This window comes from Bidens hawaiensis, unplaced genomic scaffold (genome assembly GCF_021521415.1).
Source record: "Bidens hawaiensis isolate Kalapana, Puna unplaced genomic scaffold, B.hawaiensis_p1.1 tig00016006_1, whole genome shotgun sequence".
Lineage (NCBI taxonomy): Eukaryota > Viridiplantae > Streptophyta > Magnoliopsida > Asterales > Asteraceae > Bidens > Bidens hawaiensis.
The window spans coordinates 375,569-447,657 of NW_027492444.1; the positions used below are offsets into that span (position 1 = coordinate 375,569).

The following is a 72,089-nucleotide window of genomic DNA, read 5'->3' on the forward strand; positions in this document are numbered from 1 at the left end:
ATGTCAGTACTCATGTTTTGTTAATGTTGGTGAGACAAACTTCATCAGGAAAGATGAGTCGCAAGGAGGTATCAAATGTATCTTGATCCTCAATTTAAGTAAATCTCACATCGTTTGTTATGTTCTAAAAAGAGATATCGGGACATAAGAAATATTTAATCTCAAATTTCACTAACGCTTTCTAAGCACATTGTTAACTAAATATGGATGAGAAAATAAATTCACACGTAATCGTATATAAGCGGAAGCAACCATGCTGGGTAGTATATCTCATGTGCTTGGATTGGTAAATTTGGTACGTGCAATATAATTAACCACTTCGACAGGGTGACGATGATTAATGCTAGATATTTTGTATTTTTTGTTTACTACTTGATTGGTAACTTCAGCTATATATGATTATGTTATCGACTACATTATCACCATAAATACTTAAGTTTTCCCTGTTAACTTTTGTCTACTAACTTTCAAGATGTTTTAAATACGTAGTTATGTTTACTTTTTTCAAAATTCCGATATAAACTTTTATTTAAAACAGAGGTGTGTTAAAAATAAAGTATTTTTAGCATCGTAAACGACTTCTGCATGCGTTTGGATCGGTAACTTTTGCATGATACATACTTCGACTGCTCGATGATGATTATTAATGGATGTTCGCTTTTTCTTTGTGTTTTACGTTTATACTATCACTAACTTTGATGGAATATAACTACGCACTTTGACTAAGCGACAACTATGTAAACTAGATGTTTAGTCTCTTATTTTTTATTTTATTTTATTTTTTGTATTTTGTGTTTATTGTTAGTTGTTGTTTAAAAAGTGTAAATATTATTTGTATTTAAATTCCCCAGAATATAATTACGCACTTTGACTATCTGACAACGATTTTAACTTGTATGTTTACTTTGCTCCGTATCTTACTTATATGCTTAGTAAATATTTAGTTTTTATGTAATTACTTTAAAATTGTTACCATTATAAGTTATCTTTACATAATTTAGAAAATGGTTAAGGGAAAAGTGATGGTGTGAGATGTGTATATCCGTAGTTGATCTTTTGCGAAGCGTTTTATGTTATGTTTGCATGTAAACATGTAGAATAGATACATTTTGTGTAATAAGGTGGTAATATACGCGTTAGTTTTATGTATTAATAACAATAAGAAAAGTTCTTAAAAAAACCATGCAATTAGTAATTTACAAATCTTTAAAAATACAGCTTTTGTCACCGTTGTCATTGCATTCAACTAAAATCTTGACATATGATAATTAACATGCTTCTGAATCGAGTTGGCTACGAATGGTGACGAAAAAGACATCTCATTGTTGTATATTTAATAAAATAAAATCAGGATAGTCATTATTTTTTTATTATTAAAAAGTAAACCCGTGACTCTAAGAACCTTCAATAATGCGGAGTGTTTAGCGTTTCCTTTGAATTTATCGATTTGATTTGGAAATATACGGCCATAGTGCCATTTGCAAACTTGTTTTTTTCTATATTTATTTATTTATTTATTTTGATTTGGTACTTGGTAGGATATGGCCATAGTGCCATTTGCAAGCTTGTATTTTTCTACATTTTTTTATTTCGAAGTTTTTATAACTGTATTTGAAGTTTGTATAATAAGATAAGTAAATAACCATCAAATGTAATATTTCAATTTTGGCTTTATTTGAAGTTTGCAAATGGCACTATGGCCATATCCTATTATCACTATGGCTTTATTTGAAGTTTTTATAACTGTATTTGAAGTTTGTATAATAAGATAAGTAAATAACCATCAAATGTAAAATGGCACTATGGCCATATCCTATTATCACTATGGCTTTATTTGAAGTTTTTATAACTGTATTTGAAGTTTGTATAATAAGATAAGTAAATAACCATCAAATGTAATATTTCAAATAAAGCCAAAATTGAAATATTACATTTGATGGTTATTTACTTATCTTATTATACAAACTTCAAATACAGTTATAAAAACTTCGAAATAAAAAAATGTAGAAAAATACAAGTTTGCAAATGGCACTATGGCCATATCCTACCAAGTACCAAATCAAAATAAATAAATAAATAAATATAGAAAAAAACAAGTTTGCAAATGGCACTATGGCCGTATATTTCCAAATCAAATCGATAAATTCAAAGGAAACGCTAAACACTCCGCATTATTGAAGGTTCTTAGAGTCACGGGTTTACTTTTTAATAATAAAAAAATAATGACTATCCTGATTTTATTTTATTAAATATACAACAATGAGATGTCTTTTTCGTCACCATTCGTAGCCAACTCGATTCAGAAGCATGTTAATTATCATATGTCAAGATTTTAGTTGAATGCAATGACAACGGTGACAAAAGCTGTATTTTTAAAGATTTGTAAATTACTAATTGCATGGTTTTTTTAAGAACTTTTCTTATTGTTATTAATACATAAAACTAACGCGTATATTACCACCTTATTACACAAAATGTATCTATTCTACATGTTTACATGCAAACATAACATAAAACGCTTCGCAAAAGATCAACTACGGATATACACATCTCACACCATCACTTTTCCCTTAACCATTTTCTAAATTATGTAAAGATAACTTATAATGGTAACAATTTTAAAGTAATTACATAAAAACTAAATATTTACTAAGCATATAAGTAAGATACGGAGCAAAGTAAACATACAAGTTAAAATCGTTGTCAGATAGTCAAAGTGCGTAATTATATTCTGGGGAATTTAAATACAAATAATATTTACACTTTTTAAACAACAACTAACAATAAACACAAAATACAAAAAATAAAATAAAATAAAAAATAAGAGACTAAACATCTAGTTTACATAGTTGTCGCTTAGTCAAAGTGCGTAGTTATATTCCATCAAAGTTAGTGATAGTATAAACGTAAAACACAAAGAAAAAGCGAACATCCATTAATAATCATCATCGAGCAGTCGAAGTATGTATCATGCAAAAGTTACCGATCCAAGCGCATGCAGAAGTCGTTTACGATGCTAAAAATACTTTATTTTTAACACACCTCTGTTTTAAATAAAAGTTTATATCGGAATTTTGAAAAAAGTAAACATAACTACGTATTTAAAACATCTTGAAAGTTAGTAGACAAAAGTTAACAGGGAAAACTTAAGTATTTATGGTGATAATGTAGTCGATAACATAATCATATATAGCTGAAGTTACCAATCAAGTAGTAAACAAAAAATACAAAATATCTAGCATTAATCATCGTCACCCTGTCGAAGTGGTTAATTATATTGCACGTACCAAATTTACCAATCCAAGCACATGAGATATACTACCCAGCATGGTTGCTTCCGCTTATATACGATTACGTGTGAATTTATTTTCTCATCCATATTTAGTTAACAATGTGCTTAGAAAGCGTTAGTGAAATTTGAGATTAAATATTTCTTATGTCCCGATATCTCTTTTTAGAACATAACAAACGATGTGAGATTTACTTAAATTGAGGATCAAGATACATTTGATACCTCCTTGCGACTCATCTTTCCTGATGAAGTTTGTCTCACCAACATTAACAAAACATGAGTACTGACATTTACCATCTCTCATATACAAAGCAATATTGTTCATTTTGTCCCAAATAGCTTGGAGATTTGCTTTCAGGTGTTCGACGTGAAGTATTCTAAGATGACATCCATCCAAGGATTGCTCTAACCCAAATATGCTTATTTTTATGGTTCTCTCTAGCTATAACAATAATAATATGCGTTATTATTTAACATGGGCCTTTCTATTTGTTATTTAAAGTTTTCATACTAGCTTTTACATAAAGTAATTATTGAGAATATAAAAGTTCTCGTTTCATCATCGCACATAAAGTATTTGATATATAATTAATAAATTAATGTAGATATTGTACTCTTATCACCTTAATTAATATTTGAACGAAGAAAAAATCATATAAAGTGATATGCATGATAAAACTAAAGGCTAAATTCAACTCATTATATTTTTAAAATCTAAAATATTAACATTTAGCTAATCAGTTTTGATCATTTCAATTGCCATCGGGAGTTCTTACGGTGATTTCTATTATTTTATGAAAATATATGATACATTATTTAGTTTTACCATGTTGTTAAAGCTGTCATTATGCGACATTTTGTTGAAATCTTATTTAATTATCACCTAACTAGAACACGTACTTGGATGATCGGTAACTTTTGCAGGATATAATTACATACTTCAACAACTAGATGATGATTACGACCAGATATAATTGCGCACTTTAATTAACCGACAACGATGCATACTAGATGAGTCTTTTTTTTTTCGTCTATGTTTAGTATATATACCACAATTATGATCAGTTCATTATAACTTCTTGGAATATTAACAAATATGATAAGGCGTCGCCAAAGAGAAACTTGAAATACACAAAATTTTATATTAATATATTTGATTTTGATGTTAGTATATTTGGTATTGGTTTCATGTACATGGTTCAAAGAAAGATCAAGTAGCACCATCTCCGAACTAATCTGTGAATCCCGGTACATGGATGTGTCGATGTCAAGATATAGATGCCATGGTGTGAAATTCGAGTTTATCTTTTATGAATTAGTTAAGAAATATTCTAATAAGTAAAAAATTCAAATTGTGAATAGTTCTATATATACCTTGATAGAGTTGCAAGGGGTCTTTTTTTTATAACGACGGCTTTTTGTATTTAAGCTACTGTACTTTTTAAATTTGGAGAGCTCCGATTGCCTTACTCTGGCCAGACTGTCTTAACCAGGCCTACGCTGATTTCAGAGTATGGCTTGGGTGCCTGGAAACCATACCGTCGTCTGGCACTTGACAGTCGTTGTGCCACCATAATAGCAAATGGGTATTGATTGGAATTTTTTTTTACTTCTTTTTTAAACGACCAACTAAGTAACGCCGGGTACTCCGTACGCGACCATTTAAGTTTCTAATCATGAACTTTAAATTAGTTATTAACTTATTATATGACCCATTTTTAATAATTTTTTCTTTTAAACTATTTACGTTTTCTTTTTGAGCTTCATTAATAATTATTTTTCTTAAATGGTTTACATTTTTACCGCTAAACTTTAATATAATAATCAGTTTACTAAAGTTTTTTTTATTCTTTTTTAACAAATAAAATAATTTAATTTTTATCTTTTTTTATATGTTTATTTCTCGTTTTTGTTAATTATTTTTTTATTTAGCTTTTATAAAAGTAACTTTTTAAGATAGACATGTTTAGTTAACCATGTAGTTTACTAAATTTTATTGTTGTTTATGTAAAATCCTTAATGGTTGTAGGTCCTCTAGATGGATCTCTAGACTTGAGTCGAATCAATCCGTGTTGTTGGTTAGCGTAAATCACCCATGACACTCGGATCTTGGATCTTAGTTTGTTAAAGTAAAAGAGAGAAAAAGTGTAGATGGAGAGAGAACTTTTATTTCCAAAAGGTTTTCTTGAATGAGAAAAAGTTGGAGTTCTTGTAGAGAAATGGGTTAAGTGGCCTTTATATAGGGTCTCATTTCTCCAAAGTTTAAACAATAAACTTACAAAATAAACATTCCGAGTACGTACTACACCGACTAAAGCACACTAAAACGACATATACAATCCTAAAAACAATATATAAATATTGGCCCTACAATCTCCCTCTATGATTGAGTATGTCGAGGAACCTTCGTCAAGTTCTTTACTTCGTCTTATTTCTTGAAACTGGTACTTGTCTTGATCCACGGTCTTGAACGAGATTGGATCTTGAACAAATCTTTATTTTCCAGTCTTGTAGACTTGAACTTCAATCTTATTTTCTAAGAATGATCGGCAACAACAAATTTTAGAAACATCAAATGCGGGAGGCTCGACATCTAATTTCTTTTGTTGACTTTCTTGTGCCGACTGGTTTCTTTCCTTGTCTTTGAATGCAATCAGTTCATTTTTAGCTTCAACCACCAGCTTTCACGTTCTCATTTTCTTTTCGCTTCAGCATCTGCAACTCAAGCAGATTTGATCTTGATCTACCTGTCCATGTATAGCTGCACACAACTTAGAGCGATAAGATTCGTTCACAAACCCTCTCGAGGGTCAAAGAAGAATTCGTTCACAGGCCCTCCCAATTTCAGTCCCTCAACTTGTAAGTGATTTGTTTAAGTCCTAAGTTTTCAACAAACTTTGTATGAACGACCTTAACAACAAAACACATGATTTTGACTAAAACAAAGTTTAATAAAATATGTACGAATATAATAAAAACTTAAAACCTTTTGGCATTTTCGTACTTAAAATAACAAAAATATATACATAATATTTTGAAGTTGAAACTAAAATAAAACAGAAGAAAATAAAAATAAAAGATAAGAGTAAAGATGAAATTAATATTATATATCAATAATACAAAATTTTCTAACGATTTTAATATTTTTGTGAGAAAGATCACAACATGGAATCACATTATCTGTTAACGTTCTAGATCACACTTCTATTTAGACATTATTATGCCAAGAACCCAAAGTCGATTGTAGGTATAATTTGACTACTTTAAACTTAACAAGTATTTGGATGTCAATGTGATATGTTAAGGTTCAATTAGGCACGATGCATATGTGGTCCCTACTTAGTCAGACATGTTACTGAGTCCATCATACCTCGGGCTTACTTTGTGTTAACGTATTACCTCAACTTGACTTAAACCTTTCTTATTTGATCACAATACACTTATTAACACTTTTGACACTTTATTTTGTACACTTGACTCGATCTAGAAAGATTAAAATAAAGCAGAAGTTCAGGGCCTTAACAATCAGGTCGGATAATACCATATTATCGCGCAGAGAAAGTCCAAGGCTTGAACAAAAGAAAGAAAATAAAACAAAGCAGAAGATTCAGGGCCTTAACAATCAGATCTTGTATGACTACAAACGTAGAAAGTCCAAGACTTGAATCAAAATAAAGGAAGAAATAAAGCAAAAGTTAAAATTCCTAGGACTGACTCATTTTCTGACTTTTTTTCTTGATTTTTTTTTACTCTTTTTGCTTTTCTTTTCTGACTCTTTTTCTTGACTCAAATAAGAACTAAAAATTGACACAGATTTCATAAGACAACTGTGATAAGGTAAAGAGAGACTTGGGTATGACATGTTTAATTACATTTGAACCTTCATTGATATAACTTCAACGAAATCATGCAACCGCATCATAAACGTATAACCACTAGCATAGACAAATATTTAAGTTTATATCACCTGACACTTACTCATTTGTCAAGCCTATCTACACATCAAGCAATGATCTTGTTGGCTTTTGATCTACCATTTTCATGTGCTAGAATCGTTAGAGATAATTTCTTATCATTTTTCAAGGGTTGGATCAATTTCTCAAAAATTGAAAATATTATCCGACTCCCTCTAAGTAGGAGCTCCCTCTAAACGGGATAGTACTTTTAGAAACGTTTTTCTGATTTTCTTAAAAGAACATAAAATATTTTTGGTAAATCAAATGACTCATTTTAATTTTTTTTGTCTTCTTTTTTTCTTCTTTTTTAGATTTTTCGTTTGTCGGTCCGTGACTGTTAACGTTTGCAAGATTGATCTCTTCAACAAAACAAAAACATAAGATAAACTAAACAAAGATAATAATAATAATAATAATAATAATAAATATATATTTAAACTATGGTAAAAATGAAGGTAAAAATAAAAATAAAATAAAATAAAATAAAAATTAAAAATAAAACTTAAAATATTAAACTATACAGGTACTTAAAATTTTAGAAAACAAAATAAACTAAAATAAAATAAAATAAAAGAAAAATATATAACATTTTAAAGTTAAAAATAATATTGAATTAATTTACATAGAACTTTTCTTTAGTTAATTTACATAGAACGATCGCGACATGGAATCATATTTATTTGCAAAGCCCTAGATCGCATTTCCATTTTGAAATTATTGTGACACAAATTCATCATCAACTGCAGATATTGTCAATTTGTTTAATTTGACAAGTGTTTTGGAGTTAACGTGATACATTTGAGGTTCAATTAGACACGAAACTTATGTGGTCTCCACTTAATTAGACATGTTACTGATTCCATCATATCTCGGGCTTATTTTGTGTTAACATATCACCTCAACTTGACTTAAACCTTTCTTAGCTGATCACAGTACTCTTATTAACATATTTGACACTTTTGTACTTTGTACACTTGACACTTTGTGCTTTGCACACTTGACTCGATCTAGAAAAGTTAAAATAAAGCAGAAGATTCAGGGCCTTAACGATCAGATCTTGTATGACTACAAACAGAAAAAGTCCAAGGCTTGAATCAAAATAAATGAAGAAATAAAGTAGAAATTAAAATCCTAAATGATTTTTTTTGACTCTTTTATTTTTCTTTTTCTTGCCTTTCTATGAGGCTGCTTTTCTTTTTTTTTTTCTTTTTCTTTTTTTTTTGCTACAGTGTCGAGTTGCTACAGTACATACGAAATCCTTTTTTTCGCATGAGTTGCTACAGTTATGTGAAATCTTTTTGCTACAGTCCCCCCCCACCCCCGCGATGCGACTGCTACAGTACCTCGGCGATGCGACGCTACAGTATCTGATGCGATTTTTTTTTGAGAATATAGCACCTAAACTTCCAAAGAGTCAAAAAGACTTTAGTCTAAAAATCAATAAATCGGCCTAGATCTGAGTTTTAAACCGAATATGAGCTCGGACACTAAAACTTAAAACACTAAAAACTTAGAAATGGTGATTCTTGTGTATTTCCAAGGTGTAAGGGACTCCAAAAGAGGTGAGTAACACGAAATCAACCTCAAATCCAACAAAAACTAAGATCAAAACCCGAAAAGTTTGACCCGAAAACCACAAAAAGTCGAGCCGAAAGCTCTGATACCACTTGTAGGTCCTCTAGATGGATCTCAAGACTTGACTCGGATCGATCCGTGTTGTTGGTTAGCGGAAATCACCAACGACACTCGGATCTCGGATCTTAGTTTGTTAAAGTAAAAGAGAAAAAAAGTGGAGATGGAGAGAGAACTTTTATTTTCAAAAGATTTTCTTGAATGAGAAAAAGTTGGAGTTCTTGTGAAGAAATGGGTTAAAGACTTGCCATGGTAAGGAAGAAGGGGGGAACAGAAGCGGAACTACTAGTGTCTTCCTGCGGGCCCCCTATATAAGTGGCCTTTATATAGGGTTCCCATTTCTCCCAAGTTTACACAATAAACTTACAAAATAAACATACCGAGTACGTACTATATCGACTAAAGCAAACTAAAACGACATATACAATTCTAAAAACAATATATAATATTGGCCATACAATGATTTATATTAATTCATCAGTATATACATGGTAAGAGATATATTATCGTCAACGTCAATCTACACTCCCTTCGTATAGCGTGAGCTTCAATAATAGTTAAACTACAAACATATTTTGTCACAATCATTAAAACACAAATCTCATTATTTGTTCACAATCCAAGACGACATTATATATTGGTGAATCAAACATCTCAAAATGATAACCCTGTTTTTATCATTCTGTGAAATATATAGGTGAAGTACATTTTATCATTTTTCAAATTTGACCACAACATATATATGTTCACATGGAGAGTTGACTTCCTTTTTAACATGGTTAATTGATTGATGGTAAACATTTATCATCCATGGTGGCACATAGTTGTATTTTTTTTCTTTTTACTTTAATTCGTTTCCACTAGGTATTTGTCATGACAAATCGGTGAAACACTATTTAATCCACTTTATTTCAAATTCAAATAATCTTAATACGAATTTCCTATAATCGTAGTCAGGATAACTCGTTACCCCAAAACTCATGGGACATGCCAATGCCCTTTTAACCAACGTGATCAGTTAAATTGTAGGTTATGTTGAACAGATGATCTTTAAAAGATTATGAATTCGAACATGATAAGAGAGTGAAAATGACAATGATAAGAGAGTGAAAATGAAGAACCGGAAAATAACGATTCATAATGAATGACAAAAACTCTCCTCACATGTGAAGTACTTGAGACTTTGAGAATTATCTCTTGTCATATTCTTTTCAGGAAGTGGAAAATAATCGAGTATATAATCGTTGTATCCAAATAAAAGCACTTATCATTTTAACAATCTTATATTTAATAAAGGGGTGAGATCCGATACATATAAAATTAACATACTAAACATACAAATAACTAGAGTAATTAAGTTTTGAACTATAATAATTATGTTATAAAAAATAATATAATGTAACAATAATTACTCTAGTTCAAAAGTTATAGCGTGATAATAATTACTTTAGTTATTTGTATATATTTCATCATAAAAGTCATTTATATTTAATCTAAACCCAGTTAATAAAAAATAAAATATCGTATTACTATCTGTGGTTCATATTAACACTTTAGCAACGAAAAATCACCGGCTCAACTATTTTTTTTTCCTGTTAAAAACTAAATACATTTAGAACTTACAATTATATATAATACATTTGAGTATATGTTGGCATAAGCGGTTAGTTGAACGCTACTACGTTTTTAGGTATAGTTGTGGATGCGAAGAGAACTTCATAAATTTGCTCGAGTAGGGGTAGCATGTACTAGGATGCGTGGCCTCATGTGAAGTACCCAATTGAGCAACCAAAAACAATTTCGAGAGATCCTCGTGGGTACGAGAGTTCGGATGTTACAACTTTTATTTTTGTGCATGCAGATGCGAATTTTGCCCATTGTATAAAACAAGACGTTTACATGCTTGCATCTACTGTATTTTTCTGGTGGAAATCTTGTATCATGGAGCGCCAAGAAGAAACATATGGTATCTCTTTCCATATATAAATCTGAATAACGTTCCATGATTAACACAAATACTGAGATTGCTAAAATTCTTCAAGAACCTTATGTCTTGCCGCTAGATCATCCAACGCTTCTGTATATTTATCATAGTGCGCCGTTCATAAGTCTTTACTATCAATTTATTTGTGAACTTGTCTCTTCAAGCCAGTTATCCACCAAGTTTATTCCAATCAAGCTTCAACTAATAGACGTCTTCTATAAAATCTTTTTTTTCATCCTATGAACATTTCCACGACTTGTTTTGTATTGGCCTAGTGCCTATTCGGCTGAAGGAAATAAGCCTAAAGTTCAAAATAAATGACAAATGCTTAGTTTAAACGCAATTGTTAGTCGTTTGTTCATCGATGTATAGTTGGTTAGTTGATGCATATTTTTGTATCATGTAATTTTATTTTATTATAAATACAAATCATATAACCTTAAGCAACACAATTTACAAAATTAAAGAAGATGCCCGGACCACATTTACCAAAACCCGCATGTAAGTTGTGATATATATATATATAGAGAGGTTAGTTTCATTTGAGAACTCCAAAAAAGTTAAGAACTTTTAGGAACTCTTAAAAACTAAAATTTTTTTTAACTTCTTTCATATATTAACATTATTTAAGACTTGTTTTATCATATTAAAAAAAAAGTTTGATTACATATATAAATCATAAGTTACACATGTGTAAAACTTATGTGATAAAAAATTTGCATACGTGTAAAAAAACATAGATATGTATAAAAAAACTAATTTTAATAATTGTAATCGTAGATATAAATATCAAAAGTGATAAAATTACACTCAAATGGCATTAACATACAAATTTTTTTATAAAAAACGTTAGTTTTCAAGGGTTCATTCAAGTTTTTAAATAATTTAAGAGTTCTGTAATGATACACATCTCATATATATATATATATATATATATATATATATATATATATATATATATATATATATATATATATATATATATATGGGAAGTATAGAATGAAAATCCATTTGAGTTATGAAAACCCGTGAAAACCCTATGTAACATCGTTTTTTTTTGTTTTTTTTACACACGTAATATATGTTGTAACATTTAATATAAAACATTGAAAACTAAAAAAAAATCTGTTTTGCTATTTTTTAACATTTTTTTATTACTTTTTATATATGTTTTCAGGAGAGAGAGAAAGTTATATTTATATTTACATTTTTTATTCACTTTAATTGTGGACCACACGATTTAAACTTTAATTAAAAACATGTGGTTAAGAATGGGTTTATAAAGTTTTCACAACTCAAGTGTGTTTTTATTTTAACCTTACCCTATATATATCTATCTACTATACTAATAAAAGAATACCTATTTTTGCCACTTGTCACTCCTTTAGCCCTCCTACATTTTTTTAAAACCTATTTTTAATATATAATTTGTTTTTTAATTTCTTAAGTCACTCAACTTTAAAAAGTGTTACAATTAAATCACTCAACCTTTATGTTTGATTAAATTAAAGGTTTTAACATGTTTTTTAGTCTTTTTCTTTTTTGTTTCACATAGGAAATATTTTTATCTTTTTTCTTGAAGTTGACGTTAAATGGCGACGTGAATTTTATTTTTTAGTTTTAAATTTTAATATAATTATTGTCGCTTTAATAGCGTTACGAGATTATGAGTGATCTGTACGTTACACTCGGGCGTATTCCGCTTAAAGCCGGGGTGTTACAATCATTATCTAAGGTTGGTTTCTACTTGAAAGAACACGTGTTCTCACATGGGCAACTATGAGAGCTACACGCAGGCGTGGACTAAATATTTTTATTCTGGACTAAATATTTTAATTCTTCAGAAACAATATATATTAACCAATACAACCATAAATGTAGTGTAGAAGGAAATTTTTATTTATTTATAAGATAGTTGTGTAATGTTTGCTGTGTAATTCCTGTAACTCTAATGTAAATTGTTTTCTATTAACAATATATGATATCTGCGTTGTTGATAGTATTTTGCTTAATATTTAAAGTTTTTAATTTTCATCAATTTCCGTGTAATACACGGGGGCTCAAACTAGTATATATATATTACTCCATTAAGGTATACATATTTGGCACATCTTTGGACCCGCAAATGAATATGATAAGACTTAACATAGGAATCACACACAAAATGCACAATTTGTAATATGGAATTTTATTTCTGCATCACAATAATACAAACTTTAGTCACACTATGACAAGATCTTTAGTACAAGAGAAGGCGAGAGTCTTTGTTTCAAATGAATCATTTCGCAAATTACAACACTCAAACCTAAGATGAAACACACCAACATAAATAGAATGAGATAACAACACACACATAGCTTTCAAGAACCATGAAAACAATTGTAGATCTCTACGCACATTGAAAGCCCTTCGGGACCTTCTTTCCACAGTAATTAAGCAACAGGCTCAACGAAACTGGCACATTGAGGTTGATACCCAATACATTAGCTTTAATTGCGGTGCAAAGACACACTGCAGCCTCAAGATCTACTAGGTCACCGAGGAGGCTGCAGCAAGGGGTTGTTGCTGGTGTACCAACAACTAGGTGAATCAAGTCATTGAGAACATTAGCACACACACCTAACTTGAGGGTGTCTTTAGGGCAAGTGGCTTTGTGGTGGTGATGATGATGTTTATGCGGCTTAGGGATCTTTGGTGGTGGTGGGCAATAATTTGAGCTTACAAGAGTGAAGAAGAGAAGGTTGAGGGTAAGTAGGCATGCAGTTGTTGCCAAAGCCCTTGAAGCCATTTTGAATATCTTTAGCTAGGTGAAGTTATAGTGGCTAGTTTTGGGGTGTGGAACTATTGAAGTGTGCCATAGTATTTATAGATAGAAAGAATGAGCATTGTTATGCATTATTGATATTCTTTAAGGCTATGCTAGGTATACAAAACCAGCAGCAATCTTGTACTCTCCTGGTTCTATTCAAGTGTAAATATCATTTTTCCATTCTGGAATTTAGTTTGTGGTATTTTTATTTTTATAAAATAATATGATATGTAATATCTGCTCCTCTAGTCGTATGCATTTTGGTAGGATGGTAAGGTGGTAGAGTGTAAAATCAAAAGCCAAGAGTTCAATCCCTATAAAATGTAAAAACTTAGTCGTTTAAAAAAATATCCCTTTTCTTTTATAAATACTATATTTATAATTATAATATGTAAATAAAATAAATGACTAGATTCAACTTATTTATTTCTATTCTTCATTTTGTTCGTACCTTCCTATTTGCATGTCTAATAAGACAGATAAATGTTGGATGTCTTCCTATCTTACAAAAACCACCTAGTTAAGTAAAATTGTAATGGACCAATATACCAATTAACTTTGAATAATATACTGTAAGTCATGTTTATCTTGTAACGTGTCTTTCATAAATAACAATATTTTTTTCTCTTCAACTTAAATTGGTATAAATAAAAGAAATTTACCCATACATTTTTCGAACAAATATGAATTATATAAATCAAGCATGACCTAAATATTTTTTTCTTTCCATATATTTTTACCATTTATATTGTTTTATTTCATAATATGTTAAATCTCGTGTATTACATGGGTTGAATAAAATATAAAATGTCAAAAAGAAAAAAAATGTTTATAAATCCATATTGTATAAAATAGTCGGATACAAAAAAATTTCATGGTTTTCAGGTAAACCTGTAATACAACGAATAAATTATACAATATGAAAATGAAAAACTCATAAATCTCTAAATACTTCTTTGTATACAAAAGGCTGTTTTTAATTATACAATATGAAAATGGAAAACTCATAGATCTCTAAATACTTCTTTGTATACAAAAGGTTGTTTTTTTTGTGTTTACTTGTGCTAAATAATTGAAGAAACAATTTAAAAAATAACATTCCTTGATAAGTGGCTAGTCCGGTGATCGTGGAAGAATTTAGACCTGTTAGCTTGATAAGTTTGCAATATAAAATTATTGTAAAACTATTAGCTAATAGGTTGGCTAAGGTTATTGATTCGATTGTTAGCGTGGAACAATCTGCTTTTATTAGAGGAAGGCAGATCCTTGATCGGCCTCTTATTTTAAATAAGATTGTGGAGGATTATAAACGTAAAAATTAAAATCTTCTTTTATTGAAACTTGATTTCGCAAAGGCGTACGACTCTCTCAATTGGGATTATCTTTATCTATCATGTACTTCCTCGGTTTTGGGAATAAATGGTTGAAGTGGGTTCGGGCTTGCTTGGTCTCTGCAAGAGCTTCTGTGCTAATAAATGGGAGTCCCACTGAAGAATTTCCTTTTGAAAGAGGGCTCCGTCAAGGAGACCCATTATCTCCATTTTTGTTTATTTTAGCAATGGAAGGTTTACATGTGGCAATTGAAGACATGACTTTTGCTGGATTATTTAGAGGTGTCCGGATAGGTGGAGGTAAGTTTGCTATTTCTCATCTCTTTTATGCCGATGATGTTATTATCCTTGGAGAGTGGTCTCTAAGAAATACCGAGAATATGGTTATGATTTTAAATTATTTTTATTTGGCTTTGGGTTTAAAACTAAATATTCATAAATCAAATCTGTATGGTGTGGGGTCGGAGCAAAGGGAGGTGGTCTCTTTTGCAAATATTATAGGTTGTAAACCGGATAATTTACCATTTTTGTATTTGGGTCTTCCTGTGAGGCTAAGATGGGAAGTACTCGGAGTTGGGATTTTCTTGTGGAGAAATTTAAATCTAAGTTGTCGAAATGGAAGGCTAATCTTTTATCAATAGGGGGAGATCGACCTTAATCACTTCTGTGCTTGGATCCTTGGGGATTTACTATTTATCTCTTTTCATGTTACCGGTTGGTGTTAGAAAAAAATTATAGTCTTTGGGGGTGAGGTTTTTTTCGGGTGGGGATGAGGAAAAACGTAGATGGCATTGGGTTAAGTGGAATTCTGTTTTGGCCGATAAATCTAATGGATGTTTGGGCGTAGGTAGTTTGAAGAATTTTAATCTTGCCTTGTTATATAAATGGAGATGGAGATTTGTTAACAATCCAAATTCCTTGTGGGTGAGGATTTTAAAGGCGATTTATGGCTCGAAACTTGAGCAAGATGGTAAGTCTCGTAACATAAAAGGGAATGGTATTTGGTCTCGTATTATTAAAGTGGTGAATAAGTTAATTGATAATACTTTTTTTCCCCTTTCGGTCATTCGAAAAAAGGTGAGAAACAGAAATAAAACTTTGTTTTGGAAAGACATCTGGATCGGAGAATCCACTTTATCTTCGAGATTTTCGAGAATCTTCAACTTAGAGGTCAACAAAAATTGTTTTTTAAATGAGAGGTTGGTTAATTCTTTTCGGGTTTGGAATTGGAGAAGAGATCCGAGAGGTGGGGTGGAGTCAAAGCAACTAAATGACTTGGTTGAGGTTTTGTACGCGGTTACTTTATCAAATTCAAACGACCATTGGGTGTGGGAATTAGACCATGATGATAAATTTTCGGTTAAAAGTGTTAGAATGTTTCTTGATCGGAGAGAGTTACCAGATGTGTCCTATTGTACAAGATGGAATAAATTCGTTCCTAAAAAGGTTAACATTTTTAGCTGGCGGTTGTTAATGGATCGATTACCAACTAGATATAACCTTTCGATTAAAGGTGTGGATATTCCTTCAATTCTTTGTCCTGTTTGTTCGAACTCAGTGGAGGTTTTGGATCATGTTTTTGGCGGGTGTGTCTCATTGCGTCCACGCTATGGAAAGCGATAGGTCGTTGGTTGGATTTAGATTTTCCTACCAGTTTTGGGCCGAAAAACATTATTAATTGGTAGGATTCGTCTAGATGGGGTAAGAAGAAAAAGGATGTGGTTGAGGTGATTATTTTCATTGTTTGGTGGCTTATTTGGAATAATCGAAACGAGACGATTTTTGGTATGAAACTTGATAAGAAAGATTTTCTTTTCGATTCTGTTGTTTTGGTTTCTTATTTATAGCTTTCTTCTCGTAATTGTAATTTTAATTTGAACTAGGTAATGTGGTTAAGAAACCCGTTACTTAGTATGTGACCTTGGTTTTTTTCCTTCCGGTTAGGCTTTTTTAACCGGTAAGACTGTTATTTAATTAAAGTTGCTGGTCAAAAAAAAAATTAACATTCTACTATTTAAAAAAATAATATAAGTGTTCGTGTATGCGTATCTCAATTAACAAATGACAATTAACAAAACACATAAGCTCAAATGATAATTGACAAAACACATAAGCACAAATTCGATAGCAAATTTCAACCACTACAACAAAACTGGACACAATGGCTCAAAACTACGACCCACAAAACCAGCCGTAAAATTAATGGCCGGTTTGCATCCTACACAATTTTAGCGACAAAAACTTAATACCGTAGCATATTCGTCACTAACTTAATAGCATAATAATATTCATCTTAAACTGCTCATAAATTATATTTAAAATTAAAAAAATAGTTACAAATTTATAAAATAAAAAATTAACCAAAACTAAAATTAAATATCACATCACAAAAGCAACCGGCATAATTCTGGTAACGAATATCAAGACTGCAATTTGGTCGCTAAATTGGTAAAAAGATTCTGGTTGCAAAAGGTTGTCACAAATTTGATTTACGACTAGATAATTTGCGACTGCCGAATTTGGTCGTCAATGAATTTTAGCGACCAAACTTAATACCGTAGCATATTCGTCACTAGTTTAATAACAAAATAATACTCATCTTAAACTACTTATAAATTATATTAAAAATTTAAAAAATAGTCACAAATTTATAAAACAAAAAATTAACCAAAACTTAAATTAAAAAAAAAAACATCACAAAGCAACAGTCATAATTCTGGTAGCAAATATCAAGACCGCAATTTGGTCGCTAATTAGGTAAAAAGATTTTGGGTGCAAAAGGTGGTCACAAATTTGATTTGGCGACTAGATAATATGTGACGGCCGAATGTGGTCGTCAATGGATTTTAGCAACTGTTTTAGTTTTAATTCTTAGATACCCGGAATTTGTATTAATAGTGAAACAATGATGGAAACAAAACTGACTTATAGAACTTGAAAGATATTAAGAGACAATATGTTGATTGTTCCATTCCTATGTGTGTCTTGTCTTAAATTCAACGCCTGTCCTTATTATGAATTTCTAATAGGGTGTTCCCCGAAGATTAGCAAGTGGTCATCTTTGATTGCTCAGCCATTGGCAGTTTTTAAGGCTGGTAATTTTTTAAATCTTTTGTTTGATCATAGGTTAAGCATTATTACAAACAGTATGTGTGTAATTAAATTATATAATCAGGAAAATTGGATTCAATAATCCTATATAACCTATTGGATAATAACAATCCGTACTTGCACTTTGACTAATGATTATCCTAACTTTCATGTTTGTGCCAAAAGCAATGCTGGTAGCTAGTGTAAAAATCGCTAGTCGGTGGGATGTGGACTAGCGATTAATAAGATCAGACTTTAATGCATAATTTTACAATTTTATATATAAAGACACACATTTTTATATGTAATTTTCAGTTTTATACATACATAAACACATTTTGGTCGGAAATTGGTTGGAATCTCGCTGGAAACCAGGGCCGGCTCCGAGAAAGCAAAAAAACTTTTGGGCCGAAGGCAAAAATCTTTTTGGGCCTTAAGTAAAAAAACTTTTGTATAAAAAAGGATTAACATGTCTCAAGTGAGGGTAGAACCCACAACCTCTTGATTGTAAGTATTACCCGTTTGCCACAAGATCAAGCAATGGTTATGTAATTGTGTTTAAACATTAAATATACATATTGTTTTTAATAAAAATACATATAATTTTTTCAAAAAAAAAAAAAATTTCGGGCCTAGCAGGGCGTCGGGCCTTTGGCTGTCGACCACCCAGCCACACCCATGGGCCGGCCCTGCTGGAAACCGCCGGTTTTTTATGGAATCTCGCTGCTGAATTTGGTCTGAATCTCGCCGAAAGCCGCAGATTTTGGTCGGAACTCGCCGAAAAAGGTAGATTTTGGTCGGAATCTCGCTGGAAACCGCCTATTTTGGCCAGATTTGACTAGGGGTGTTCACGGTCCGGATTTCACGGTTTTTGGGTTAAACTGTAACCAAACCGTTAGTAACGTTTTTTGATTCTTGTAAACCAAAACCAAACCGTTGAACTCTTAAACCGAACCGAACCAAACCGCTAATTACGGTTTGGTTTCACGGTTTGGCCCTATTAGGTTGTGAATAAGTTGCAAAGTTTAACGTATTTAAATACAATTTATTCAGTCACATTTAAGCACGAATTCCAAAAAACATAAAAATACATTAAGATAACTAGCATAATACATAAGATAACTTTCTGAAAAAAATAATTAATGGACTTAGCATCCAAATACATCAAAACAAAGTTTTCACCATTTCACTGCCTGTGGGATTTGGGCTCAGCCCATTTTCAGTTACTATTCAGCTAATATGTATATTACCAATTACCACTGTATTTACCACAAATTTTGATATATATAATGTAATATATATATATATATATATTATATATATATAATTAAATTATACGGTCCGGTCCGGTTCTATACGGTTGGTTTTTGGTACAAACCGTAAACCAAACCGTTCGTTACGGTTTGAAATTTTTTAAACCGACCGACCGAAACTTAAAAAAAAAACCAACTGTGAAACCGAACCAATGGCCGGTTTGGGCGGTTTCACGGTTTCAAACCGAACCATGAACACCCCTAGATTTGACCATTGACCGATTAGCCCAAAATTAATCAGTGAAGCGGGGACTAGCGATTAATCGATGATTAATCGGCGCCTATTCGAGATTTTTACAATAGTACTGCTGGTAGCATAATCATCATGAATTTACACTTTATTTTCACTCGATTTATATCGATTAATGATTACGAAGGAAATGGCGAAACTTAATTTGTACCGAAATCGAGTATAAATCTAATGTAAATTGAATCTAAATTAGTCTATGACGATTATACTACCTAGATTGCTATTTGCCACAAAAGTGAAAGTTAGGATTATCTTTGTTCAAAGTGAAAGTATGAATTATTATCGACCAATAGTTAATAGTTTAGGCTTTAGATTATTAAAATCAAATTTTCCTTATAATTAATTGAGACTGAGAAATCAAGTCAGCAGATGAAAATTGCAAACCATGCAACAGGCTCAGGCTTATCTGACAGCTTGCGCTTACATTAGCCATGTTTTGCCTAACATGTACAAGCTGCCCACATGGCGTCCTATAGTGTTCTTTGTTATCCTCTTAATTTGCTCACATTGTTTTCCTTCATATATTTTTCTGTGGTTTTAGGTTTACAATGAGAGAACAAAATTAGACTTTACACCTTTGTTTCTCAGTCTCAGAATTTAGGAAGAAATTTTTTTATAGTCGGATATATTTTATTGTACTATTAAATTGAAATTCGGGCCTATTTAAAAATCGACCATGTTCTAGGTTAATCTGTCTTGATTCCGACCCATATTCGGGCTTAGTAGCATTTAATATTAGAATAAAATCACCTGACATGCTATCAAACTTGAAATGGGGCATACAAAGTTACCATACATATTCAACGTAATCGCATTTAAACTCAAATACTTTATATCAGGGCCATTTTCGATAATTGTTAAAATATTTTGACCAAAAGTGAAAAATATTTTGAGCATTAAGTAAAAATCGTATTTTGTTGGGTTAAAACAATTTAATTTTTAGCTTAATTGGTTATGATTTGAGTTGTGTAAAAAACTTTTGTATAAAAATAGGCTTAAATATATCTCAAATGAGACTAGAAACCTTTTTGTCACCAAACCAAGCAAGTTGTTATATAATTGAGTTTAATAATTAAACATGCATATTGTTTTTCATAAAAATACATATAAATTTAAAAAAAAAAATTCGAGCCTATAGTGGTGTCAGTCCGGGGGCCGTCGACCACCCAGCCCCCTAGGGCTGGCCATGCTTTATGTTCTCAAACTCAAACTCTTAACCATATACAACCCAAAAGTTTAATTTAAAAAGGAAATTAGAGGTCTTGGTTCAAATCTCATATGTGACAAAAAAAAAGAATTCTAGGTTGGTCTAGGTGGTTTCTCATATATGATAGGTTTCTTCATAAGGATGGTATGAAGATTATTAAGTAGGCCAGTGGCTCATTAGTAATTCTAATGGCCGTTAAAAATATGCAAAATAGTATGGCAAAATGTCAAACACGTTTATCTAGGTGATTTAGATTCAAATTTTCACATGTAGATTAATTCAAATCAACAAACCCATCTCCAGAATGAAATACATATAAAACATCAGGGATGATGATATTCAAAGATTCTACCATGACAAGATTAGCATCAAGGATTGAGCTCGAACTTGTTGCACTATCTTCTTTGGTTACCGAAGAAGTCGCGACATGCAGAATGGGAATTTAGGAATATTTGAGGCATACTTGAAAATAGTAAAACAACTCCAGCAATAATATGTTAAAACACTTTAATGTGTAACATTAATCAAAACATGTTAAACACGTTAATTATTAACCTAAATGGTCATTCAAAGAAGCAACAATGTCTGCCATTAAATTTAAACCCAAGGTTGCCGGATACATGATCTTAACAAAAGAGATGCAACAAAGAGAGGTAGAATACAGTAGAAGTACATAACAACATAACACCCAAGTGAAAAATTCTAATAATTAGAATGTGGTGGGCAAGACCCACAAAGGCATCCCTTTCACTTTCCTCTATAGATACACAACATCTACCATCATTTCAAGAAAAAACACACACACACAACAAAGGTTCCAAATTGACGTACTTATAACATGCCAAGATGTGGATTTTAATTGGCAAAAATTTCTATATAAATTCATTGGGTTTTCCATATTCTAATCGTCATCCATATAATTATGTATAACATGCCAAAACCCTAAACAAATTTTAGGCCCCGTAACTTTGGTGCCTAAAACGACCACCATTTCTTATATATACAAGGCTGACCCGATTAATGATCATAAAACTCTATATTGTGTTTACGCATGAATAAGATTAACTTAATTAAACTTGAAATAGTTCTATTTATCTATGTATCTATCCAAACGTGCATGATTAAAGGTTAAATCTTATAACCAACTTAATGTTCTGATAAAGAAATTTTTTTTAAAAAAAGGACCACCTGATCACCTTCATTATCATGTCTTTTGGATTACATCGAAACAGAAGGCAAACGGGCAACAAGCTGCGCCGCTACCCCTTTTTGAATCGAAATTAGAAAAACCAATTGACACTGATGAATTTTGCTAGGTAATAAGAGGAATTTTACTTATTCTTGATATATATTGATATATATATATATATATATATATAGTTCAATTGGTGAGATTAAATGCAATAATTAAAGAAAGGTCCCCTCTATCCTAGAGGTGGATGGTTCAAATTCCGTGCAAAATGCAGGCTTAGACTTATTTTTAGGAGTATTAGAATTATGTTAGTTTGTTGTTGTTAAAGAAAAAAGATACAGAGATAAAGAAAGCGAGTTAATTACACTAATCAATAATTGAGGAAATCATTGACAATTTCATCTATAAATACCCATGCACCTTGTCCATCTTCACACAAAACAAACTACCAACAACCACACTTTGTAACTAGCTAAAGCTAGAAGCACTTACAAATGGCTTCAAGGGCATTAGCAAAACCAGCCTTGTTCCTTACCTTCAACTTACTCTTCTTCAATCTTGTAACATCCACTTATACCCCACAAGCCTGCCCACCACCACCACCGTCACCATGCCCTCCATCACCAAAGCCTCCAACTACACCTTCCAACCCGCCCAAAGTCCCCTCAACACCAAAGCCTCCAACTACACCTTCAAGCCCACCCAAAGTCCCTTCAACACCAAAGGCTCCAACTACACCTTCAAGCCCACCCAAAGTCCCTTCAACACCAAAGCCTCCAACTACACCTTCAAGCCCACCTAAAGCCACTTGCCCAAAAGACACACTCAAGTTAGGTGTATGTGCTAAGTTGCTCAATGACCTTATCCACCTAGTGGTTGGAACCCCACCAAAGACACCATGTTGCACCCTCATTGAGGGACTCGCAGATCTTGAGGCTGCCGTCTGCCTTTGCACCGCAATCAAAGCTAATGTCTTGGGAACACACCTAAATGTACCCGTCTCTTTGAGCTTGTTGCTTAACTACTGTGGCAAGAAGGTTCCCTCCGGCTTCCAATGTGCCTAGATTTATCTTCTAGGATCGTTAAAGGTTGAAACTTTACTTGGTGTGTGTGGAATATATCTATATATGTGTTTATGATCGATACTTGTAAAGAATCATTGCCATATGATTCAAGATTATAGTTTATATACTCTCTATGTAATTTGATGATATTTATGAAATAAATGCTACAAGCTTGTAAGTCGTAAGGGGGTATTTGGGAATGCATTTGGAAAGCGATATCTAGAACTTTGATTTGAAATTTTAATACTAATATTTTTAGTGATCGACTACCTTATTGTACGTTTTTTTAAAAGGTTTTTAGAATTTTTTCTTAAGCTTTCAACATTAATTTGTTTTAAAAGTTAGATAAATAGCTTATATCTTTTAGCTTATGATAGAGAAGGTAAAAGAAAAGGCCTGTTTGAAGATAATTTTAATTTTTGTTTTACTTACTTTTAACTACACTTTAATACATAGAGAAAACTGTATCATCAGAAAGTTAAATACATGCCAAATAGATTAAGAAGTGTCAAAAACTAAGTTCTCTTAATTTGATATTGGATTTTTATATGAAATGACAAGTTTGATAGTGTTCTAGAAAACATATATTCTTAATTGGTTATTAATACCATTTTAGTCAACACGGTCGGATTTTATGTCGGTTATCATCCCTTTTTTATGAATTGATTATAATTATGTCTATGTAATCTTTTAAAAAATAATTTGAATTGGTTATACAACTAGCATCTAAAAATAAAACCGAATGCATGATTTTTTTATTAGTTATTATTTACAACTTTACCACACAATTATATTTATATTAAACAAATCATTTATTTGAACAAGATTAAGATCATAGCAAACTTCATAATTGTTTCTTTAACAAATAAGTTAAACATAGAACAATGACCACTAATTTCCTTAAATTCGAAACCCTGGTGACCCTATTCGTTAAGGTATCTAGAAAAACGCTTTTAAACTTATCTTTGACCGAGACTTGGACCTCGATCAATATTAGACGAGTAGACGTTATCATCTCTATATAAGAGACCTATTTTAGTTTCGTTTTTTTATGCAATCCTTATTCAATATTAATCAAAAAAACATTTATTGTGTCAATTTCTTTCATTTTGTCTTGATTAATGCCCGTTTACCTTCTGTTTCGATGTAATTGTTACTATGATCTTTAAACCAGTTAAAAAGTAAACTGTGCTACATACGTTATCTCTAAGACTCTTAACATCCGACACATTTGACTTCCTTAATTAGCCTTTCAAAAATATCCTTTTTCTCCTCCTCATTTTCTAATACTAAACACCACTTTAAAGTATAAATAAAAAGTATAACATTAGATAACAACCCTAAGAACAAAAACATTTTATTTACCCTACTTAATTCACAACAGAATACACATAAATATAAATCTTCAATGTTATGTATCATTCATAGATGAGCCTCTGGGAGACCGTCGGTTTGTATTCGGGGTACGGTTCATGAACGTTCCCTGGTTACTGCCCGGTGATATGGTGAAGTCTTCTACATCTGAACCGGCATAGTGTTGAATCACTAGTACGGACACCGTGGTAGCAAAATCCGATGATGCTAATAAGTCACCGATTGTTCCTAGCTCAGGACACTCACTCCAGTCGGTCAATCCAGCGGTCAACGGTGACACAACTCCTTGCCCTCTCCCTACAATAAACAAATCATGTGCTGTATCGACTGATCGAATAGCTGCCACAGTTTGCTCAGCATTGCTCACTGCTGTTTCATTGTAACTAATACAATCTTCATTTGATATCCTTGCTCTAAACGGGTTTATAAACGCATCATCTTCTTGCTTATCTCGATCGCTATCAGTGATCACTTTCAAAACCCTAGGGTCGTTCTCGATTCCATTCGAGCTACTTGCTTGGTCAGGGTTTTCGGTCCCGAGAACAAACCGCATTACGGTTAGAGTGTTCCCGGGATAGCCAGACATATGCCATGCAAACGCTAAAGCTTCCCGGTCATCTGGTCCACCAATGAACACCACAGCAATGTGGTGTGCTATTTGGTTTCCAGCTATCCTGGTTGCCGCGCTGAGACCACGGTCAACCAGGATACCGACCGAGCAAGGAGCGTTTGTTAAAACATTTTGGTTAATAACCCGAAAAGCAGGGTTAGTGGCTTCCATTCCCCCGTCCACGGTTTGCTGTTTGTGAAACGGGAGGATAATAAATGCTACGCGTTTGTACTCTGCAACGCTACAAATATCCTCGTGCATGGTCGAGTATGGGGATATGGCGGTGAGTGGTTGAACCGATACATTTCCCGCGTTTTGCTCGAAGGTTTCAAATGCATTCATGATGTGGTCCGATTGGGCTTGTGTTCGGTTGGCTGCTGGGCGTCCAGTCCTCCGGCTGTTGTGGACAATTAGCATCGCGGAGGCTCGCCCCGTTAGCTCGACTAAATGAAGTACATAGATCGAAAGTGGAGACTTCTTTGTTGGATTTGAGGCTTCAAGAAGGTTGATGATTGTGGGCACGTTTCGTGGCTTGTGGATACAAACTAGGGTTCTTAAAGCGCCATCCGGATTGGATTTTAGGATTGTTCTACCTTTATAAGGTGCAAATCTTCTTGCGGGTTTATAGAGCACGGTCACCGCGGGAGTAATTATCGCGGTCATCACCAATGCGACCACCACCATGATTGCAAAAGATTTGTCATCCAATACCTACACATCCAAGGTTACAGAATGTAGATGAGATATATTATACTATATTTCATATATATTCTTTTGCATTGAAATAGAACGCAAACAAATAACAAGCTATGCTAGAACAAAATTTCACCATGCTAGTCTTAATTGAGTGATAAAAATTAGGTATATTAGTTTTTATTAATCCTAACTATCGTCTTTTGGTCACTACCGGTCCCAACTAACGAATTGGCTGCTAACGGTCCCAACTTTTAACGCATTTGTTCCTAACTGTCTGCGACTAACAGAATCCTAACGTCGTTAGTTTCATGTTGCCAGAAAAACGTCTTTGGCCGGAAACCTTAATTTTTTTTCTCGAAAACTCAACATTTTCGTCCAAAACATCTTGGTAACTTTGTACCAGACCTTTAGGAACATTTTTATAGTAAAAGCCCCAACTATTAAGGTCGCCGAAAACCCTAGAACCATCGTCGGAATCGGTTGATGGTGCTCAAGTGGTGGTAGTTGGTTGGCAGTGAGTCCATTGGTGGTAGTTGCGATGTTTAGGTGGTGTTTTCTGGCAACAAATCTGACTTTTCAGGCCAAAAACGTTTTTCTGACGACCTGAAACTAACGATGTTAGAATTCTGTTAGTCACGGACCATTAGAAACAAATACGTTAAAAGTTATGACCGTTAGTAGCCAATTCATTAGTTAGGACCGGTAGTGACCAAAAGGCAATAGTTGGGATTAATAAAAACCAATATACCTAAAAAAAATTATGCCATGTAAGATGAACTTACCTTTTGATCCTTACCAACATTGAGAACAATCATCTCAACAAGGCCTTTGGTGTTCATGAGGAAACCAAGCGTAATCCCATCGTAGAACGGAATCTGGTAGAGCAGAGCAACGAGTAAAGTCCCGGCCACTTTCCCGGCACACGCTAGTATTATCACAAGAGCTAATATGCCCCACGTGTCCACACCATCAATAGCGCCTATTTCGGTTTTAAGACCACTAATCGCGAAAAAAGTGGTAACAAAAGACCCGAAACAAAATCCTCCAATCTTTCAATAAGTGTAACCCCTAAAGGTCCATTAGGGATCACCAACCCAAATATAAATGCACCAAACACCGAGTGTGTACCGATAGCATCGGTTATGAACCCGGAGATCATAACTCCGGTTAAGATCACACCAATATAGAAATCACTAACAGGTTCACCCTCTGGGGTCTTTTGAATAATCCAAGAAACCATTGGACGAACAACATAAATGCAAAACATAATAAACCCCGCACTAGATAAAACCACCCATAGAGTAGCTAAATTAATATTTTCATTTTCGGCTAATGCGATGGCTAAGGCTAGTAGAATCCATGCACACATATCGTTAACGAGGGCTGATGACATCGCGATCCGGCCAATATCCGTGTTAAGTAATTTGAGCTCGGCTAGGACTCGTGCAAGCACTGGGAATGCGGTCACGGAAAGAGCTACTCCAAGGAATAATATAAAGGTCCCTTGTTTGACTCCTTGTGTTCTTTCATGTAGTAGGTAGGAGAAAGAGATATCAATGAGGAAAGGCAGAATCATGCCCGCGAAGGCGATGAATATTGCTTTTCTTCCTGTGTGGCGGATCACCGCAATGTCCATTTCTACTCCGACTAAGAACAGGAAGTAGAGAAGGCCGATGTTCGCCATTGTTTCAAGAACCGTAACTCTATTTAATGGGAATACTGCATTCGTAAAGAGATCGCTTCGTCCCAACACCGACGGACCCAATATTACTCCACCCTGCGTGTAATTTATATATATAATTGCACTAAGTTAGCAAGAAATCATGAAATAAGTGTAACATACATTGTTTTAAGACATTTATTTACTATTATAAAAGTTAATTATGTAAAGTTATTTGGATCTTTTGGCAAAATCAATTAATTTCATGTTGTTCTGTTAATTATATTTGTAAAAGTAGGTAACTCACGTAGAGTCAGTTTGAACCATAAATGACAAGCTTTCATGATAGTCATGAGGGTGTTGTTTGTCGTAACAACATGCACGATTGTAGAGATTCATCAAAGTCGCTACCCCTGCGACTTTCATAAAAGCATGTCATGTCTGGTCCAAAGTCCTTCCCTCTGCTATGCAAGTAGGTAATTATGCAAGTAATCAACATAACAATGAATTGAATGGGGTTTGGGCAACCACATGATCATCAAATGGACGCATACAAACCATATAACGCATGATATATCATATATGTGTAATTAATTACTAGCCAAAATTTGTTTACATACCTTTTTCTTTCAAAGAATATAACTTGTACCATAATTTAGAAACAATTTTCATTAATGAAGATTATTAATAAGCTTTGCCTAAAAATTCACACTTTCTCTATTGTCTTGATGAAATCTCATGATTACTAGAAACAAAATGAGACAACACAAATACAACAAGACTTACAAGGATCTCAGAAATAACACGAGGCTGGCGAAAGGGTTTCAAGAGGAAAACGAGCACACGAGTGGTAACAATGACGAGAATTAGTTGCAAAAGGAAAAGAGGGAACGAGTACTTCAGCGGATTATCTCCTTGCCATATTCCTTGGGTCGTAATCATCAACGGAGCATAGCAAATAATCGTATCCTGCGAGGCATTTTGTGGCGGCATATTTTATCGTCAATCGTCAATCGCTCCGGAAATTAAAGACAGACAAGGTCGAGAATATGCATGCGTGTACGGATTCAATGTGAGCCCTTATTTTTACGTATACACTTCATGCAAGAACACTCAAACATGAACAAAAATTAATTACGAAATTACGGTGGACAGATGAGTTCCAAGCTATGCGGAACCTAGTCACTTAGAGCCATCGATAAATTTGGAACCTTTCCCTTAGAAAGTTGGTGTTGCAAGAGCTTTTGTCTAATTTTAGTAATTTGTTCACATTTGCAAAAACATTCATTTAAATCAAAATTTTATCCACCGGTCAATTGTCAAATTATTAAGCTAATGTATAATTAAAATTAACAATTCTTTTGAAGGTAAACTAATTCTATTAAATATAAAATTTAGTAAGTAAATACTAGGAAAGGCAAATTCCCACAAGACATCAGAATAAAGTGCTAACAAGTTTATTAAACTGAATCACAGTTAAAACAGTTTTTTTTTTTCAATAAGACAAACAAGAAGTAAGATTTAATAGGAACGGATATAGAGAACAATCTTAAATACGAGTTTTATTAGAAGTGGTGTTACTTTTTGGTTTTTAATCACTTGAGAGGGGTTACCTCCATGGAGATTATTGGATTACAAATCTAACAAGCGGCCGGGTTTGACATGGGAAAGATGGAGTGCGTTTAATTTAATATAAAATGAAAGGGCGTATCTGATGGGTAAAGGTATTAGGTGATGTGGTTATGTTGTCTTAATGTATTATTGGACCTGGCGTTTCTAGCATCTTGCTAGTTTATGTTGTTTGTGTTTAATTATATACTTTTGTTTGTCGTTCCAAAAAAAAAAGATTATTGGATTGTAGATTTGTAGGTGTGTCTGATTTCGCACAACATTTAAGACTTTTGTGTCGGACTAAGTAGTGTCCTGTCCTCTCTTACAAACGGCGAGGAGATGTGCCACCACGCTATGGCACGTGGACTCCTCCTCTCCATAACTAACGGCGACTACCACCTTGCCAAGAGAGCTAAGTTTGAGTCCCAAAGCAAAACAACCCCCATACTCTTTTGCTGTAGTCACACGCGATCCCGGTGAATCCAACTTGTCTTTTTAAAGGCATCGTTTTCTCTCCTCAAAAACTTTCTTCTCCTTCAAAGGTTGTACAATCTTTACCGGGGCTTGCTAGCCTTTCTGGTTGAATGTATGAGTTTATTACAATTAAAAGATTTATTTTACTTGCAATATTGAAAGATGATAATATTTAATGTTTTTTATTTAACATATATATACAATTTACATGATATTAAAGTATTAAAAAGATAAATACACAACTTTTTAAGAAAGTTCATATAATCTGATTCTTGTATGTAGAGCTGTCGAAAAGCTCTGGGCTTGAGATCGCTCGAAGCTTGCTCGAAAGTAGTTCATTCGATGTGGCTCGATTTTAAATTAAGCCGAGCCTAGCCAACATGGTTTGTTAACGAGTCGAACCCAAGCCAAGGGGGGCTTACTTATTAGCTCAACTGGGTTTGGCTCAAATTATTTCATCGCACACTCGTCTCCTCGCATCTACCTACACCACCCACTTCAAACCAAACCGTCACAGCTCTCTCTCGAGTAATCACTACGAAACTCCTCGATAAAGGTACAAAATTGTTTATTTTAGATCTCAGTTATGTTTTTTCGTTGTTTGGCTATTTATTTATTTTAACTATACTTTTAGAAAGCGACTCGTTATTCGTCACTGGAAAAATCCATGATAAAGCTACAACATTGTTTTGTTTGTGTCGCGTTTATAATTTCGTATGGACGATGGATGTTTGGTTGTTAGGCTAATGTTCATGTAATGTAGATTGTACTATTTTGTTATGTTGTTAGGCTAATGTTAGCACATCGTTTAAAGAATTTATTAAGCTGTTAGGAAGATTTTGTTAGGCTGTTAGCAAATGGGGTTAAACAATTTATATGCTATTAGCAATTGGGTTTACAAGTTGCATTACACAGAGAGTACGTAGTTAATGAAAGAAAAACCTTACCAATTGATTAAAAGACACGCCTTTGCAAGAACCAAAACATCTTGTGGTGTTTTATGCTATATTGGTAGGATGTTAGGTTGTTAGGATATGAAGTTTTGTGGCGTTAGGACTTAGATGTATAGTTTTATGAAGTTAGGATGAATGGTTTTGCGAAGTTAGTACTCAGTGTCAAATTGGTGATACATGGACAAATGTACATGCATAGAAGGTTAAAAGGTACGAAAATGGGTCTAATTTTGACATCATGTTTAGTTAACATGCCATATATTAGATTAGCGCAATAGAATACTATAATATAAACTTTTAGTTTGTTGGCTTAATAAGAACATAGATTTTTGGTTTAATAAGAGCAAAGAATGAGATTCTTAAAGAATTTTGGTAATTTTGTATTTAGATGCATCACATGAGAGCAATCAGCAATAGAATACTATTTACCTACCTCTTTACTTTCTCCTATAAATTAATACTCCTCAAATCTCCTATATTAAACCACTACAACTTTGTGATAAACTCCCACATCACGAAGAGATGGCTTCAAAGACCAATACCCCACTAGCTCTCTTTCTTGCACTCAACCTATTGCTTTTTGCACTAGCCAGTGGTACCCGTCCACGCCCTACCCCCGATACCAATTCCACCATCCACTGGAACCTGTCCTAGGGACGCCCTTAAACTAGGTGTATGCGCCAATGTGCTTGGAAACTTACTTAATCTAGTCGTTGGAGACCCACCAGTTAAGCCATGTTGTAGCCTTCTCGAAGGCCTTGTTGACCTCGATGCAGCTGTATGCCTTTGTACGGCAGTTAAGGCTAACATTCTTGGAATTGATCTGAATGTTCCATTGTCTCTCAGTTTGCTTCTAAATGTTTGTAGCAAGCAAGTTCCAAAGGACTTCGTATGTGGTTAAAGTTAAACAAACAATTATGTATCATGTCATGTCGTGCCGTTTCGTGTGTGTTTGTTTGCTTTGGACTACTGTTTGAACTCTCTGAATGGGAGAAAGCATTTTAATTTCTTTGTAACGATTGTTTGAAGAATTATTTTGTGGGAATAAAATTGTATATTTGATGTTTTTGTTTATTTTGTATGTTGTGTACGTCTTTTTAGGATAAAAGGATGGAAAACAATTGATATTGGAAGCTTTGGAATTTTATACATTTTATAGCATTCATTTAATAGTCATGTTCACGTCGGAATAGAAGGCAAGCACGCAACAAACTACACTACTAGCTGTTTTTGAATACCAAAGCTAAGTCGTTTAAAAATTATATTCATAGATGCATGCAGGAGTTGTAACATTATTATTCATGACCAGTTGAACACAAATAAATAGCTTCACGGCTTTGGGCGTAAGGAAACCAAGAATATCAATCACAATAGTTATACACACGTTTTGGTTGTTAACATGAGTGATCAATCACAGACGAAAAGAAGGGGCAGCAAAAGTCTTGTTAATTTGCAAAGGAATAAATGGGCATAGTGTTACTTCACGGATACATGATGCATTTGATTTAAAAAACAGAGAGAGAGATATACTATTCGGGCACCAAGTGTGTTTTACACTCCCATAGTTGAATAGATATACATTTGAAGTTCTAAACTTCTAATAATTAAGTTGAGTTGATCTTACAAGCATATGTTGTTAAAATAGGAAATACATGCCCTAGTTCTTTAATTTTTGAACAAACACACAGTCAAACCCAAGAAAATGTTAAAAACCAGGATGACAAAAAGAAATTAAAAGATTGGGTTTTACAATTCAAAAAGAGGTAGCGGCACAGCTTGTTGCCCGCTTGCCTTCGTTTTCAATGTAGTCACTACCTTGCTTATTACAAAATTAAAGAGATTATACCATCAAAGGAAAAGTCTTATGATGATTACAAAACAGTTTATCTAAATAATTACTTTCGAAGGTTTGGGTACACAACAAGTTGATACAAGGAATGGAGAGGGAGTTGGTTCGAGTAGAATTGAGAATCTCGTGACAAAAGGAAACACACGTAGATCAATATTTTCATACTTTAATGCTTGAAAACCGGGAGTTTGATTGCAATGAAGCCATAGTTCATGTAGTTGAATTCAAATCATTTAAAGATTGCATTACCCTATTAAATCTACCATATGATCTGAATACATGCATAAATATTGAGTCATTGCATTCTCTAGTCAACTGACGCACACTGCCACAGTTGAAACATGATACGATCCAAATATCACAAAGGGCCCGATCTAAAAGAGGGACCCGTAAGCTGCATGAAGATTAAAAAGACTTAGATGGATCTTCTTCAAATATTTCAAGAATCTTATTTCTTGATATGCAAGTTATTTTATTTTAATTATGAATTTGTTTCCTAGTTTGATTATGTTTCCTATTTTTCTTGTTTTCTTTAAATACTGTTGAACTTTTTAATAATAATCAGAGAATAATTATTTGGTTTTCTTTCTTCTTTACCTTGTATTCTTGGGAGATTTGCAGTTGTCTCGAGTAAACCGTATCAATTGGTGCTTTGATCCTTAGCCTGCATGGCTATGGAAGAACTCTTGTGGGAACATCCACTATTACCTAGTTTTATTGGATCTAATTCTGCTCTATGGATCTCTCAAGCTGAACGATATTCTCTTTTACGCGATCTATGGCGACGAGCATTTTGCGTATGTCATTGGATCCTTTGATGATGAACTATTCTGGTGGTTCAATGGTTGGCATCGGAGTTCCGACTTCCTCACCTAGGATGATTTCACTACAGCAATGCTTACTCAATTCCTTGCTAGTTCTATCAATGTAATTGCCAAGTCAGATCATGAAACCATTGTTGATGAGGTATTCAATATCTCCCCTTCTGATTCGGATTTGCAATTGGTTCCATATTATGTTCAGGATACCACATTGATTCGTGGTGGGACATCGTCTTCACTTAATGCTATGGATATGCAACAGAAAGTTACTCAAGGATTGAGGGATGCTACCTTAAGTGGGCATGCAACTGGTAAATATAAGCAACAAAATAGTAAATAGTAATGTGATGGTTAATAAAGATGTCAATCAAATTGACAACAATAGAATTAGCTGGTTGCCACCGACACCGTTTAAAGGTGCAACAAGGCGACCCGTGTTGCGCCCCTTGTGGCAGTTAGTTGATATTGGCCCGAATAACACCGAAAGACTCGAATGGTGGCCACTACGGTGCAATGTTGAGTCCACCCCGAATGCCGGAGTAAGACTCGAGTGGCGACCGCCATGGCGACATTCCGTCCTTGAGAACAAGAACGTTTTCCGGGGCCGGGAGTTGATACGATCCAAATATCACAAAGGGCCCGATCTAAAAGAAAGACCCGTGAGCCGACCCGTCATGAAGATTACAAAGATTTGGATGAATCTTCTTCAAATATAATCAAGAATCTTATTTCTTGATATGCAAGTTATTTTAATTATGAATTTGTTTCCTAGTTTGATTATGTTTCCTACTTTTCTTGTTTTCTTTAAATATCGTTGAATTTTTTAATAATAACCAGAGAATAATTATTTGGTTTTCTTTCTTCTTTACATTGTGTTTTTGTGAGATTTGCGGTTGTCTCGAATAAACTGTATCAAAACACTTACATGCGCTTTAACATTCACAAGAGTAATGTCCAGTCATCCTACATTTAAAGCAAGGGTTCAATCCTACCCCGATACTCACTATCATACCTCTATCCACACAACTTACAATGAGGACGCTGAACAAACTAATGAGTAAAATCTTGGTCTGATACCATATAATTAGAGAGAAAATTGGGATAGTTTATGTTATATTAATTCGTAACTTGAAATAGATTACAATGTTGTTCATATACAAATCAAAACAAACGAAACTAGCTACAAAAATAACTCTCGTAAGATATGATTATTTGGGCTAGAAGTCCATTAAATATTTGACAATTTTGTAGACAGTACTCAGTTATATAACTAAATTAAAAATTTAGAATTAGTCTAAACTTTTATATTTCAACCATTAAATAATAATTTATTTATATCACCACAAATTCAACTTTTGACCAACAAAACCACGGGCATGATCAAAAGATAAGACACGAAACTTAACGTGATTTAGTGGGAAAACAAAAGTTATTCAATATATAATTAGTTGGAAACAAGTATTTATTAGTTGGAAACAAGTATTTTTTATTGTTGCATTTGTCTTAATACATATTTCAAAAGGCTATTGATATACAACTTGGAAACAGATAGATCCTTTATAATGCGAGATTGCGAGGTATGTCCCCACGTACATTATTTTAAGAGATGAATTTGTCTTGCCGTGCCTTGAAAGTATTTTCTCCTAAGACTAACGTGAACTGCATGGAACTAGTAGGAAACCCAATGATGTTAAGATGACGATAATTTACAACACGGCACTTGTAATTTGCGACACGGGACTCGTTTTCTGTAGTTTATCAAACTCTTGCGATATAGTGTAACTAGCAGTTACCCGTCCGGTGGACGGGAATATAAACGCAGTAATGTGATACTAACATTAAGTCAATAACATATGCAACGGTTTGATTATGGTACAATACATTTTGAGAGATACGGAAACACAGGAATTGCAAATAGAAGGGTATTACTTCATGCCTATTTATATATTTATTATTGTTGGAACAAAAGAGCGTCCACATTTTTTGACACACCGATTTTAGACATTTGTCAACCTATATTTCTGATTAAGAGATTCATGTAAATACGCATAAATATATTTTACATTAGTATATGACACAAAATTAACACACTCGTTTAACTACTCGTAACATGTTTAAACCTTGATATATATATAGGGGTGGGATCTAGTGAATACCCTTCTTAAAGAGAAAACTTAAAAACTCCTAAAAACTAATAAAAAACTATTTTTAACTTTTTTTTAAAATTTTTTTTGAAGTTTTTTTTTTCCATTATTCTTATATGTGGTTATTGGTTCAAAAAAAAAACTCTCGTCGGTAACCTCGTCGTTGTAGTGCACATGTGCAATAGTGTGCATAGTGTGCATTGCATTAGAGATGTTCAAAACGGTTTGGGACTAGGAACCGGAACCGGTTCCTAACCGGTTCCTATATTCAAAACCCCATTATAAACCGGTTCCAGGCTCGAACCGGTTAGGGAACCGAACCGGTTCTCCCACCCTCGGACCCCTAACCTATCTAACCGGTTCCTAAACCGGTTCCTGTACTGTAACCGGTTACAATGTAAAAAATTTTTATTTTTTTTCGTTTTTCGTTTGCGATTTGGATTCTAAACTACGATTCGTATTTATATAAAATGAAAAATAAAAAAAACAATTAACATAAAATTCATTTTATTTACTTTAAGAAGTTCAAAAAAAAAAGGTTACATGTTTTAAAATCTTCAAAAACAAACTAACAAAACATTAAACTTATAAATATAAAGTTGTGACATATTATTTCTAGAAAAGCCTTCTTGTTCGTCGTAATTATTGAGCGGCGACTTCTTCCTCGGAATTACTTGTAGAAATGCCTTCTTGTTCGTCGTGCACTCGAACATCAAGTGGTGTTTCATCTTCGAGAGTGGTTACGTGTTGAATACGATCGATTGAGTCCAAGTGATCCTTTAAGCAAATGCACATCTCCACCGACTCCGAATTTAGTCTTGTTCTTCTCACCGATATTACCCTGCTACTAAGAGAAAAGGCGGATTCCGAAGCTACCGTATAAGCTTTGACGGTTAGTAAATCACGGGCCATGGTGGCAAGAATCGGAAACTCGGTTTCCTTTACCTTCCACCAAGCCAAAACATCAAAAGTGCCATATTCCTCTTCGGATAAACCGGTAGAGTAATCATTTGCACTATACCTTCCTAGTTCGCTTGAAGGGGTGTTACCCCTTTGTTTTTTAGCCGTTACGTTGTGAACGGTGTTCATAAGGCTAATCATGGGATCTCGTACTCTAGTAGCACTTGAACTTGATGAAGACCCCCCGGCATAGGCATGTGTATGTTTGACCCATATTTATTTAAATAAAAGTCATACATAAATTTAAAATTCAAGTTAAAATAATTTTTTGCCTCTGTTGAAAAGTTTAGGTCAACTTCATGCATATCTAAGGCTGAAAAAATTTCGTCTATCACACATTCAACCCCCGTAACATTTAACATTGGGTTTAAAGCGGCGGCGCAAGTAAAAACCGGTGACAATTCAAGAAAGTATTTTTTTAATTTAAACTTCATTGGTAATATGATGTTTGAAAACATTGGACTTTTATATTCAAATTCTTTAAGATTGTTAACCATTAAAAATAACTCCGAAAGAACCAAGGGACTTGTCGGATAATACGTTCCCGATAGTTTCGTAGTTGATGTTTTAAAAACTTCAAGAAAAGTCGATAAGTCATTGATAATTTCCCATTTCTCATTTGAAAAGGGGATTGCCAAATCATTCTCGGCAAGACTAGAATGAAACATTTGTAAAGTTTCTCTTTGTTCCAAAGCACTTTGAAGCATTATGCAAGTGGAATTCCATCGATGAGGTACATCCCAATTAGCTCCCAAAGCTTTTCTTCCCGTATCTTTACAAAATTTTCTATAATCCATTTATCTTTTTTTACTTTTCTTAAAAACTTCATATATCATTAGTCTAAAATCGTTTATAACCGATGTAACCTCATCCGAAGCAAGTCCGTCTTGCACGATTAAATTAATGATATGTGCAACACACCTTGAGTGAAAAAATACAGCATTGCAAATCAGCGTATATTTTAATTTTAATTTATCAACCGCCGATGTATTATTCGACGCGTTATCAAATGCCATTGAAAATATATTATTTTATAATTTATAAATTTTTATAACATAATCTAAAATTTCAAACAAATTATCTCCCGTATGTGGATACTCAAAGAGTTCGAAAGCAATGGTGCGTTTCATCATTTCCCACGATGACGGGTCTACCCAATGAGCGGTGACACAAAGATAAGATTCGGGTAGACCATGTGGAGCCGACCAAACATCACTAGTTAAGTTTATTCCCGTATTTATATTTTCAAAATATGCAATTAGTACCTCTTTGGCCTTCTTCCACAATTTTAAACAATAACGTTTAAGAGTATGACGACTTACGTGAGTGTATTGTGGTTGAAGTGTATCTCGAATCATGGCGGTTAAGCGAGGGTTGTCGAAGTGGCTAAACGGCAAAGCTTCTTGAATCACAAACTTCGCCATACGATCTTGAACTCGATCAATTTGGTATGTAAATATTCCGCCTTCACTATCCATTTGCGTTTGTTGCGAATCGACGTTCTTTTTCAACGCCTTGCAATACGGTTTTTCGATGTGTTTCTTCAAATTTGAATTCGAAAGTGGGTTTAAATAATGTAACATCCCGAAATTTCCAAAATGATATTAATTATATTACTTAATAATAGAGGGAAAGTTTACTCAGGTTATCGGGAAATAAATAAATAGAGTAGGAGTTGGTATGGGTCGGGCTAGTGTTGGGTAATGGATATGGGTTATGGACCTGGGTTATGAAAGAAGGAAGGAGAGTCCATGGGCTTAAGCCCATGATCTCTAAATATAAATACCATTAATCACCATTTAATCCTCATTCTCACATATTCCTTACACCACCAAAACACACACAACCCGAACCAAGATCCGAAGGCGAAAACCCGAGCTTGTTGGTGCTGGAACGTTGTGACGGACCAAAACAACATCAAGGCTTCCGTGTTCGTAGTTCGACTCGTTCAAGGTACGTTTATAGTTAGAAATCGTTCGTATAGGTTCGGTTTGATTTGAGAAATGATAGATCTGAGTTTGTATGGTAAAAACGAATCCAACAAAGCTAATCTTACTGAAAATGGTTATGATTTGATGGGTTAATCGATTGATAAAAAGAACCCGTAACCTATATGCCTAAATCGCACCCTTTAAACATCGATGTTAGGTCAATTTGATGGTTGGGGTTTGTAGGCGCTGGTCAGACGATCCCGTGGGTACCTAAATCGAGTTATTTGGTTAAGAAACGAAGGTGATTAAGGGATTTAAGAACAAACAGTAGCTGCAGACGACAACTTCGCCTGCAAGCTAAGTTCGCTTGATGAACTTCGCCTGCAAGCTAAGTTCGCCTGATGACAACTTCGCCTAAAGCCAAGTTCGCCTGATGACAACTTCGCCTAAAGCCAAGTTCGCCTGATGACAACTTCGCCTAAAGCCAAGTTCGCCTGATGACAACTTCGCCTAAAGCCAAGTTCGCCTGATGACAACTTCGCCTAAAGCCAAGTTCGCCTGATGACAACTTCGCCTAAAGCTAAGTTCGCCTAAGGTTTAACTTCGCCTAAAGCTAAGTTCGCCTAAGGTTTAACTTCGCCTAAAGTCAAGTTCGAATAGAAAATAGATTAAAAACGATAAGTAAAAGTAAGCTAATACTAGGCCACCAGATTAGATCAGACGAGTATTGATACGTGTAACTTATACAGTCAGCCGAGCACAGTTAAAGAAGGGATTTACAACTATCAGAGGAAGAAGCAGAGTTCAGGTGAGTTTCTAGCCCCATTCCTTGTTATGTTTTCGGGGCTGTGTGCATACTCGATGTGTTTGTTAATACATTTATCCTAAGTGATAAGTGTATGCCATATGTGATATATGTGATGGATATGAATGATTGCTTGTCGGTACGCGAATGATCTTCGGATATTGCGCGTACTGTCAGGTTAAAAATAAAGGTACGAATATTATATATCAAAGATGTATGAATATTACAAATGAATACTTGTCGGGGCGTGAACGATCTTCGGATATTGCACGTAACGACAAGGGGTATGGTTGTTAAATGAAGGATGTAAAGAACGCCTAGAATGTTTTTATGCTATAATGTAATTATTGTATATGTGAAGTATGTGTATACAGGTACACGAATGGTATGTGAGTTCTACGTTCGACATAGTAAGTTAGGATGGCAAATCCCTCTAGCTTCTGTCGGACATAGACTCGGCTGGTGATGGCGTAGTTAAGGACTGCGAGCCTTATACGTGATGTAGATGATAGATATAAATGTAGATAGAGACGGTAGGCCTTATACGTGTTATAGGAGATAGACGCCAACGTAGATAAGGACGGCGGACCTTATACGTAACGTAGATAAGGACTGCGGACCTTATACGTAATGTAGATAGGCGTCAGCACAGGAAAGGACTGTGGACCTTATACGTGCTTTAGCATGGGGGAGGACTGCGGACCTCGTACGTGCTATGAATTAGGTTGCAACATAGGGAAGGATCGTGGACCTTGTACGTGTTGTGGATGTATGATGGTATAGGGAAGGATCGCGGACCTTGTACGTACCATGAATGGTGAACATAGGTAAGGACTGCGGACCTTTTACGTGTTCACGATCGTGAGTACAGGTATAGACGGCGGACTATGAACGTACTCTCGGTAGACTGAGGTTAGTGATTGTAGATATGTATGTATGTATGGTAGCAAGTATGTATGTAGAACAGAAGGGTAACTAGTTAAGTATGGATATGTATCTTCGGATATGTATGTATGTGTATGTATTGTGTGGCGTCCGATTAACTAGAACTCACTCAGCGTAGCTGACTTTTAGTATGCACGCAGGTGAGTAGGATGAGGCAGCTCGCTTGAGGAGACACGTGGCACTGAATAAGAGGCTGGCATCGGAAGACTCAAAACGTTTAAGTTAAATGTTTCGATTATTTTGAAAGACAAAATGATGTTTTAAGACAAGACGTGTTTTGTTATGAAATGTTTTATGAAAGTTTTTATATTCCGCGAAAGTTTTAATGAACTCTGATTTGTACGAACTGTGTTTATGAGTAAATCCGACGCTAAAGTAGGGCTACCGGGTTCGGGGCCTACAAGTTGGTATCAGAGCAAAGTTCGAGAGATTTAAGCATCCTACATGCTTAGACTCGAACAGAGAATGGGATTTAAGTAAGAAAGGAAAGAAGATGCCAGTCCAAGAATGCCATGTGTCGCTCAAGCAAGATCAGTAAAGATAAAGTGTATGGTAAATGGTGTATGTTAATGTTGGCTTATTTGCTAAATGAAGAATGAGTGCAGGTTAGGGATAGGAATAATTGATTGTTTGATTTGACTAACTGCTTAAGTAGAACCAGCACAAAGAGACTCATAAAGGGAAGTGTATAGGACACGGAAAGCAACGTGATCAGCTAGTCACAGCTGGCCACTGTTATTACCTGTTAGCCTTGCTATCCTTGTACTAAATAGTTCCTTGAGTGATGATGTTTGTGTTTTCCCTTTTAGAATACTAATGGCTGGAGCTGGAGAATTTGTTGGAACTGGGGGTCGCACTGGACGTCGTGGCAGGCCTCGTCTGGTCCGGCAACCCTCGGTAGAAGTAGCTTCCCACACCGAAGATGAAGGAAGCGCTGCTGGAGGAGACCAGAACAACAATGAAGAGGTTCAACTTAGCCCTGCAGTTCAAGCAGCCATTGTTCAAGATGTAGTTGCTGCTGTGAAGAACCTGAATCCCGAAATATCTGCTGGAAGCCGTGAACGAACTGCTGAAGGGGCAGGTGGTGATGGTAGGAAGGATGGGGAAGGAGAAAGAGAGGCCTCGAGTGAGGATAAATCTGTGAAGGTCGATGACAGGAAAAGAGGCCAAGATGGGTGCAACTATAAGTCCTTCAAAGGATGCGACCCGCCAAAGCTGACTGGGTTGGGAGACGCAATCGCTACTCTCCAATGGATAACCACTATGGACAAGATTATCCGCATTAGCGAATGCCGTCCCGACTAAGCTGTGGGGTATGCTACTCAGTCATTTGAGGAAGAAGCTATGTATTGGTGGGAAAGTGTGAAGCAGAGAAAGACTAGGGATGAGATCAAGGCGTTGAGATGGGACGATCTGAAAGAGTTGGTGATGAATAAGTTTTGTGCAGATGCCGAGGTTGAAAGGACGGAGATGAAGTTCCTGAATTTAAAGGCCGGTACGATGACGCATCGTGAGTATACTACTGAATTCAACCGACTATCTAGGTTGGTGCCTGATATGGTTGACACTGAGGTCCAGAGAATCAAATGTTATGTGAGGGGATTGCCACAAAAAGTCCGCATGTTAGTCAGAGCAAATAAACCTGCTACTTTTGACTCTGCTGTTGAACTTGCAGAAGTGGTTTACGCTGACCTGGCTGAGGACGATGTGGTGGTGGAGGAAAAGAAGGAGAAGAAATGGGCTACCTCTGCTAAACGGTCTGGCGAGATGGTGACAACAACTGATGAGAGGAAGGCCAAGGTTGGGAACAAGGATGCATGTAAGACGTGTGGGCGAGTGCACCGGGGAGAATGCAAGACTGGGACAGACAGGTGCTATCGGTGTGGAAAGAGTGGGCATTATTCTCGAGAATGCCCTGATCGTCCAAAGTGCTTCAAATGCGGAAAAGCTGACCACATGGCTAGGGATTGCAAGGAATCAGGGGCGGGAGGTGTGAAAGGGTAAAGACTTGGGGAAACAGCAGAGAGGAACACTTGATGAAGGAATAATTGCTCATGCAATGGTTTTATTAAGTTACTTTTGCTTAAGGACTTGTTTTGTATTAAGGTTTAAAACTTATGTTTATCAGTGACGTGTAATATGTTGAGGTTGGTTATGAATGATTATTATGCTATGATGAAAGGTTGTTTTAAACAATAGTGTTAAAAGTACTAATCGAAGCCTTGGAAGGATGAGATGAGTCTTGGTACATCGAGGGTCTCATGGACGAGCTACCTTAAATAGCTAAAACACATGACCACCATTCGATGACTACAAGTCAGGAGTAAGAAGGATAACTCAGAAAGCAAAGACGATTCAATAAAGTGTGTAAATATAAGAATTTTTCCTTTTATAGGCAATAAGTTATCTTTAAGGAGGGAAGACTTGTAACATCCCGAAATTTCCAAAATGATATTAATTATATTACTTAATAATAGAGGGAAAGTTTACTCGGGTTATCGGGAAATAAATAAATAGAGTAGGAGTTGGTATGGGTCAGGCTAGTGTTGGGTAATGGATATGGGTTATGGACTTGGGTTATGAAAGAAGGAAGGAGAGTCCATGGGCTTAAGCCCATGATCCCTAAATATAAATACCATTAATCACCATTTAATCCTCATTCTCACATATTCCTTACACCACCAAAACACACACAACCCGAACTAAGATCCGAATGCGAAAACCCGAGCTTGTTGGTGCTGGAACGTTGTGACGGACCAAAACAACATCAAGGCTTCCGTGTTCGTAGTTCGACTCGTTCAAGGTACGTTTATAGTTAGAAATCGTTCGTATAGGTTCGGTTTGATTTGAGAAATGATAGATCTGAGTTTGTATGGTAAAAACGAATCCAACAAAGCTAATCTTACTGAAAATGGTTATGATTTGATGGGTTAATCGATTGATAAAAAGAACCCGTAACCTATATGCCTAAATCGCACCCTTTAAACATCGATATTAGGTCAATTTGATGGTTGGGGTTTGTAGGCGCTGGTCAGACGATCCCGTGGGTACCTAAATCGAGTTATTTGGTTAAGAAACGAAGGTGATTAAGGGATTTAAGAACGAACAGTAGCTGCAGACGACAACTTCGCCTGCAAGCTAAGTTCGCCTGATGAACTTCGCCTGCAAGCTAAGTTCGCCTGATGACAACTTCGCCTAAAGCCAAGTTCGCCTGATGACAACTTCGCCTAAAGCCAAGTTCGCCTGATGACAACTTCGCCTAAAGCCAAGTTCGCCTGATGACAACTTCGCCTAAAGCTAAGTTCTCCTAAGGTTTAACTTCGCCTAAAGCTAAGTTCGCCTAAGGTTTAACTTCGCCTAAAGTCAAGTTCGAATAGAAAATAGATTAAAAACGATAAGTAAAAGTAAGCTAATACTAGGCCACCAGATTAGATCAGACGAGTATTGATACGTGTAACTTATACAGTCAGCCAAGCACAGTTAAAGAAGGGATTTACAACTATCAGAGGAAGAAGCAGAGTTCAGATGAGTTTCTAGCCCCATTCCTTGTTATGTTTTCGGGGCTGTGTGCATACTCGATGTGTTTGTTAATACATTTATCCTAAGTGATAAGTGTATGCCATATGTGATATATGTGATGGATATGAATGATTGCTTGTCGGTACGCGAATGATCTTCGGATATTGCGCGTACTGTCAGGTTAAAAATAAAGGTACGAATATTATATATCGAAGATGTATGAATATTACAAATGAATACTTGTCGGGGCGTGAACGATCTTCGGATATTGCACGTAACGACAAGGGGTATGGTTGTTAAATGAAGGATGTAAAGAACGCCTAGAATGTTTTTATGCTATAATGTAATTATTGTATATGTGAAGTATGTGTATACAGGTACACGAATGGTATGTGAGTTCTACGTTCGACATAGTAAGTTAGGATGGCAAATCCCTCTAGCTTCTGTCGGACATAGACTCGGCTGGTGATGGCGTAGTTAAGGACTGCGAGCCTTATACGTGATGTAGATGATAGATATAAACGTAGATAGAGACGGTAGGCCTTATACGTGTTATAGGAGATAGACGCCAACGTAGATAAGGACGGCGGACCTTATACGTAACGTAGATAAGGACTGCGGACCTTATACGTAATGTAGATAGGCGTCAGCACAGGAAAGGACTGTGGACCTTATACGTGCTTTAGCATGGGGGAGGACTGCGGACCTCGTACGTGCTATGAATTAGGTTGCAACATAGGGAAGGATCGTGGACCTTGTACGTGTTGTGGATGTATGATGGTATAGGGAAGGATCGCGGACCTTGTACGTACCATGAATGGTGAACATAGGTAAGGACTGCGGACCTTTTACGTGTTCACGATCGTGAGTACAGGTATAGACGGCGGACTATGAACGTACTCTCGGTAGACTGAGGTTAGTGATTGTAGATATGTATGTATGTATGGTAGCAAGTATGTATGTAGAACAGAAGGGTAACTAGTTAAGTATGGATATGTATCTTCGGATATGTATGTATGTGTATGTATTGTGTGGCGTCCGATTAACTAGAACTCACTCAGCGTAGCTGACTTTTAGTATGCACGCAGGTGAGTAGGATGAGGCAGCTCGCTTGAGGAGACACGTGGCACTGAATAAGAGGCTGGCATCGGAAGACTCAAAACGTTTAAGTTAAATGTTTCGATTATTTTAAAAGACAAAATGATGTTTTAAGACAAGACGTGTTTTGTTATGAAATGTTTTATGAAAGTTTTTATATTCCGCGAAAGTTTTAATGAACTCTGATTTGTGCGAACTGCGTTTATGAGTAAATCCGACGCTAAAGTAGGGCTACCGGGTTCGGGGCCTTACAAATAAACCCCACAAAACTTGCACTGAGCCTTCAATGAATGGTCACTCAATTCAACCAAATCCCAATTGCACCAAATCTCTTGATTACGATTATGAGGTACAATACGAACGAAACTTGGTTCGGCGTTGGAACCTTGACCAACCGATGATTGTGAGGCAGCCATAACAACAAATATGAATATAGAAGAAGAGAAAACAAGAGATTAGAGAACTCAAAACGTTGTAATAGCGTTTTTTTGTATTTTTTTGCGTTCGGGTTTGCGTTTTGAGTGTTGTGATGAACCCATGACACCAAATACCTATTTATACTAGTAGTGGGGTGCTTGGGGGAGCCAAAAAACGGCTATTTTTGACCCCAACGGTCAAAAAACGGCCAAAAAACGATTTCCAACGACTATACTCGATCCAACGGCTAGAACCGGTTAGGAACCGGTTCCGGATGGAACCGGTTAGGAACCGGTTCCGGTTCGGTTCCGGTTCCTACCCGCCCCCACTCAGAAACGCAAGAACCGGTCACGGATCATCGGGTTGAATCAGATAGGGTCCGGTTCCTACAAAAAACGGGTAGGAACCGGTTCGGTTCCGGTTCGGGTCTACCGGTTCGGTTCCAGGAACCGGTTTGAATGATCATCTCTACATTGCATATATGCAAAAGTGTTTGTATTGCATAGAATACAAAACTATTGCACATATTTGATACACACAATTGTATATATGCAATATAAGACTAATACGCACATCGAATACACATTAGTATGTATGTGTAGTACAACATTAACGCACATGTGCACTATATCGACTTTTACTTTATTATTAATTTTTTTCATATAATAAAACACTACTACACATATACAACACACAAATATTGAATATATATACAATTAAACACTATTAAACATAAAAATACATAGTAATACACATGTGTAATACAACGGGATTGCACAGTAATACGTATGTGCATTACAACGGATTTTTTTTTATTTTTTTATTTTTTTCGAGCAAAGGGTAAGAAAATATAAGAATAATAGCAAAAACAGAAATTTGAAAATATTTTTTTATTTTTAATTAAAAATAATTCTTTATGAGTTTTTAAGTTTTCTCTCTAAAGATGAGTTTACTCTTGATCCTCTCCCTATATATATCAAAACAATTGTGATTATAGGCTAATATAAAGTATAGCTGATTGTAAGTCATGGGCTAAACATCTTTTGAGTACTAATCATGTTATAGAATGGATCGATAAAGTAAAACTTATAACTTAACACATAGCACAAGGTAAGAAGCCAACAAACAAACACAAAACATCAAATAGTTTATGAAAACTGATAAGACACCAACAAAAATGGTCCTTGGCGGTTACAACTGATAAAACAAACACACAAAGAAAAACATAAAAAGAAAAGAAGAGAAAATCACGATGCAAGCAACATGAAGATCCAACATACATGAAAGATAAATAAAGCATTGATAAAAAAACGTCGCTTTTCTACACATTCAAACGTTGTGGCATTCGACGTGTTCTCTTGGGCCTTGGTTGATGAGGAGACTCAACTGTAGGACTTTCATCAGTCGTTGTAGTGCTACCAGGGGCATCAACATTGACGTCATGATGTGAGAATCTTGATCTTGTTTAGTGTTGTCGTCTGACTGTTTATTATGAAAAAAAAAACATTTGACTTAGACAACCATAAATATAACGCAGCAAACAAATGAATATGGCAAAAAAATATATATAAATTATACCAAAGTAGTCATAATCGCGTCTGTTGTGCGGTCGGCAACATCATCCTTCAAAGGCTCGTTTATACACATGTCACGTTGATTCTCTGACTGTTTATTATGAAAAAAAAAGCATTTGACTTAGACAGCCATAAATATAACGCAGCAAACAAATGAATATGGCAAAAAAATAAAAACTATACCAAAGTAGTAATAATCACGTCTGTTGTGCGGTCAGTGACATCATCCTTCAAAGGCTCGTTTATACACACATCACGTTGATTCGCTGACTATTTATTATGAAAAACAAAAAAAGCATTTGACTTAGACAACCATAAATATAACGCAGCAAACAAACGAATATGGCAAAAAAATAAAAACTATACCAAAGTAGTCATAATCGCGTATGTTGTGCGGTCGGTGACATTATCCTTCAAAGGCTCATTTATACACACGTCACGTTGATTCATTGACTTTTTATTATGAAAAAAAAGCATTTGACTTAGACAGCCATAAATATAACGCAGCAAACAAACGAATATGGCAAAAAATTAAAAACTATACCAAAGTAGTCATAATTGCGTCTGTTGTACGGTCGTTGACATCATCCTTAAATAGTTTTCCCATAATTATGAGTTTCCTTCTTGATGGTGTTCCTAAGTGACGATTAATATCCCGTCTCAAGAAGGCTTACTCACGTATTGGAGTAGTTCCAAATACTGTAAAAAAAAATTCAGTCGTTACTGAAGTACAAGAAAGCATTCTTCTGAGTTTATTGAGGAAATAGTATCATTAGTTGCAGACTCAGGATTTTTCGCCGTGAGGGGGGCATATAATGAGAATGTCAAAACAAATCAAAGATGACAAAAATGAATTGGTTAAAATAGGTCAAATGATACCAATGCATTTGACTAATTAGGCTAAAATTAACCATACTATAAAACAATTAATCAATTAACGCATCCAAAAAATGTATATTGAGTAAGCAACCCTCCAAACCAATGAACAATAAAGAGTTCGATTAGCTAACATTTTAGGGCAATAAGCTTCAAATTGCGGACTGAAAAACAAAATAAGCGTTTCTCAAGCCATCACTCATCCGCAATTCCACGAAATAATACTCGATTTTAGGAGTTGACTAATTGGCTACCATAATCGATTGAACTTCCGAGCATATTTTTATTTTTATTTGAAAGGACATGTAACGATTTATGGGGCAACAATTTTGGTAACTACTTACAAGGAAAAAGAAAGTTTTTGTAGAGTTCTACTTGAAACTCAAAGTGGCCTGGTATCATGACTCATCATCATCGTACTCAGTAAATCCCACCGATAACAAAGCTATGGTAGGGTCTAAGACTCTAAGGAGGGTAAGATGTATCATGACTCATATATGACTTAATTTAATGTATCCAATACTTTTATTAAGAAGAGGTATGATGTTTGTTTGAAGTTACTAAGAGTGGAGGGACGGGTCACTCCATCTTGAGCGGACCGGTGTGTTGCGTAACTTAAGAGAGTACTACAAACGGGTTGATTGGCAAGTTGTAAAACCCAAAGATGAACACGGAGAAGATAGCAAAATATGACAATAGGCAACAAGGAGTGGGTTCAAGTATGAGTGTCGCTACTCTTATTGAAGATTATAAGGTAGTTACCATTTGGATATAGAATTGAACGAAGACGTAAAAGCGTTAACTTACAAGTGGTCTCCACATGTAACAGTATATTAAACACATTGAAGTCTAAAGCATAATCTTACAATTAAAACATAGGAATACTTATTAACTTACTAAAACTAACACGAGCTCATCTTAACTATTAAGCTATGCCAAATCACTCTCTTCTTCAATCACGATTTTCTTCATTGTTTAAAGAGTAAAAAGTTAACTGAAACTTTAAAAATAATACAAGTATTTACACTGACCCATCAATTTACAGGAAATACTGCAGTCTGCAAGAGTAAAAGTTAACCGAAACTTAAACCAATCATCTAAACATATATAAACCGAACACTTTAGGCAACGCTTTTAACACCTATCGCAAAACATACAAATAAACACGAAACCAGTCAAAAAACGAACATCAAGATTAGGGTTGAGGCATATTTTACTTCAATATCAGTTGAACGCAAACGCTTGCTTGGGTAAGTTTCAGTTGAACCAATTATCGCCTGCAAGAAAACAACTTATATTAATCACAATCCACCATTTATGCAAGTTACTGCACTGGCTCCAATAACTCGTGTTTCTTTGTAGGATATAAAAGTAAAAGCAGCATTAACAATCTAACATACTACTGCTAAGGAATAAAATATCAGCCTGAGTTGGTTAAGTCCTATTAAGACTTGAATTCTAATTTTCTAAGTATTCATATATTTAAATTGTAATCAAATCTGCAATGATTTAATATTAGACCTACAATTGTCATTGTTGCAAAAATCGGGAGTACTCGACGAGTAATACTGAGTACTACCCACCTATAATGATCACTCAGCTAGTAATTCCAGAGTACTCCCCGACTATGCCGAGTACTCGCAACTCCCCGGTCGAACCGACTGACTTCTGCAACCATGCCAATTGTTCAACCTCGGATATTGAACAATCTCTGAATCAACCCAAAACAGAAACTTACATTGAACTTTATAAAATATCATACGCAACAAGCACTGCTTTTACCATGCTTACAATTTACCATCTGCAAGTAATCTAATTCCTGTGACGAGTATTGAACTCTGTTTAAGAACTAAGATGCATTGTAAAATCACATTAACATTATCACATACCAATAAAAGTAATTACAAGGCAACCTCGAACGCAAGATGTCTCGCTTTTGACCACCTATGACGCAAGTTGTCAAAAAGGAGCACTGAAAAACAGCCTGAGCCGCGCTGTGCGCACCTTTCGTACACCGTACGTTTTTATGCATCAGAATGTTGTGAAGCTGGCGTTTGAGGTAGTTAATTTATATATACTAAATCATATATAAAGCTTATTTATAACTACTATTTGAGTCGGGGATGCTAAAAACCTATATATAAAAAAAACTTATATAAGCACCTTGCAACATGTGTACGAAATCGGTGCGCTTTTACGCTTTGAGTGCCTCAGTTTTAGGCCCTGTCACTTTTCTGTGCTTCACGCTTTTTAAAAAAAATACCCCACTCATAGAAAAAGCTACTTGTAGGGTCTGGGGAGGACAAGACGAGGAAAAGTCTTTACCCTATCCCCTGCTCTAAGACCTAATCTCTAACAAAAGCCCGTGTTTTTCACAAGCAAATTATGGTAAACCAGTAATGAGTAAATAATTTTAGTGAGACGAAATTTCATAACATTTTTGTTTCCAATCTATACTACTCTATGGCCAAATTTTGCAGATTGATCAGTAGTCAAATTACAATGTTTGTGAGTCGATTCATGTATAAGCACGTATGTAATCACTAACTCTTTATTATCAATGCATATCTGTTTCAAGCAAGTAAAACAAGCATCAAAACAATATTTATCATACATGACACTAATCGATGTTTTTCATAAACGTCATGTACTTCTGTCTCTTAATGATGATCATAGTTATTAAATGCGCTAGGCGCACTCAAGGCACATAGGCCTCGCCTAGGGCCTAAATGCAAGGCGCAAAAAAGCGAGGGTCTGAGGGGAAAAAAACACACTTGAATAAAAAATTAAAAATATATTATGTATATGAAAAATAATACTATTCTTCAAATAAAATAAACAAAAGCTATTATATAACATATAATATCATCTAATTAGTACCAAAAGTTTTTGAATAGTCAAGATTCAAATGTAATTCCAAAACTTTATTAACAAAATGTAAATATAATGCCTTTGACCTCTCCTAGATCTAAGTTTCAATGGCACTGCTTGTGTTTCTTTTGCATAGCTTTTATCTTCTCATGTTCTTGGTATAGACAATGCCGAAACGCTCGCCTAGAAACTAGAAACACATTTATTGAGCCTTGCCTGAAAAACGGGCCTAGGCGCAAGAAGCGAGGGCTTTTAATAACTATGATGACGATAACGAGTACACATCTATGCAGTCAATCTCGGTGGTATCTCAATGGTATATCGGTGGTATCTCGGTTATCGGTCCTCATGTGAAATATCGGTACGGTCAGACTATCGGTACGGTCAGAATATCGGTACCGATAATATCGGCGATATTGACCGATATTTCACCGATATTCCCGATATCAGTGTTTTAATTCTTAATTTTCAAGTTTTAGTGTTTAATGTTGGTGTTTCGAGTCTTAAATCAATTCTTACTTGCTACAATTGTTAGTGCTGCAAAAGGTTAATTTGTTAAGAGTAGCAGAATATACTGAATTTGTTAGTGTTAAAGTGCAATATATATAAATTCCACATCATATTAAAATTACCAATATCCCACCGATATCTCACTGCGATAACTGATATCTCAAATATTAGTCCTCGACCGATATCCGATATTTTTCTGCATTAACTGCTTAGGTTATAAGACAAAGTCAAGCCATATATAAACCTTCCTTACAATCCAATGGCCTAAAATCACTTCAAAAGCTTAACTCTAAGTCTCTAACACTAGCAGTTTTCAAGAAGTAATAAAACTTAACTCAATCCAAATTTATCAATCCTTGTTAACAACATCAAAGTATTATGTATTTTAGTATTTAGTATTTACCTTCTCGAATATCCTCCATTCCGAGCCACCGCCCCGTGGCGCCCCTTCTCTCGCACCAACGCCCGTTCCCGTTCCTTCTCCCTTCCCTCTCTCTTCAACCTCTCTTCCCTCAACTCCTCCACACTTTTCTTCCTACCACTCTTCGTTACCGTCCCCGAATCACCGCCATCGCCATTATCGCCATCACCGACTCCTCCATCACCGTTTACTCGTTTCTCCATGTACCACGGAGCCTTTACGCCTTTCCCCGCCACTCCGTACCCTAACCGATACTTCTCGTCCTCCGGTAACACCGCCTTCACCGCCTCCGCCTCCTTCTTCATCCTCTTCAATCGTCTCTCATCTCCCGATTCCGCCTTACGCTTATTATTATTATTATTATTATTATTATTATTTACTACAATTGGATCCAGAAACCTAATTCCTTCAAACAAATTGATATGTCTGGACTTCGGCTCGGGCTCAGATGAAGCCGAAGCCAAGCCGCGGGCTTGACGGAGCTGTTGGATGCGGAGGTCGGTGTCGCGTTTGCGAGATTGTTCGCGGCGGAGTTGGTCTTGTTTGGCGGCTTCTTCTTCGTCTTTACGGACTTTTTCGCGGTTGTCGAAATTGTAGACGTTCCAACGCTTCTGAGGAAGGATGTTGAGACCTCCGTGGCCTCCCATGGCGGAATGGATCTGGAAATTGGAATATTATTATTGTGATGGGTTGGTTAGGGTTTCGTTATAGATAGGACTCGTGTACTGTTTATTACTAGCCCGACTCATTACTTAGTATGTTAGTTTTAAAATTAATAAACTATAAGAATATTATACTCAAATTAAAAAGTATAAAATGTTTGTATTTATAGTGTAATTATTTTTAAAAAAATATTAATATGTGAAAAAGTTATAATCGTTTAAAAGTTGTGGGGTAGTTTGTTTATATTAAGGGGTAAATATGTAACTATTATTAAAATTAACAAAAAGTAATCAATGTTAAAAGATAAAAATTGTAACTATTTTAAATGAAACTAAAATAGCTGTGAGATTTAGAGTTGCAAAGACTTTTGACCTTCTTTAAGATTGTACCATATACTTGATAAGTTGTAAAACTCTTAAAATTTGCTCTTAATGTTGCCTATAGGATTCTCTTTATATATAGTGTAGATTAAAATATTAGTACCAGTCGTTAAAAAGTGAAATAAAAAAATCCCAAAAACAACATGTTTTTCATTTAATCCTTTATAAAAGAAAATTTGTAAAAATGGAAACTTGTACATTTAGAGCCTATGTGGAGGGTCTAATGGAATGACAAGTGAAAAAATTGTGTTTCTTTAATTTATAGGTAGATTTTTTTAGAACAGTTAACGAATTCTTTAAACAGACTATTGGATAAATTAACCATACGAGTTGTATTGACACAATTCTTTTTTTTTTTAATTAAAATCAGAGTAAGAAATAAAATCTCACGTTGTTATAAAATAAACACACATAATTTAAAAATTAAAACATGTTAATCTAAAATAGAATTGTTTACCTTGAAACGCTCCTAACTATATGAGATGTTATTTTCTAATTTTTTTTGTTCACGCATGAGCACTCGTTCGAATGCATGACAGTGCGGTGAGATAAAACACGTTTATTTCAAATATCTAACTAATGAAAGTCACCTGCACGCTGTAACAGCTCAGCTACCGTCGCACTATAATATTGTCCGCTCTGGCCGGGACGTACCACCATCGCCTCACGGATTTGTTTTTGGTTGCCTAGGTGGAAACTTCCCAGGAGGTCACCCTTCCTGATACTACCCCCACCTAAGCACGCTTAATTGTGGAATTCTCCTCTCATCCACTACCATTAAGCGCCCAAAACGCGTTATGATGGGGAATGTATTGTGACCTCTGACCCGATCCGACCCGACCCAGGTACCCGTTTCTCCGATCCGATCTCTTTCTTTTATGATTTAATATTTATTTATACTTATACTTTATTTTTTAATAATAATAATATATTTTCCTTCCCTCCTCTTCCTCTCTTTTCCTTCCCGCCGTCCCGTCCCTCTTCTTCTCTCCGCCTTCTTTTCCCTCTTGTTGCCGTCCCGCCTCTTTCTCTCTCTTGTCGTCGTTCCGCCCTTACGCCTTGAACCTCCTTTTTCTCTTAACTCTTTGCTTGTCCTTTGTTCCTTCCCGCCTAAGGTTGTCTGCGCAGTTCCACGCGCCAGACTCCTTACAAGGAAGCCTGCGTGAAGACCAGTTGTTCCTGCGATACCCGAGGCGAACTGTTCTCGCAGCGCGCTAAGAATTGTAGTTCTTCTCGCAGCGCGCTAAGAACGGTAGTTCTTCCCGCGACGCGCTAAGAATTGTGGTTCTTCTCGCAGCGCGCTAAGAACGGAAGTTCTTCCCGCGACGCGCTAAGAATTGTAGTTCTTCTCGCAGCGCGCTAAGAATGGTAGTTCTTCCCGCGACGCGCTAAGGATTTTAGTTCTTCCCGCGGCGCGCTGTGGACTGTTTTCTGTCTGCCTTCGCGCTCGCGCACTCTTGACCTTCTGTTTCTGCCTTCGCCCTCGCGCGTGCGCTCGATGCTTTCTCGCGCTATGTCTTGAGTCTTTTCTTCTGTTTAATCCAGCCGTTTACTTTTGCGATGTCTTATCTTCTGTGCTGTTGACCTGACCTATCTTATGTCTGAAAAGCCACTTTTGGCGCAGCATGCGCACCAACCCCATTGGTTGGTAGAAAAAGTGACTGACATTATCTTTTGAGATCTGCTTTTCCATGCTTGACCAGTACCTTTATCTGACCCGCCCATGCCTGTTTACTGTTACCTGTCAGCTTTTCCTTATCCCCTGCAGCTGCCATATCTTTTGATATCTTTTGCTTTTGGAATCTTTTACTTTTTGGAGATCTTTTCCCCTTTTCCAGGGATTGTGTTCCCTAGGGTTTCCCTATAAATAATAATGTTAATTTCCTAACACTACACACACAAAGCACTTAAACTCTCCTGTTCTCTTTTACTCCTTGCCGTTGTTCTTCCTCTGCCGTCCCCTCTCTCTCTGCCTTCGTCCTCTCTCCTGTTCTGCCCTGTTTTCCGGTAATATATAATATATATAATAATTTGTTTAAGTTACTTATTAATTATGCTAGCTTATAATCAAGACTTAAAATCAAATCATTAAAACAATAATCTTATTTATAGGTTAACTTGTGCTTGTTTAAAGTTGGTTCTTGCTTTATCTTACACCGAACCGTTTATCAAGTGAGTAATCTCGTACCTAATCCCTTTTTATTTTAATGTTTTGGGATGTTCATGTGTTCGTACAAACTTAGAGTCTTAAACTTGTTTATGAACTTTAGTCGCGCAGTATCCCATGTGTTGAGGACGTTTACTTGGCTGTTTATTTGTATGTGTGTATCATTAACCGCTTTGTTCGGCCTATTCCGAAGTTTTCATGGATCCATTGGATGAACACGGGAGACCTATCGTTTACGGTTTTCTTTGTTTTACACTTGCACAGATGTTTTCTCGTTTTTGTGCTCATTTGGGAGCACGGATTGAACTATGAACTATGATCTATTTAGGCTTGATCACAATCTGATTACACCCTTGTTAAACACCAGACATACACGTGTTGCGCGCAGATTTATTGTTATCTATGTATTGTATTAAACTTGATTTCTCACCAACACGCAAGTGTTTGACGTTTTATTTTAACACATGTTCAGGTTTGCTGTAGCTACATTTGGAGCTTGTGGACACGTAGGACGTTTTTACTTTTGGACCTAGATTAAAATGTATCAAGACAAGTTATTATTGTTCGAATATTTTGTCTTATAATATATTGATTTATGTTGAATTATGTTATCTTGTGTTTACGCTGCGCGTGCGCGAATGAATATATTTATTAAATATTGACACCCAATAGTGTCACGAGTAATGAAACAATATGTGGCGCCCCGATGTATAATCCGCCTTTGGTCGGGGTGTTACAGATTGGTATCAGAGCTCGTTGACTTTAGGATAGGTGGTTAGACGTAACGGCCTAGAATACCTAAGAGTCCCTTCTCGCGCATGAGAGAAATCTCATGTTTGCGCGCTTATTGTTAATTACTCGTTATTTATGAATATGCCCGCGCCTACGCAGTATATGATTTTATGATTTATTTCGCGATATTTCGATTTTTGCTGAATTTCGATTTTTATTGATTTTTCTTGCATATTCGTTTGTTGGGATTGAAAATCCGAAAAGTCATGGTGATACATGAATAGTTGATTTTCAATTTCCATTTACGATTATGTTCTGAGGTTGGAGACTTGAAAAGTCATGGTGATACATGAATTGTCAACCTCCAATACTCATTTTCTTGTATATTTTATATTGAGGATTGAAAAGTCATGGTGATACATGAATCGTCAATCTCCAATACTCGTTTACTAGTCATTTTAAATTGAGAATTCGGAAAGTCATGGTGATACATGAATTGTTGATTCTTGATTCGAATTTGTTACCTTTATTAAGTCTGCATTTAGGGTCATTTATTTTACTTTTAACTTTTGACAGTAACTGACTCCGCGAAACCAAGCTTTTCGAGGTTATACTTTGCGCTAAAACCAAGATATTAACTAAAAATTAAAACTTTTATAGAATGCCTCCGCTATCTCGCCGTCATCAGAGGAGAGAAGCCTCGCGCAGGCGTAGACAGCAACGTTCCCAGGAAATGGCCGCCGCAATAGCCCAAGCTTTGAGCCAAAACAATACCTCCGGTTATAACATTAAGTCCTTTAACGCGGGTAACCCTCCAAAGTTCACAGGTCTTGAAGGAGCCACCGTGATGCTCCAGTGGCTCGAGAAGATAGAAAACACTTTCCTCCATACCCAATGCCCTCCTGACAGACGAACCCTATATGCTTCCAGTGTCCTGGAATCTAGAGCGCTTACATGGTGGAATGGAGCAGCTCATGCGCGTGGCGCAGAAGCTGCTTCTAGCATGACATGGGAGGAATTCAAGGAAATTCTGACGCGAGAATTCTGCCCTCCCAACGAAGTTAAGCGCCTGGAGGAAGAATTTTGGAATCTTAAGCAATACAGCGGTGAAGCGCGCGAGTACGCGACGCGCTTCCATGAACTAAGCCTGCTTGTCCCTCACCTTGTCACCCCTTCCCGCCTAGCCATCGAGAAATTTCTTGGGGGTCTCCCCATGGAAATTCAAGATTCTGTATGGGCCAGAAACCCAGCAACCCTATCTGACGCCATCGAGTTGGCCGCTGTGCTCAGCGACAACCATGTCAGAGCAGGAACCCTGTTCATGCGAGGAGCTGAGAAGACCAAACCCACCAAGACTGCCCCTGAACCAACAGAAACCAAACCAGAACCCTCAAACCGTAACAACCTCAAGCGCAGGCGCAAAGCCTATGCGCTTACCAGCCCGCCCATTGTCCAGCAACCCACCTACCAACCTCCAGTACACGCTCCTAACCCACTGTCAACCTACCCAACACCTCCTACAGTCCATAACTATGCCTTAACCAATCCCGCACTCCCTGCCCCGCCAACTAAGAAACCTTACACAGGAACTCAACCCTTTTGCCCAACCTGTAGACTTCACCACCCAACCCAAACCCCGTGTCGACAATGTAACCGATGTGGCCGCGTTGGTCACTCTGCCGAGTTCTGTAGAGTCCCTTCCGCCAATCCAATTGCGCCAACACCACCAGTCTACCCGCAGAACCCACAACCAACCTACCAAAACCCACGACCCAGATCGTGCTTTAACTGCGGTGATCCCAGTCATTTCTGGAACGCGTGCCCGAGACTACAAGTTCAGATTACGCAAGCGAATCCAGTGAACCAGATTTCGAATCAAGTGACGCGCGGACGAGCTTTTAACATAACCGCGCACCAAGCGCAAGCGAATAATGACGTAGTTAATGGTACATTTTTGCTTAACGGATTTTATGCTTCTGTACTTTTTGATACTGGCGCCGATCGAAGTTTTATCTCTCGCGCGTTTGAGCAGAAGCTTGCGCGACCGCGCAGCGATTTAAAAGAAAATTTTTCAGTTGAATTGGCTAATGGTGAAACTGTTTTAATTAACTCCGTGATTAAAAATTGCACGCTTAACCTTAACGAAAACGATTTTCTGATCGACCTCATCCCCATGCCTCTTGGAAGCTTTGATATTATTATTGGCATGGACTGGCTCTCGAATAATCGCGCCGAAGTTATTTGCGCCAAGAAGTTGATTCGCATTCCTCGAGAAAATGGTGATCTTCATATCTACGGCGAGAAACCCTCCGGTGGTCTTAAGCTTATGTCTTGCGCCGAAGCCCAAAGACTCATGCGGAAGAAGTGTATTGCATTTTTAGCCTATGTGGTTTAACCTGCTGAAGAAAAGAAGAAGCTTCGCGATATCCCTGTTGTGCGTGATTTCCCTGAAGTTTTTCCTGATGATCTTCCTGGTATCCCTCCCGCTCGTGAAGTCGAGTTTCGTATTGATCTTGTCCCTGGTGCTTCCCCCGTAGCTAAATCTCCTTATCGTCTTGCACCCGCTGAGATGCAAGAATTGGCAAGTCAACTTCAAGAGTTGACCGCTAAAGGATTCATTCGCCCTAGCTCTTCGCCCTGGGGTGCTCCGGTGTTGTTCGTTAAAAAGAAAGATGGTTCGTTTCGCATGTGTATTGATTACCGCGAGTTGAACAAACTCACCATTAAGAACCGGTATCCCTTACCGCGTATTGACGACCTCTTTGATCAACTCCAAGGTGCCTCTTGTTTCTCCAAGATCGATCTCCGCTCTGGCTATCACCAGTTGCGCATCCGCGATGAAGATATTCCCAAGACTGCTTTTCGAACTCGTTATGGCCATTTTGAATTCTTGGTCATGTCCTTCGGTTTAACCAACGCACCCGCCGTTTTCATGGATCTAATGAACCGGGTGTGTAGGCCTTTCTTGGATAAATTCGTGATTGTGTTTATCGATGACGTTCTGATTTATTCTAAGACCAAGGCCGAGCATGAGCAACATCTTCGATTGGTATTGCAAAAGCTTAGAGCCGAGCAGCTCTTTGCCAAGCTCTCCAAGTGTGAATTTTGGTCGGATGAAGTACAGTTTCTTGGTCATGTTGTAAACAAGATGGGTATTCATGTCGACCCATCCAAAATTGAAGCAATCAAGAACTGGATTACGCCATCCACTCCTACCGAGATCCGTTCCTTTCTGGGCTTAGCTGGTTATTACCGGCGCTTCATTTCAAACTTCTCAAAGATCGCATTGCCTTTAACAGCTCTAACGCACAAAGGTAAACCGTATATTTGGGGCTCGAAGCAAGAAGAAGCCTTTCTGACGCTCAAGCGTTTGTTGTGTGAAGCTCCTGTTCTTGCGCTACCTGAGGGTAATGATGATTTTGTCGTGTATTGCGATGCATCCAACCAAGGTCTCGGTTGTGTTCTTATGCAACGAGGCAAGGTTATCGCTTACGCATCCAGGCAACTCAAGGTTCACGAGAAGAATTATACAACTCACGACCTCGAACTAGGCGCAGTGGTATTTGCCTTGAAGATCTGGAGACACTACCTTTATGGTACCAAGTGTATCCTCTACACTGACCATAAAAGCCTTCAGCATATCTTTAATCAAAAGGAACTCAACATGAGGCAACGCCGATGGAACGAACTCATCAGCGATTACGATTGTGAGATCCGGTATCATCCTGGTAAGGCTAATGTGGTAGCTGATGCGCTCAGCCGTAAACTCTGCCAGCTTAACTGTATCTTGCCGCGCACGCAGCTTCACTTTGCGCCGATCCAAAGCAACCTTGAATCGCGCATTCGTGACGTGCAGCGCGCATCCATCAGTAATGGTAACCTTCGCGCCGAGTTAGCGTGTGGCGCGGAAGCGCATTTTGTGCCCAATCTGAGTGGAATTCTCTGCTATCTTAATCGCATCTGGATTCCCTTTGATGAGAATCTTCGCGTCGATATCCTGAGTGAAGCGCATAAATCTCGGTATTCTATTCATCCCGGCGCTGATAAGATGTACAAAGATTTGCGCATTACTTATTGGTGGCCCGGTATGAAAAAGGATATTGTTGTGTTCGTAGCTAGATGCCTGACTTGTTCTAAGGTAAAAGCTGAACACCAGCGCCCATCTGGTTTGCTCGAACAACCAGAAATTCCTACGTGGAAATGGGAAGGTTTAGCGATGGACTTTATTACCAAGTTACCTTTGACAGCAAGCAAACATGATAGCATTTGGGTAATAGTGGATCGTTTGACTAAGTCTGCTCACTTTCTGCCCATTCGTGAAAACTACCGTGTTGAGCAACTCGCGCAGCTTTATGTCAAGGAAATTGTCTGCCGCCATGGTACTCCTTTGAGCATCATATCCGATCGCGATGGCCGTTTTATATCCCGCTTTTGGAAATCTCTCCAATCTGCGCTAGGAACTCGCTTGGACATGAGTACGGCATATCATCCTCAGACTGACGGTCAGTCTGAGCGAACTATTCAAACTCTTGAGGATATGCTCCGATCTTGTGTTCTTGATTTTGGAGGTAATTGGGATTCGCACCTGCCTTTGATCGAGTTCTCTTATAATAACAGCTATCATTCCAGTATTGGTATGGCCCCATTTGAAGCACTTTACGGTCGTAAATGCCGCTCCCCGATTTGTTGGAGCGAAGTGGGTGAAGCTCAAATCACAGGACCCGAACTTGTTTAAGAGACAACCCATAAAATCGCCAAGATCCGTGATCATCTGCTGACTGCCAGAAGCCGACAGAAGAGTTACGCAGATCGCAGGCGAAAGCCTCTCGAATTTCAAGTTGGTGATCTTGTTCTCCTCAAAGTGTCGCCCTGGAAAGGTGTTGTCCGCTTTGGGAAGAAAGGTAAGCTTGCTCCTCGATATGTTGGACCATTCAAGATTCTCGCGCGTGTAGGAAAAGTTGCCTACAGACTTGACCTGCCGCCCGCGCTCAGCAATGTGCATCCAACGTTCCATGTTTCCAATCTCAAGAAGTGTTTAGCTGACGAGAACCTTCACATTCCACTTGATGAAGTTCAAGTTGATGAATCCATGCATTTCGTTGAGAAGCCTGTTGAGATTATGGATCGCGAGGTAAAGCAAACCAAGCGCAGTCGTATCCCTATCGTGAAAGTTCGCTGGGAGTCCAAGCGCGGAGCCGAGTTTACATGGGAAAGGGAAGATCAAATGAAGATCAAGTACCCGCACCTGTTCTCTGCGCAACCTACTTCGAGATAAATTTCGGGACGAAATTTCTTAAAGTAGGGGAGACTGTGACCTCTGACCCGATCCGACCCGACCCAGGTACCCGTTTCTCCGATCCGATCTCTTTCTTTTATGATTTAATATTTATTTATACTTATACTTTATTTTTTAATAATAATAATATATTTTCCTTCCCTCCTCTTCCTCTCTTTTCCTTCCCGCCGTCCCGTCCCTCTTCTTCTCTCCGCCTTCTTTTCCCTCTTGTTGCCGTCCCGCCTCTTTCTCTCTCTTGTCGTCGTTCCGCCCTTACGCCTTGAACCTCCTTTTTCTCTTAACTCTTTGCTTGTCCTTTGTTCCTTCCCGCCTAAGGTTGTCTGCGCAGTTCCACGCGCCAGACTCCTTACAAGGAAGCCTGCGTGAAGACCAGTTGTTCCTGCGATACCCGAGGCGAACTGTTCTCGCAGCGCGCTAAGAATTGTAGTTCTTCTCGCAGCGCGCTAAGAACGGTAGTTCTTCCCGCGACGCGCTAAGAATTGTGGTTCTTCTCGCAGCGCGCTAAGAACGGAAGTTCTTCCCGCAACGCGCTAAGAATTGTAGTTCTTCTCGCAGCGCGCTAAGAATGGTAGTTCTTCCCGCGACGCGCTAAGGATTTTAGTTCTTCCCGCGGCGCGCTGTGGACTGTTTTCTGTCTGCCTTCGCGCTCGCGCACTCTTGACCTTCTGTGTCTGCCTTCGCCCTCGCGCGTGCGCTCGATGCTTTCTCGCGCTATGTCTTGAGTCTTTTCTTCTGTTTAATCCAGCCGTTTACTTTTGCGATGTCTTATCTTCTGTGCTGTTGACCTGACCTATCTTATGTCTGAAAAGCCACTTTTGGCGCAGCATGCGCACCAACCCCATTGGTTGGTAGAAAAAGTGACTGACATTATCTTTTGAGATCTGCTTTTCCATGCTTGACCAGTACCTTTATCTGACCCGCCCATGCCTGTTTACTGTTACCTGTCAGCTTTTCCTTATCCCCTGCAGCTGCCATATCTTTTGATATCTTTTGCTTTTGGAATCTTTTACTTTTTGGAGATCTTTTCCCCTTTTCCAGGGATTGTGTTCCCTAGGGTTTCCCTATAAATAATAATGTTAATTTCCTAACACTACACACACAAAGCACTTAAACTCTCCTGTTCTCTTTTACTCCTTGCCGTTGTTCTTCCTCTGCCGTCCCCTCTCTCTCTGCCTTCGTCCTCTCTCCTGTTCTGCCCTGTTTTCCGGTAATATATAATATATATAATAATTTGTTTAAGTTACTTATTAATTATGCTAGCTTATAATCAAGACTTAAAATCAAATCATTAAAACAATAATCTTATTTATAGGTTAACTTGTGCTTGTTTAAAGTTGGTTCTTGCTTTATCTTACACCGCACCGTTTATCAAGTGAGTAATCTCGTACCTAATCCCTTTTTATTTTAATGTTTTGGGATGTTCATGTGTTCGTACAAACTTAGAGTCTTAAACTTGTTTATGAACTTTAGTCGCGCAGTATCCCATGTGTTGAGGACGTTTACTTGGCTGTTTATTTGTATGTGTGTATCATTAACCGCTTTGTTCGGCCTATTCCGAAGTTTTCATGGATCCATTGGATGAACACGGGAGACCTATCGTTTACGGTTTTCTTTGTTTTACACTTGCACAGATGTTTTCTCGTTTTTGTGCTCATTTGGGAGCACGGATTGAACTATGAACTATGATCTATTTAGGCTTGATCACAATCTGATTACACCCTTGTTAAACACCAGACATACACGTGTTGCGCGCAGATTTATTGTTATCTATGTATTGTATTAAACTTGATTTCTCACCAACACGCAAGTGTTTGACGTTTTATTTTAACACATGTTCAGGTTTGCTGTAGCTACATTTGGAGCTTGTGGACACGTGGGACGTTTTTACTTTTGGACCTAGATTAAAATGTATCAAGACAAGTTATTATTGTTCGAATATTTTGTCTTATAATATATTGATTTATGTTGAATTATGTTATCTTGTGTTTACGTTGCGCGTGCGCGAATGAATATATTTATTAAATATTGACACCCAATAGTGTCACGAGTAATGAAACAATATGTGGCGCCCCGATGTATAATCCGCCTTTGGTCGGGGTGTTACATGTATCCACCTCCTCATAAAGAAGACTTTGTTCTCCTCCCCAACCGATGTGGGATGTCACAATCCACCCCCCCCCCTTAGGGTCCAGCGTCCTTGCAGGACCTGGCACCACCGGTCCGACCCTGACTCTGATACCATCTGTAATAACCCAGCTACCGCCGCAACATAATATTGTCTGCTTTGGCCGGGATGTACCACCATCGCCTCACAGATTTGCTTTTGGTTGCCCAGGTGGAGACTTCCCAGGAGGTCACCCTTTCTGATACTACCCCCACCTGAGCACGCTTAACTGTGGAATTCTTCTCTCATCCACTACCATTAAGCAACAACCCAGCTACCGTCGCACCATAATATTGTTCGCTTTGGCCGGGACGTACCACCATCGTCTCACGGATTTGCTTTTGGTTGCCCAGGTGGAGACTTCCCATGAGGTCACCCTTCCTGATACTACCCCCACCTGAGCACGCTTAACTATGGAATTCTCCTCTCATCCACTACCATTAAGCGTCCAAAACGCGTTATGATGGGGATATACTATCATCGCCTCACGGATTTGCTTTTGGTTGCCCAGGTGGAGATTTCCCAGGAGGTCACCCTTCCTGATCCCCACCTAAGCACGCTTAACAGTGGAATTCTTCTCTCATCCACTACCATTAAGCTCCCAAAATGCGTTATGATGGGGAAGGTATCCACCTCCTTATAAAGAAGGCTTTGTTCTTCTTCCCAACCGATATGGGATGTCACACTCGCCTAGTGACTTATCATCACCCTAGTGCCTCCAAAGCTGGGGGCGGTAATCAAAATTTATTTTTCAACAATAATCATTAATAATAAAACATATATTTTCAAGAAAAAACGAAAATCTATTGAAGTTCTGCTTTTTTCTTGTTTCTTTTTTAATAATTGTTAACAAGAAAACGTTAGTTTAAATCATCATGTATGTTTTAATAAGCATATATGTTTTTCAATAACCAAGCATGACAAATATAACTTAAAAAACAAAACCACATATAAGAAAACCAAGCATGACAAATATATGTTTAATAAAACATATATGCTTAGCAAGACCAAAGATAAGAAAAACATACATGATGATTTGAAATAACGTTTTCTTGTAAACAATTATTAAAAAAAAAAAGAAAAAAGCAAAACTTTAATAGATTTTCGTTTTTTCTTGAAAATATATGTTTTATTATTAATGATTATTGTTGAAAAATAAATTTTGAAAAGTGAAACTATGTTTTGTACCCCTTTGCTTTATGGGCGGGGTTACTGACACGAGGTCGAAGACTTGCGCAAAAATAAACCAAATACAACTAATTAGATAGTGGTAAATGGGTGTCGAACACAAAGAGTTTGTGGAATATGTGTTACTGAGTAGCTTACAATTACACTAATATAAATGTAAATGACATGAAGTAATTTTCAAGTTGGTTTTTTGATTAGATTTTAAGAACTAAATTAGCTAATACGAAAGTTGTAAACAATTGATTAAATGAGCATTCCTCTTGGACTTCGGTTATTACGCAACTCTTTTGTTTAAGTTCAATGGATAAATCATAATATCTTGATTTCGTGTAAGTGTAATTGTTTGTGATTAATCAAGAACTAAGTACTCGGATTCCTAGAACGCGAGGTCGTTACTTGGTAATCAATCAATATAATCTTAATTCTAATTTCTTCTACTAAATCTCGATTGTAAACAACACCAAGAACGTATAGAGCGAAACTAGGTTAAACGATATGACAAATTACAAACAATCAAACAAACAACGTGATTATATTAATCTAAACGATTCGATAATCAATCCAAGTGCAAGAACAATAAACAAAAAGAGTATTGCAATAACCTTACAACCAAGAGAAATACTAGAAGTTTTAGTCACACATAATTGAAATCATCATACCAAGTTTAATCCGAAGTAATCCAAGATTATGATGTTAATCTTCAACTAGAAACACCCAAAATATTGTTCCAAGGCACCAAAATCACCCACACCAATTGTCTAGTTCGGAATATCATGAAAAGGATCTCAAAAGCCCATTATAACATCAAATTTGGAGTTGTAACCGTCACTAGCGTGCAGGCCTCACCGTAAGCTACGGTGGCCACCGTAGCTTACGGTGGCTTTGAAAACCACTACGGTAGGTTCTAACTGTTTACAGTTGGGAGCTACGGTGGAACCCTACCGTAGCACCGTAAGCTACGGTAGCCTCAGCTCCAACACACTTGATCTTCTTTGACTTGTTGACTTCCATCGCCAACTCTCGAGTCCTTTGCTCCTCTCCATCATAGTTCCCTTGAATCGCCATTTTTTGCACTTGTACCTACAAACGCACGACATAGTGTAGTAATCCAAATTCGTGAAATTAAACATAAACGCATACGTTTTAACGAGAAATACTACACTTAAGGGTGGTTCTACAATTCACCTGTCACATTCCCACGCTTCAATTTTGCTTGCCCTCAAGCAACTCATCAAACCAATTGTTTTTAGGACACCACCTCCACACAAACCACAAGCCCAACTCGATCAAGGTCCCGAGTCATACCCTATTCCCAAATAATCAGAGGTTTGCACTAGCGTACTTGATATTTTATTTTAAAACATAGAATTCTAGTCAACCTTAACATGCTTTCGGTCTTTACTCGCACATAACACACCGTCACTCATTAACTCACTTATCAGTGACCGTTCCAAATATCACAATCATACTCGATTCTCCTCGCATACGCTTGTACCACCGTCAAATCTCTACCTAATCGTGCTTTAACATAAAAGCAAATCAAGAGGTCTTAAACGGGTTGTAATGAAGCTAAGGGTAAAGGTGTGGAATGAGGATATTGGAAGTGGCTCAAATGATCCGACCCGGCTTGTTACATCAAAACTAAATTAAACAATAAAACACACTACTATATACATAACAGTTTTCATCACGAACTCGAACCACAAGGCTTTGAACAATGCCTCGACTTTTCCTTGTCTTTTTTTTTTCATCAATTTTTTTTTCATCAAACTTGCATAAACAATTAACTACTACTCTCTATTGATTACTGACAAAACAATTACAATTACAAAGAACAACCTACTAAGCCGGATCGTCTCACTAATACATCGGGGTTATATCAAATAAAAGAATAGGTCCAATAAAGTTTTCTAAAGGAACCAACCCCCCTCCCCTCTCATTATCCATGCTCATATATGTAATTTATGAGGCCCAACCCCCAAAACCCACACTCACACTCATCTGAGACGAGGTTTTAACCTAAGTGCCTCAATCACTTTTGCATTTATGCCAAGCTAAGGTCTTGAAGTGCATTGATGGCACAAGTTCTAACGGAGAATAACCATTTCGTCACCACTCTTCGTTTTCCCAATACCCTAGTGATTGTGGGCATGTTATGTGATTAGATAAACCGAAAGCATGCTAACCTTGCCTAGATTACTACTCGAACACACTTTTAACATAGCTAAGCAAACTTGTTTTTTAGGGGAATTATGACCATGACAGGGAACCAAACTTTGCCCCAACAATCTTACCACTTTTTCGGTGTTTTTCTTTCAATTTTTTTTATTTTATATATATATATATATATATATATATATATATTCATCCCTCCTTCCCACACTTGAGATACATTGTCCTCAATGTAGGGTATTTAGGGTAACAAAAACACCACCACAAGCACGACCCTTAAATTCCAACTTGTCATTACTCCACCCAACCTCCCAAGACCCAAACATAAACAGAAAAATATGATACAAAAATGTACAAGAGGACACTTGATTTGCTGCTGATGCAGCTCAATAATAACGTGGTTGTGGTGGTCCAAAGATGGACGTCATCACGTCCGTGAATTCACCGAAACCAAACGCCCCCTGATCCTCTCCACTAGCTTGACCTTTTCCTTGAGTTTGATGCGGGTTCACCCATTCGGAATGATGCAATGGCGGCATGGGATAATTCACCGTACCGTCGTATGGTGGCAATGTGGTGTAGTCGACGATCGGTGGGTCAGCCACCACAGGTTGACCAGAATGCCACGCTTCATGCATTCTCCTTTGACGGTCATCCTCATACCGATGATTAATTTCTCTTTGCCCAGCATAAGCGTGGGTCCGGTTCCACACTTCTTGGCGATCATACATTTGCTTTTGGGTCGTTCCATGCTCGCGCCCATGAAAGTTTGGTGATCAAATAATGTCTGAGTTGTCTCGGCCCAATTATAGTAGTGTGCTGGCCTGGTGTTGAATATTACATCCTGCATGCTGCCATGGTGTGCCCAATTTGGGTCAAATGTTTGCCTCGAATAATCAAATGGTAAGGCACTTCCCCGTCCCCGTCCTTGCGCACTTGAACTACCACCTACTCCTTCACTTTCCATCACGACCCGCTCACTTGGTTCATCATCATAATCATCCTCTCCACTCTCTCCCTCTTCATCATCACTCTCACTTTCAGCTTCTTCTCTCGGTTGCAAAGGTCGCGCATCAACCTTCAATGCTCTCCATCTCTGTCCCTCACTTTTCAACATATGGTACCTGTCACTTGCTCGGTATTCCCAACCAACCCCCAACTTCGTCACATCGAACGGCTTGTGTTTCTTCCCAACTCCAATATCATTATCTCCAATAACACCAAACCGCATCAACAATGCGGTAATCAACCGACAATGTGGAATAATCTTCCTACTCAATTATTCCGGCTTATCCAAATATTGTTAAGTACTAGATACCGGAATGAAACAAGTGGTCCTCCATGCATCAAAGAATATAGAATCGGGACATCGGGATACCGAACTTCTTGCATATCCCTCTTCTTGGCATGACATTGTGTAAACAAATGATGAGCAACATCTTTGGCTCAATCTTCAAATTCTTCCTCAATAACTTCCCATCATAAGTTTCGGGTAAAAACAATGCTTCCAACATCATTCTCCACGTTGGATGCCTGTCGGGTTGATAATACAAGTAATTCAAATCTGGATATACGTAGTTGCTTTGAGGCTTACTGTCAAATCATGCAATTTTCCTCAATGTTTCAAATGACATAGTGACCTCAATGTTGTTAAAGTTCCAACAAGCTTCATCCCCGAGGGTTTATTAAACGAAGGACATCTCAACGTTGCCATCCATTCTTCAATTTCATCGATGAAAACATACTTCTCGTTTCGATCATAACACCTGAGGGCTGCTTCCCAACCCAATGCCTTGGATCGATCAAAAACATCAAACGGGCCAAACTAACGTTCCGGGACCATTTTCTCAAAATAAATGCGTCGTACTTCTTTGTCAATATATTCATTTTCTCGTGAAACAACTCTGGTTGCCATCTCAAATCATGATCTGTTAGTGGTCCATGAGTCCAATCTGGTTTAACATACTCCACCTCTTCTTCCCATTCTTGTTGTTGTTCTAACCTCCACTTTTTTGCTTGTTTGGTAGCAGAGTTGCTAGAGGAACCCGCAATCCCTTTTCCTTTATCCTTAGCAGAACGTCCCATCTAAATAATGACACACATTAACCAAATCAGTATTCATCTCTATACACATTCCCACACTTGCTTGTTTCTAAGGTTGTGAATATATGAAAGTCATAAATCATTTTTCACAAAATTTTGACAACATTTCGTTTAAATATAGAATATATCCCATTTTCAACTTTTGTCAAACTATCATTTTCCATACCATATTCACAACCATAGCACAATTTCAAACTAACATCAAACTTTCTCACATTTAACAAGCAAGTGTAAGCAATGTACAACATATAATCTTAACTAATGAGTTTTGTAGCAAACGAGTGAAGAGAAACATACCTTTAAGCCGAATTAAACCCTCTAATCACTAGTCACTTGCAAAACCCACTTGTTGTTCGAAATTTTCGGACCAAAAACGTCCAAAATCGAACCCCAAAAAGTTAGGATTGATGAAAACCAAGCAAAGAATGTGATTCCTTGCGAAAATCTAGTCAATCTAGACCCGAAAATAGTTGATTTTGGTTAAGATTTGAAGAAGTTATGAATTGGGGATTAGGGTTTAGTAGAGAAGATATTAGGATGAAGATGATGAATGAATGAGGAGAAGAAGAAGGTAAATAAAAGATGTGGGTGGAGATTTTTCGGATTTATTAAAATATTTTTTTTTAAAAAAACTGCGGGAGCCCGTCGCTCTTTCACAACCACCGTAAGCTACGGTGGCTACCGTAGCTTATGGTAGGTCCTAGCGTGAGAAACTCAGCGTAAACAGAAGCTAGCCGGCGTAGGGATTATCAAGTCCACCGTAGCCTACGGTGGACACCGTACGCTACAGTGGCACCTGATGGAAAACTCTTTTTTTTTATCAAACAAAATCATGAAAAAGTAAATAAATAAAAAAAAACTAGAAATTACCCTATCCCTCATGAAAAACCCGAGTTGTCCTCAACACGGAGAAGAGATTCCTGAGAATTCCCCACACTTGATTTGGACCAAATTTGAACAAAAACTAAACTAAATTATATAACAAACCTGGACCGTTTAATTGGTTATTTCCTCAGGTGACCACAATAGGTAGCCCGCCTTGTCCACTTCACACATGTTAATATCCTTACCCTCCAAGTATGGTTTAAGTCGGTGTCCGTTCACAGTTTGTCTTACTTGATTTTGCAAATCTTCAATTTCCACATCACCAAACTTACCCACTCTTGTTATCACGTACGGGCCCATCCATTTGCTTTTCAATTTTCCGGGAAAAAGCTTAAGCCATGAATTATATAACCAAACCTTTTGCCCTTCTTTAAAAACCTGCTTCCTCAACTTGGCATCATGAACCCTTTTCAACTTATCTTTGTATGCCGATGCACATTCATATGCTTCATCCCTTATCTATTCCAAATCGGTGCTCGCACGAATTTTTCCTTCAAAACATCAAATGCTTGCAAACAATCATTAGTAAAATCAAATGCAACATCTTTTAGCAACAAATTGCATAAAGGTTTAGTAATCACACTAAAACCTTTAATAAACCGCCGGTAAAACCCGGCATGCCCCAAAAACGACCTTACCCCTTATACATTTTTCGGCGGTGGTAATGAAGAAATAACCTTAATTTTTTCTTTATCCACCTCCATTCCCCGACTTGAAACTACATGCCCCAACACAATACCCTCTTGTACCATGAAATGACTTTTCTCCCAACTTAAAACCAAATTAGTCTCGACGCAACGTTTTAAAACTTTTTCCAATTCATCAAGACATCTTTCAAAAGTTGACCCAAAAATAGAAAAGTCATCCATAAATACCTCAAGTGAATCCCCAACCATGTCAGAAAAAATACTCATCATACATCGTTGGAACGTGGCTGGGGCATTACACAATCCAAATGGCATTCGCCTAAAGGCAAAAGTGCCACATGTGAATGTGGTTTTGTGTTGGTCGTCGGGATGGATTGCAATTTGATTATATCCCGAGTACCCATCCAAAAAACAATAGAATTTTTTACCCGACAATTTTTCAATAATTTGGTCAATAAAAGGTAATGGAAAATGGTCTTTTAAAGTAGCCGCATTTAACTTCATATAATCAATGCACACTCGCTACCCGGTTACCGGTCGGGTGGCGATTTGTTTACAACTTTCATCTTTAATTACCCGAATGCCGGCTTTTGTTAGTCCCGGTGCTGATCGATACGAGATCCGCACGAGGTCTAGGAGTGCGGAATCCTCCTAGACTCGTTTATGGTGTATAGACGAAGAACACAAACACGTACACGATCAAATACACAAACAAATACAAGAATGGATAATCAAATCTGCAGATTCATATAATAATAAAACACGTTACATACCGTAACATAAACAGAAACACGACTGACCCGAGGTGAGCTCTACCTCGGGTCGTCTCACACGACTCTCACTCTCTTGCTCTCTCTTGACACTCAAACTGTAACACACACTCTCTGAATTACTGGATTTTTTCTACATAACCTAACACGACACATGTATATATAGACAATCTTCACGGGCTTGGGCTTCAGTAGGCGAAGTTGTTCATAACTTCGCCTAGGGCGAAGTTGTGATAACTTCGCCTAAGGCAGAAGTTGTTACAACTTCGCCGTTGGCGAAGTTGTTATAACTTCGCCTAGGCGAAGTTGTGCTAACTTCGCCTGTGACGATCCGCTGGTCAGAATTGCATAGCGACGGTCACAGAATGCACCAACAGTCTCCCCTTTGACCGTTGCTCTCAATTCTAACAAACACGAAAGATCATCTGTTACAAAACATGCACTAACAGACTCCCTCTTAACTGATGATCTTCTGTTTTGTTCATCAACCAGCCGTGTCTGAATCTGTCCTGTAGCTTCACAAATCTACCAATCACCCAGCGTCTTCCATATCAGATCTCCCCTTCAGTGTAAGCTTCTCCGACTATAACGATTGAGGTCTTTGAAATGCATGCATCCTCGTGCCAATAGATCATCTCAACCAATCACGTGAGTCCATCTGACTTCACCAACACATGAAGTTGGGCTTCCTCCACAACTTCACCAACTCGTCGGCATACGATAAGGTTTAATCTTCAACTACTCAACATCAGGTGATCAATTTCATCACAAAACCACCTTGACAGAATCTAACACATGACCATTAATTAATCCGAAGCATCTTCAATCACCAGGGATAACAATCAAGAACATAGACACTTTAATTCCCGGTTAAATCCAACTTGTTCCAGAATCTTCACTCGTATAAATAAGCATCACGTTTCAGGATCCAATTCTCGAACGCCTTGAAAATAACATAAATAATATGCTCTGACCGCAATCCAGTAATGACGAAAACCTTCAGTTCAATTTGACTTTCTTCGGTTGGTCAACCACGAACAACAACAATTTCATTGCCCACAAACACCCGAATATGTGTCAATATCCAGTTTCAAACAATATCCCATTCACAACCTCAACTCCAAATCCAGAGTTGACACGTATTTGTTCACACGTAAGACCAAGAGATAACAAGATCACTCGTTGACGGAACAACATCTTTGGTCTCACAATAATCGTGTACACCCGGCCATACAGACGAAAACTCCAAACAATAATTTTTTTTTTTTTTTTTTTTTTTTTTTTTTTTTTTTTTTTTTTTTTTTTAACTTCACCTGGCCATAACTTCGCCTGGCCATAACTTCGCCTGTTCATAACTTCGCCTGTTCATAACTTCGCCTGGCCATAACTTCGCCTGTTCATAACTTCGCCTGTTCATAACTTCGCCTGGCCATAACTTCGCCTGGCCATAACTTCGCCTAAACCCTAAAATTTAAGCGACAACTTCGCCTGAACCCAATAACTTCGCCTGCGGCGGCTGTTCGGCCGAAAACGCACAGAAACGTGCCAGAAACACCAAAAACGCAGATCTCGAACCATAGCGTAAGAGCCTAAGGCTCTGATACCACTTGTTAGTCCCGGTGCTGATCGATACGAGATCCGCACGAGGTCTAGGAGTGCGGAATCCTCCTAGACTCGTTTATG

The 72,089-nt window shown here is 36.8% G+C and overlaps 3 protein-coding genes and 2 pseudogenes across 3 annotated transcripts; 2 read left to right on the forward strand and 3 right to left on the reverse strand.

Annotated features, from left to right (window-relative positions):
* Positions 1-13,056: 13,056 nt before the first annotated feature.
* On the reverse strand, positions 13,057-13,684 carry LOC143550322 (14 kDa proline-rich protein DC2.15 pseudogene; annotated as a pseudogene).
* An 8,811-nt stretch (positions 13,685-22,495) lies between these two features.
* Positions 22,496-23,210, forward strand: LOC143550323 (uncharacterized). The gene has a single exon (XM_077040994.1). The coding sequence runs from the start codon at positions 22,551-22,553 to the stop codon at positions 23,118-23,120; it is 570 nt and encodes a 189-aa protein (XP_076897109.1). The 5' UTR covers positions 22,496-22,550; the 3' UTR covers positions 23,121-23,210.
* Positions 23,211-24,531: 1,321 nt separating this feature from the next.
* On the reverse strand, positions 24,532-28,453 carry LOC143550335 (cation/H(+) antiporter 15 pseudogene; annotated as a pseudogene).
* Positions 28,454-30,983: 2,530 nt separating this feature from the next.
* LOC143550336 (putative lipid-binding protein AIR1) lies at positions 30,984-31,399 on the forward strand. Its single transcript, XM_077041003.1, has 2 exons — positions 30,984-31,093; positions 31,131-31,399. Exons 1-2 carry the CDS (start codon positions 31,021-31,023, stop codon positions 31,397-31,399), a joined length of 342 nt encoding a protein of 113 aa, XP_076897118.1. The 5' UTR covers positions 30,984-31,020.
* Positions 31,400-48,463: 17,064 nt separating this feature from the next.
* Positions 48,464-51,898, reverse strand: LOC143550324 (uncharacterized). The gene is made up of 2 exons (XM_077040995.1): positions 51,222-51,898; positions 48,464-48,714 (listed from the first exon to the last, which is right to left on the reverse strand). Exons 1-2 carry the CDS (start codon positions 51,884-51,886, stop codon positions 48,708-48,710), a joined length of 672 nt encoding a protein of 223 aa, XP_076897110.1. The 5' UTR covers positions 51,887-51,898; the 3' UTR covers positions 48,464-48,707.
* Between the last annotated feature and the right edge of the window lie 20,191 nt (positions 51,899-72,089).

Coding starts and splice junctions, on each gene's coding strand:
- LOC143550336 (XM_077041003.1), top strand. CDS start 31,021: ATGGCTTCAAAGACCAATACCCCACTAGCTCTCTTTCTTGCACTCAAC. Junction 31,094..31,130: donor GCTTTTTGCACTAGCCAGTG/GTACCCGTCCAC, acceptor TACCAATTCCAC/CATCCACTGGAACCTGTCCT.
- LOC143550324 (XM_077040995.1), bottom strand. CDS start 51,886: ATGGGAGGCCACGGAGGTCTCAACATCCTTCCTCAGAAGCGTTGGAAC.
- LOC143550323 (XM_077040994.1), top strand. CDS start 22,551: ATGGCTTCAAGGGCATTAGCAAAACCAGCCTTGTTCCTTACCTTCAAC.